Source organism: Lolium rigidum, chromosome 4 (genome assembly GCF_022539505.1).
Source record: "Lolium rigidum isolate FL_2022 chromosome 4, APGP_CSIRO_Lrig_0.1, whole genome shotgun sequence".
Taxonomy (NCBI): Eukaryota; Viridiplantae; Streptophyta; class Magnoliopsida; order Poales; family Poaceae; genus Lolium; species Lolium rigidum.
Genome location: NC_061511.1, coordinates 231449195 through 231521283, shown reverse-complemented (window position 1 = coordinate 231521283; position 72089 = coordinate 231449195). Strand labels below are relative to the sequence as shown.

Below are 72089 nucleotides of genomic sequence, written 5' to 3'. Positions count from 1 at the left end.
TCTTATGCTTGAGGGCCCCCTTGCTAGTGTTCCTCTTTGGATCCCTAGTGATTGTTGTTGATGTATGTTTGTTGATTTGTTGTGTTGTAACAGATTTGGGAGCCTCCAATTTGGTTGTGGATGTGTGCCCCAAGAACCTTGTAAAGGCCCGGTTTCCGCCTCGAGGAAATCCCTTAGTGGAAGTGGGCTAGGCCTTCGTGGCGTTGCTCACCGGAGATCTGAGTGAAGCCTTCGTGGCTGTTGGTTTGGCTTTCGTAGCAACCACACTCCTCCAAACGTAGACGTACCTTCTTGCAAAGGAAGGGAACTACGGGAATCATCTCCGTGTCATCGCGTGCTTCACTCTCGGTTACCTCTATCCCACTCTATCTCTTATATATTGCGTAGCTATATCTTGCCTAGTTGATAACCTTGTCATATAGGTAAATTCACTTAGTTGCATATCTAGAGAATTTACCTTTTGTGTCAAGCCTAAATTGAAAAAGAACTAAAAATTGGTTAGCACCTATTCACCCCCCCCTCTAGGTGCGGCATACGATCCTTTCAGGTGGGACCACATCTAGAGCTCGTCCTGGTCGGCTTGGACCTCGCTCTCCTCCATCGGTGCTGGTAGCGCTGGAGTTTCAATGCGAACCAATGATCGCGACGATGTGTTGGCGGCTGAGGAAGCCACGTGAGCCAGTGCCTGCGACACGAACCACATCCGACGGTGGGGTGCGAGGGAGACATGCACGTGGTGGCTCAACGACGCTTCCTGGTCGTTCTTCCCGCGAGCTTCTTTGGAGCCATGACGGTGGGGATGGCTAGTGCGGAGGGAATTGACCTAGCATGGGGTTGATCCGTCCCCCGTCGGTCCCATTTAATAAGTCCCGCATGGGCAATTGCGTCACCGACATGTTTCCCTAGGGAGAGGAATGTGCAGACGCGCGAGGATACGCCGCATGTCCGTCTCCGTCCACGACCATGCAAAATATGCCCAGATTTGAGATGACTTTAGGTCACCATGGACAACCACGCGACAATTTTGACCACAGTGACCCATTCATATGCACTTTTTTTTGTGGGAGAGTACTTTGAGTAGTGGGTAATAGGATGCGATGAGTCGACATCGAGGTGCCAAAATAGTCCATCGATAAAAGCTTGTGGACGAAATGTGTTGCCGGATTGGAGATGGTCTAAGAGAGTAGGACAAAGACACATGGGCACTTGGAAATCATTTTTTACGATCATTCCGACAACGTAGAATGCAATGGCCAAGATGCCCATGACCAGCTGCATCTCCATCACCAACCAGTACATCACCACGTGGCCGCCGCGGGAGGTGCGCTTGTAGTTCAGCTCGACTAGCGGCGGCACGAGCCCATACATAGCCGAGACTGAGGAAGAAGTCCAGTCGGTACTATCCCATGGTCACACCGGAGGGGTGGTTGGAGTAGGTGTGTATAGGGCTTGATACGTCTCCGACGTATCGATAATTTCTTATGTTCTATACCACATTATTGATGATACCTACATGTTTTATGCACACTTTATGTCATATTCGTGCATTTTCTGGAACTAACCTATTAACAAGATGCCGAAGTGCCGGTTCTCGTTTTCTGCTGTTTTTGATTTCAGAAATCCTAGTAACGAAATATTCTCGGAATCGGACGAAATCAAGACCCGGGTTCCTATTTTCAACGGAAGCATCCGGAACACCCGAGAAGGACCGGAGGGGGGCCACAGGCCACCCGCAGACCATAGGCCGGCGCGGCCCGGGCCCCGGCCGCGCCGCCCTATGGTGTGGCCACCCCTTCGACCCTCCTGCGCCGCCTCTTCGCCTATATAAAGCCTCCGTCGCGAAAACCCCGATACGAAAAACCACGATACGGAAAACCTTCCGGAGCCGCCGCCATCGCGAAGCCAAGATCCGGGGGACAGGAGTCTCCGTTCCGGCACCCTGCCGGAGCGGGGAAGTGCCCCGGAAGGCTTCTCCATCGACACCGCTGCCATCTCCACCGCCATCTTCATCACCGCCGTCTGCTCCCATGAGGAGGGAGTAGTTCTCCATCGAGGCTCGGGGCTGTACCGGTAGCTATGTGGTTCATCTCTCTCCTATGTGCTTCAATACAATAATCTCATGAGCTGCCTTACATGATTGAGATTCATATGATGATGCTTGTAATCTAGATGTCATTATGCTAGTCAAGTGAGTTTTACTTATGTGATCTCTCGGAGACTCCTTGTCCCACGTGTGTAAAGGTGACAGTGTGTGCACCGTGTGGGTCTCTTAGGCTATATTTCACAGAATACTTATTCACTCGTTGAATGGCATAGTGAGGTGCTTATTTATATCTCTTTATGATTGCAATGTGTTTGTATCACAATTTATCTATGTGCTACTCTAGCAATGTTATTAAAGTAGTTTTATTCCTCCCGCACGTGTGCAAAGGTGACGAGTGTGTGCACCGTGTTAGTACTTGGTTTATGCTATGATCATGATCTCTTGTAGATTGCGAAGTTAACTATTGCTATGATAATATTGATGTGATCTATTCCTCCTACATATGCATGAAGGTGACAGTGTGCATGCTATGCTAGTACTTGGTTTAGTCTTTTGATCTATCTTACACTAAAGGTTACTAAAATATGAGCATTATTGTGGAGCTTGTTAACTCCGGCATTGAGGGTTCGTGTAATCCTACGCAATGTGTTCATCATCCAACAAGAGTGCAGAGTATGCATTTATCTATTCTGTTATGTGATCAATGTTGAGAGTGTCCACTAGTGAAAGTCTAATCCCTAGGCCTTGTTCCTAAATATCGCTATCGCCGCTTGTTTATTGTTTCTATCGCGTTACTACCGCTGCGTTACTACCGCTTGTTTACTCGTCCCGGGCAAAGCACTTTTCCGGTGCCGTTGCTACTACTTATTCATACCACCTCGTATTTCACTATCTCTTCGCCGAACTAGTGCACCTATTAGGTGTGTTGGGGACACAAGAGACTTCTTGCTTTGTGGTTGCAGGGTTGCATGAGAGGGATATCTTTGACCTCTTCCTCCCTGAGATCGATAAACCTTGGGTGATCCACTTAAGGGAAACTTGCTGTTGTTCTACAAACCTCTGCTCTTGGAGGCCCAACACTGTCTACAAGAATAGAAGCTCCCGTAGACATCAAGTACTTTTCTGGCGCCGTTGCCGGGGAGGAAAGGTAAAAAGGCACTCATACTCCGGTTCCAGTTAACAGTACTTTTCTGGCGCCATTGTGTTTGTGCTCGAAGCTATTTCCTTTAGATCCTGCAATTGCATCTTTTTGTTTCTTGTTTACACTAGTTTGGCATAATGGACAACAATGAGCTTCTTATTCTATTTCCTGATTTAAAACATGGATTGTTTGATGCGAAAATTAAAAAACCTATGGAATCTTATTTGTATGCTGGTAGTAATATTAGTATGAACGCTTTGAACACCATTGTTGATAATAATGTAGAAAGTTCTAAGCTTGGGGAAGCTGGTTTTCATGATCTTTTTAGTCCCCCAAGCATTGAGGAGAAAATTTACTTTGATGATACTATGCCTCCTATATTTGATGATGAGAATAATAATGATAGCTACTTTGTTGAATTTGCTCCCACTACAACTAATAAAATTGATTATGCCTATGTGGAGAGTAATAATTTTATGCATGAGACTCATGATAAGAATGCTTTATGTGATAGTTATATTGTTGAGTTTGCTCATGATGCTACTGAAAGTTATTATGAGAGAGGAAAATATGGTTGTAGAAATTTTCATGTTACTAAAATGCCTCTCTATGTGCTGAAATTTTTGAAGCTACACTTGTTTTATCTTCCTATGCTTGTCACTTTGCTCTTCATGAACTTGTTTATTTACAAGATTCCTATGCATAGGAAGCATGTTAGACTTAAATGTGTTTTTAATTTGCCTCTTGATGCTCTCTTTTGCTTCAAATACTATTTCTTGCGAGTGCATCATTAAAACTGCTGAGCCCATCTTAATGGCTAAAAAGAAAGAACTTCTTGGGAGATAACCCATGTGATATTTTGCTACAGTACTTTGTTTTATATTTGTGTCTTGGAAGTTGTTTACTACTGTAGCAACCTCTCCTTATATTAGTTTTATGTTTTGTTGTGCCAAGTAAAGTCTTTGATAGTAAAGTAAATACTAGATTTGGATTACTCGCGCAGTTCCAGCATTTCTTTGTCTGTCACGAATCTGGGTCTAATTCTCCGTAGGTAACTCAGAAAATTATGCCAATTTACGTGAGTGATCCTCAGATATGTACGCAACTTTCATTCAATTTGGACATTTTCATTTGAGCAAGTCTGGTGCCCTTTTAAAATTCGTCTTTACGGATTGTTCTGTTTTAACAGATTCTGCCTTTTATTTCGCATTGCTTCTTTCGCTGTGTTGGGTGGATTTCTTTGTTCCATTACCTTCCAGTAGCTTTGAGCAATGTCCAGAAGTGTTAATAATGATTGTGTCACCTCTGAACATGTGAGTTTTTGATTATGCACTAACCCTCTAATGAGTTTGTTTCGAGTTTGGTGTGGAGGAAGTTTCCAAGGGTCAAGAGAGGAGGATGATATACTATGATCAAGGAGAGTGAAAGCTCTAAGCTTGGGGATGCCCCGGTGGTTCACCCCTGCATATTCTAAGAAGACTCAAGCGTCTAAGCTTGGGGATGCCCAAGGCATCCCCTTCTTCATCGACAACATTATCGAGTTCCTCCCCTGAAACTATATTTTTATTCCGTCACATCTTATGCACTTTGCTTGGAGCGTCGGTTTGTTTTTGTTTTTTTGTTTTGTTTGAATAAAATGGATCCTAGCATTCACTTTATGGGAGAGAGACACGCTCCGTCTGTAGCATATGGACAAGTATGTCCTTAGGCTCTACTCATAGTATTCATGGCGAAGTTTCATCTTCGTTAAATTGTTATATGGTTGGAATTGGAAAATGATACATGTAGTAACTCTAAAATGTCTTGGATAATTTGATACTTGGCAATTGTTGTGCTCATGTTTAAGCTCTTGCATCATATACTTTGCACCCATTAATGAAGAAATACTTAGAGCTTGCTAATTTGGTTTGCATATTTGGTTTCTCTAGAGTCTAGATAATTTCTAGTATCGAGTTTGAACAACAAGGAAGACGGTGTAGAGTCTTATAATGTTTACAATATGTCTTTTATGTGAGTTTTGCTGCACCAGTTCATCCATGTGTTTGTTTCAAATAACCTTGCTAGCCTAAACCTTGTATCGAGAGGGAATACTTCTCATGCATCCAAAATCCTTGAGCCAACCACTATGCCATTTGTGTCCACCATACCTACCTACTACATGGTATTTCTCCGCCATTCCAAAGTAAATTGCTTGAGTGTTACCTTTAAATAATTCAAAATTTATCACCTCTTATTTGTGTCAATGTTTTATAGCTCATGAGGAAGTATGTGGTGTTTTATCTTTCGATCTTGTCATTTACTTCGATGTACTTTCACAATGGACTAGTGGCTTCATCCGCTTATCCAATAATTTTGCAAAAAGAGCTGGCAATGGGGTTCCCGACTCGATTAATTAACTTGCATTAATGATTCTCTTCACATGTTTTGCTCGATTCATCGTTAAGCAACTTAATTTTGCAAATAGACACTCCTTCATGGTATGTGATTGTTGGAAGGCACCCGAGGATTCGGTTAGCCATGGCTTGTGTAAGCAAAAGGTTGGGAGGAGTGTCATCCATAAATAAAGAAAAACTAAACTAAAGTACATGTGTAAACAAAAGAGAAGAGGGATGATCTACCTTGCTGGTAGAGATAACGTCCTTCATGGGAGCCGCTCTTGAAAGTCTGGTTGATGAGGTAGTTAGAGTGCCCACTACCATTCGTTGACAACAACATACACCTCTCAAAACTTTATTTTTTATGCTCTCTTTATGTTTTCAAAATAAAAGCTCTAGCACAAATATAGCAATCGATGCTTTCCTCTTTGAAGGACCTTTCTTTTACTTTTTATGTTGAGTCAGTTCACCTATCTCTCTCCACCTCAAGAAGCAAACACTTGTGTGAACTGTTGCATTGATTCCTACATACTTGCATATTGCACTTGTTATATTACTCTATGTTGACAAATTATCATTGAGATATACATGTTACAAGTTGAAAGCAATTGCTGAAACTTTATCTTCCATTGTGTTGCTTCAATATCTTTACTTTAAATTATTGCTTTATGAGTTAACTCTTATGCAAGACTTATTGATGCCTGTCTTGAAAGTGATATTCATGAAAAGTCATTGCTTTATGATTCAGTTGTTTACTCATGTCATTACCATTGTTTTGATCGCTGCATTCATTACATATGTTTACAATATGATCAAGTTTATGATGGCATATCACTTCGGAAATTATCTTTGTTATCGTTTTACCCGCTCGGGACGAGCGTAACTAAGCTTGGGGATGCTTGATACGTCTCCGACGTATCGATAATTTCTTATGTTCTATGCCACATTATTGATGATACCTACATGTTTTATGCACACTTCATGTCATATTCGTGCATTTTCCGGAACTAACCTATTAACAAGATGCCGAAGTGCCGGCTCCGTTTTCTCGCTGTTTTTGGTTTCGGAAATCCTAGTAACGAAATATTCTCGGAATCGGACGAAATCAAGACCCAGTGTTCCTATTTTCACCGGAAGCATTCGGAACACCCGAGAAGGACCGGAGGGGGCCACATGCCACCTGCACCATAGGCCGGCGCGGCCCAGGCCCTGGCCGCGCCGCCCTATGGTGTGGCCACCCCTTCGACCCTCCTGCGCCGCCTCTTTGCCTATATAAAGCCTCTGTCGCGAAAACCCTGATACGAAAAACGACGATACGGAAAACCTTCCAGAGCCGCCGCCATCGCGAAGCCAAGATCCGGGGACAGAGTCTCCGTTCCGGCACCCCGCCGGAGCGGGGAAGTGCCCCGGAAGGCTTCTCCATCGACACCGCTGCCATCTCCACCGCCATCTTCATCACCGCCGCTCGCTCCCATGAGGAGGAGTAGTTCTCCATCGAGGCTCGGGGCTGTACCGGTAGCTATGTGGTTCATCTCTCTCCTATGTGCTTCAATACAATAATCTCATGAGCTGCCTTACATGATTGAGATTCATATGATGATGCTTGTAATCTAGATGTCATTATGCTAGTCAAGTGAGTTTTACTTATGTGATCTCTCGGAGACTCCTTGTCCCACGTGTGTAAAGGTGACAAGTGTGTGCACCGTGTGGGTCTCTTAGGCTATATTTCACGAATACTTATTCACCGTTGAATGGCATAGTGAGGTGCTTATTTATATCTCTTTATGATTGCAATGTGTTTGTATCACAATTTATCTATGTGCTACTCTAGCAATGTTATTAAAGTAGTTTTATTCCTCCCGCACGTGTGCAAAGGTGACAAGTGTGTGCACCGTGTTAGTACTTGGTTTATGCTATGATCATGATCTCTTGTAGATTGCGAAGTTAACTATTGCTATGATAATATTGATGTGATCTATTCCTCCTACATATGCATGAAGGTGACAGAGTGTGCATGCTATGCTAGTACTTGGTTTAGTCTTTTGATCTATCTTACACTAAAGGTTACTAAAATATGAGCATTATTGTGGAGCTTGTTAACTCCGACATTGAGGGTTCGTGTAATCCTACGCAATGTGTTCATCATCCAACAAGAGTGTAGAGTATGCATTTATCTATTCTGTTATGTGATCAATGTTGAGAGTGTCCACTAGTGAAAGTCTAATCCCTAGGCATTGTTCCTAAATACTGCTATCGCTGCTTGTTTACTGTTTTACTGCGTTACTACTGCTGCGTTACTACCGCTTGTTTACTCGTCCCGGGCAAAGCACTTTTCCGGTGCCGTTGCTACTACTTATTCATACCACCCGTATTTCACTATCTCTTCGCCGAACTAGTGCACCTATTAGGTGTGTTGGGGACACAAGAGACTTCTTGCTTTGTGGTTGCAGGGTTGCATGAGAGGGATATCTTTGACCTCTTCCTCCCTGAGATCGATAAACCTTGGGTGATCCACTTAAGGGAAACTTGCTGTTGTTCTACAAACCTCTGCTCTTGGAGGCCCAACACTGTCTACAAGAATAGAAGCTCCCGTAGACATCAGGGCTGTAAACGGATTTCATAGTATAATGCTCTCTCCATGTCCTTTACCATATTTTTTGCCGGATTCGGAGTGGAGCGGATAATAACCGGGTGTGGATTCGGATGCGGATTATATCGGACTACGGATTCGGATCAGAAACATAGCGGATTCGGAGTGGAAACGGACTAAAAATATCGGATAGATACATGCAAGAAGATACATTTTCACCATTGCAAATATACGAACAAAAAGTTATTCAAAAGAATAACATAGAGTGGCAAATAGGTCAAAATATCACCAATGTAAAGATCGTAGTACTTGTTACACAGACAAAAGTCATACCTAAATAATACTTAGGTAAAGGTTCTCTCACGGTTTCTTATTAAGTCTGTATTAAAAAATAAAAGCAAGCAACCGGCTAAGTTGGAAGCGATATCACACACTCAACTTCTCAACATTAGATTATTGATGTCCACTTGTTCCTTCCTCTTCTTGTGAGTATGATGAGATGTAATCAGATTGTACATCTCACAAATAGAGTAATAATTAATTATTAGTTCTGAAGAATGAAATAAACAGAATAGGTATGCACACCTAAATTGGTTGCTCCTAATCAAGTTGATAAGCTTCATTCCTCAATATTTGTGTCCTCCTTGTCCTATGTATTGTCAAGTTTAAGAATCAGCAACAGCAACATGTATGCACTTGGCAAAACGAAACATCAATGTTCAAGAGGTAATCAAAAGTGTATGATGCGTGGCAAAAGAAACAAAGATGTGTGTTCAACAGGTAATAAGACATACTTTCTCTTCTACAGATGAATTGCACAAGAAACCAATTATTTCATTATCACTACCAGCTCCGTCTCGTAGCTACAAATGAAATCCACCATATATATTACATCAATACATCATGTACATAGTAGTAATGATCGAGAATGCAATTTCATTCTAAATTGAGCAAGAGCTAGACAGAGAGTCGTACCTTTTTGTCAAGTTGTTCCCCAAGACTCATATTAGCAACAAGTGTTTCCACTACTTCCAGATCGTTCACAATAGAACCAAGCCCAGCCCCGCTTTTGGTGTCACCTTTTCTAGTTGCAGACACCCAATTTTTGGTATAAATCAAAGCTTCTACCACCTGGGGGTCAAGACGACTACAAAACGGGTCGATAACACGACCACCAGCACTGAAAGCTGATTCTGAGGCAACCGTGGACACTTGAATGGCCAAAACATCACGAGCAAGCATTGATAGAACAGGATATACGGGTACGTTTGGTTCTTTTCCAACGCGAGCCTTGCCAAAATATTGGCTCGTCCGTGGACTTCCGGATCCGCTTTGGTTGGAAACCAAATAATTGGCAAGCCCTGTCAGCCCGTGCTTGCAAGCGTGTTTTCTCGCCAATGCGTGGGCGAGCCAGCGGCGACCGATTCGTTCGCCAAAATATTGGCTACCAAATTTTGGCAGAATCCAAACATACACTACATCTTGATGAATTTTCCACCATGATAAGATATCAAACTTATCAAAAGCATCCTTCGAAAGATTTAGTTTTTCTGCCATGTACTTTTCCAAGTCAGTATCACCTTCGTTAGACACATGAGTTCTCTGCTGTGACTGGAAGTAATTATCTTCATCTTCTTCCATAAAATCTGTAGCTTGCTCTTGGGAAGTAGCAGTAGAGTTAGGTCGAGTAGTACTCTCTGAGTACTTAGAAGCATATGCAAGATACATCCTTTCACAATAACGAGCAGCTCTTCTACTTGACCACGATACAACAGATCTCCATGAACCTTCCTCATATAATGCTCTATTCCATTTCTCTTGTATCTAGGGTCTAGAAAGAAGGCCACTGCAAGAGCAAGATTTGACTTATGCCAGTACTTATCAAAAAAAAAAAATGAAACCGTGTCTAGGAGGAACTAGACACTTTTTTGATATAGTAGAAGCGGAACTTGGCGTGACAATTCCGAAATTCGTCCCTGACAGGAATCGAACTCCGGTCGTTGGGGTGCACCACTGCTACCCCAACCACTAGGCTAAGCCCACGTCGTCATGCCAGTACTTATCAAACTTAGTTTGCATAGAGACTACCATCTTTTTAATAGTAGCATCGCTACTTTTTTCTTTTTTTGCGCAGGAGCATCTCTACTTCTACACCAGCCAGATATTAAAGCCTTGATCTCACAGAAGCCTTTATAGAATAACTTTGCTGTTGGATATTGATTACCTGATAGTAGTTTAGTGAAATCATTAAACTTTTTCAAGCATCTAAAGTGCCATCTCCCACTCAGCAGCTGTTGGAGCAAACTTATCGAACTTTTTTTTATCAATCTCATGCAGCCTATCAAAAGCCTTTCTGTGAAACAGTGTATCTCTCAACATGTAGTACGTAGAATTCCACCTTGTTTGCACATCTAGGTGCAGACCCTTATTTTTGGTTATCAAAAGCCTTTCTGATCGGTGATTACTGATTAGGCAATAGGCACCGTCATTTCCTAGGTTATAATATATGTAAAGACTAATTGGTTATCTGGGCTGATGGGTTAGGCTAATTTAATCAGATTATCCTAATTGATTAGGTTGGATAATCTGCAAAAAACTGCGGATAATAGCAATACCATATCCGGTACCATATCCGGTGGATATCCGCGTGATGAATATCCGTATCCGCGTCCGTATCCGTCGGATTCCAAAAATTGCATACCATATCCTTAAAAACGGCTGCGGATGCGGATTCGGAGCAAAAATTATCCGTACCATTTACAACCCTAGGTGTGTAGGCCATAGCATTGGTAAAGTGGTAAATCTCTCAAATGTCAACGAGATTATTATTTTTCATTTGTTAATTTAAGGAAAAAAGAGAAGTGGTAAAAGTTACATGTTGGGCATTATGGTATTTGTGTAGTCCATGAATATATCTCTGCTAAAAAAATATATGTGATGATAGGTTTGACAAGATTAATGCTCCCTCCATTTCTTGATATAAGGTGTATAGTTTTTCCGAAAAAGGTTCAAAACATAAGGCCTATTGCGTAGAACCACTTACTTGGACATTTTTTTACGGAATCAATTTTATTTTCTTAGCTAATGCAAACTCCTCTATTTTCTCTAAGCTAGGGGTAATCTTGCCCAAAATTCGTGTAACTTGTCCTTAATGTGCATTTCTTAATTTCCGTGCCAAAAACTATACGCCATATATCTAGGAACGGAGGGAATAAGGTATTAGTCGCTTTTGCTAAGACTCCTAAAAACACTGGACTTATTTCGTCCACCTCATAATTTAATGGAAACAGAACTATCTTTGTACATAAACATCTTGAGTTGTTGTTAAGTGTTATTGTGCACACCATAATAGTTTAACCATTTTTCTGAAACACTCATCTGCTTAATACTTTTTTAGTTGTTTTCATTTGGCACGACCGTTAGAAGGCTCTCTATGCTGACTCGACTTATATATTGTAACAAGACAAATTAAATTGGAACACAACATGTTACAACAATAAAATTTGATTAAATTAGCTCCTCTTTTACTTAATTTCTTGATTTCTCCTCAACTGTTAATTTTCATTTAAGAGACCAATCTCCTTTTCGATGTTAGTTCCCAACAACATTCATCTCATATCCAACTTGGTAGTAAAAAAAGCAGATGTTTAAATCTGACCATGGTGTATTTATTTTACGGGAATTAGCTAGTCCTACATTACAAGATTGTATTTGTCGATTATGTACTAAGATCACCCTTTGGATAAACACTTTAGCTCCATGAGTCATGTTCTTAATCTAGACTTCGTATATAGTGTAACTTTCACTGTCTACCTCCAGCAGTCAAATGACTCTCTCACCTCCAAATCCATGGCAGACGCTCACGACGGGTTAAAAATCCTTGAGGATGGAAACGAACTAAGCCTATATCCCTAGGAAGCCTACATCACTGTCTGCAACGTTGGTCTTTTGCTAGGCTTATCTTTTATTTAGCCTACCTAAGTTGCAGATGGTGATTAGCCGGGACAACAGCGGTAAAACCTCTGCACCGACTAGATCGGTGGTTACATCACACCGCACACCCTGCTGCTGACATGGGGCTGGCCCATAACAGCGAATTCATTTCTGTAGCCGGTTTTCTCTTTCTTTTTTAAGTTTTACGATTTTAACGGTTTTCTTCCTGGTTTTTGGTTTCAAATTCTTTACTACATTTTAAAATTTTAATTAGGAAAATATATAAATTGAAAATATTCGAATTTGGAAAATTTTCAGATTTAAAAAAAATCAGATTTCAAAATTTGTTCAAGTTTTGAATTTGCTCAGATTTCAAATTTGTTCAAGTTTCGAAATTTGTACAAGTTTCGAAATTTGTTCAGATTTCGAAAATGTTCATTTTTTTAAAAAAATTACATTTTCTAAAAAAAATATGTATATTTTAAAAATTGCTCAAATTTTTAATGTTTTCAGATCTAAAAAAGTTCTAAAGTTTTAAAATAATTTCTAAAAAAATATTTAGTTTTGAAAGAACGTTCAGATTTTGAAAAAACGAAAAAACAAGCATAAAAAAGTAGAGAAAAGGAAAGCAGCGTTACCTGATAATGGGTCGTGGTCGATCAAACTGCTGCTGGTGTGGGGTGTACGGTGTGCTGCTCACGCCGACCAGGTCGGCAAATAGCAGCCCCCTGCTACGACTGCCAGACCGTGTCGATTGTCCACCGTTATCTTTGGAGACAAGTGCACCGCCCCTCCTCACTCCCCGCTTGACCTAGGCCAGCGACATCGCTGCTCTCACGACGCCCACCAACACTGCTCTCCTCTATTTCGCTGCTCTGGAGAGATAAGAGATGATTGTGCTTTCGGAACAAAAGCATAAACATGGCAGATGATGAAGAACTTGGAAACAAAATTGACAATGGTATTAATGTGAATCTGGTCATGGTCTCATGTGTACCACTAATCAATTCCATTACCCACCTGCCAACGAGCAAAAGCAACAGAATGCTAGAAAAAGGCGAACGACTTGGGTAGGATCACCTTTTAGATATGATCTATGAGAACAATTTTTTGAAGAGACAAAACATGTTCAAATATTATTAAAAAAATGGCAACGCACATCTATCTTACATATGCAAGACCAAAAATTTACAGCTTCAAATTCAACATATACTTAGAGAACCAAACAAAGACAAATTTAGGTGTGAATAGTGTGAACTACTATTCAATCAGATCTGACACTATTCATAGTTGGATTTGTCTTTTTTGTTTCTTCAAGTGTAGATCAAATTTTGACCTGATTTTTTTTGGAGTTGTAGATACAATTCATAGGTATGTGGTATATTATTTTCATTTTTTTCTCTTAATAAAAATATGTTTTATATGAGTTCAGCCTATAATTTCACCTAATAGATAGATCCTATACAACTGTCTCCTCTAGAAAAAGAGTCTTAAGAAGCCATACCTCAGGAGGAAACAAGCACCGAACACAAAGAAGAAAAAGGAGCTAGGGATTCCCACTGCAGACTATAGATTATACCGACATTGCCCATGCTTAGTACAAGCAGCTAATTGAGGACCCTTGTGGTGAGGAAGAATCCTCGGACGAATATGACGATGTTGAGCAGGTCAGCAAAGGGTGCATGAGAGCTTAGCCTTGTACCGCATCAAATTTAATGAGATGGGAGAACAATATCATAAATATGAGTACTTTGTTGGATGGTTCTTGCCGGTGCTGCTTAATTCGGTTTCATGGCGTATCTGTTTAATTTAGCTTGCGGTTAACAATTAGCTAACATTTTGTCTACACTTTTTGGTCGATAATAGCTAGTCTGGGACAGATAGGAACTGTATATCACACAATTTAAATAAGATTACTCCTCGGAAACTCTTTGATATGAGGGCTAATTTAAACATTACGAAATCAATTACGAATGGTATTTCATTCCTGAATGTTGCAAACGATCAACCTTGGATGACTACAAGCAGCTAGTGCTTCATTCTGACATCGATGTGGGTATTGGAATGTCTCGGCCCCTTACAGTTTGGATATCTAACATTTTCTATGTTTGAATTACATCTGTAAGGATTTAGAACATGTCTATAAGGGTTTTCATTCTACATTGTTAAGAAGGGTTTGCACAAATGATTTGCATGATTAACTCGTATTCATTACATCATCGATTCATAAAGGCAGGGACTGAAAGCCATCCACTATGGAGCATTAAAACACGCAGTAAGTTTCTCATTTTCATATATGATTTAGTTGTACTTCTTATTCATGGGAGATATGTTTTCTATCTTATTAATTATTGCCACGTTTCTTTTTCTAGTATTGTACCCACATGGCTTACACAGATGATAAGTTAAGCATGGTCGCAATGACATTTCTAATTATTGCCACGTTTCCTTTCATTGTTAATAGCAACATTTATCTCATATTTAACTAATTCGGTAGTAAAAAACATGTGTTTAAATCTAACCATGTGTATCCAGTTTAGGGAAATTAGTCAATCCTACACTATGAGAATGGATTTATATTATCTATTATGTATTAAAATCTCTATTTGGAAAAAAAAGTTACATTAGTCATATTCTTAATCTAGACTTCATTGTGTAGCATATTTGTCTAATTAAACATTAAACATTGTTATTTAAATATAGCGATTGCTAACTATATTTTTAGAAAATCATGGTTGATATCTATACTCTGTAGTTAAAAACATTTCCTGTAAGGATTTTGATCTGTTGAGATGAACGTAGTGAATTACATGAACTTTGTGTACCAGGTCTCACCTATCGAGCCACAAGGCTTGTGCTAATGAACATTTTCTTCTAACCCCAGTCGATTATGTATGTTGTTTGTTTATGTACATTAGGTTGTTGGAGCCAAAAAAGAAATACTTTTCGAATGCTCTAGGTTATTTGTCTAAGATATCCCAAATCCACAAGCTCTCAAATTCTAATAAAGTGGGACCTACTGCGTGACATGGAGGTCCCACGATCTTGCTTGCTATGGCAACTTTGTGGATGTGGCTCCGTCGGATTGGCCATGGCGGTTTCACGGTGGCGACCTGGACTGTCCGAGAATCTTCTCCGTAATATGCCACTGGAACAGCATCTCAATCCCCAGAAGGCCCCTGTGCTACCGTAGCGTTTGTACACAAACCGCAGGGGCATTTCTGTCCAACGGGGTGTCAGTGTTATGCCCCCACGTAATCGGCACGGCCACACCACTCCTTCCGTTCGCGCTCACTCGCAGCCTCCTGCCTCCGGTGGCCATGCGGAGCAGCAGCAATGGAGGCTCTCAGCTCCAGCCGCTTCTCTAGCCGCTTCCCAACCCTCCTCGACCGCGTCTCCAAGCCGCCAAAGCCCACGCGCCGCCGCCACCGCCTGCTGCAAACGCCAGCCTCCATCCCCGCCGATGCCGCCGGGCCGTCGCGGCCGCCCCCGTATCTCTCCCGGCTCCTCGCCGCCGCGCTGCGGGGAGGACGCGTCGGTTCCGAGCTCCCCGACCTACTCTCGTCCGGCGGGGCAGGAGGAGGGGCGGGGATAGGGACGCTGCTGATGAGCACGACGGCGGCGGCGGTGACCAAGGCGCGGGAGAGCCCCTACATCCTCGCGCTGGCGGCCAACCCGACGTTCGTGTCCGGGATGCTGGCCTTCGCGGCGGCGCAGGCCGCCAAGGTCGTGCTCACCTCCGTGGTGGAGCGGCGGTGGAGCCCGCGGATGCTGTGCAGCTCCGGCGGGATGCCCTCCTCGCACTCCGCGCTCTGCACCGCGCTCACCGCCTCCGTCGCGCTCTGCCACGGCGTCCGCGACGCGCTATTCCCCGTCTGCCTCGGCTTCAGCCTCATTGTCATGTACGACGCCACCTCTGCATAACGTCCCCGGGATGCAGGCCCAGGTCACCTCTTGCTTCGCTCTATTGCTTTTATCCCTTCTTTCTCTTCTGGTGTCGTTCATTAGATGCGCGTTCTTTCGGAGGATGGGGCAGGGGCGACGGATGAGGACGTTATGCAGAGAGCCATGCGACGCAAGGCGGAGATGAATCTCGACACGGCAGGTATTAAACAACCGTCTAAGTCTTTTGTTTCTTTTTCAGATACTCGTATTTCTTCTAATTTGAGTAGCCTAGGGGTTTCCTTGGGTTCTCGGTCTGATGAGATTTCTGTTTCGGCTAATGTGTTGAGACAAACGGAGCTTGACCGTTTAACGGTTGTTCCGAATGTCTCCACTGGGCCTGAAACGGCAATTATAGACGATGATGATGATGATGACATCCTAGATGGTCAAATTCTCTCGGCTATAATTGGCAACATTTCAGAAGTTGATTTAGAACACGCGGAGCTTAGTTCTGATTTACAAGCATCCGAACGTGGTTCTCGATCATCGGCTGGAAAGAAATCTCGTAGGTATGGCAAGAACTCTAAATCTAAAATAGTTTCTCGATGAATGGCATGTTCCGAATAGCGAGAGGTCTTCGTGACTTGGCTAAGCATTCCCACATTGCTGATGGTTGTAGAGATTATGATTTAGATTTTCTTGCTATATCGGAGACGGGTAGGCGAAATTTCTCTCAAAGTTTTCTCGACCGTTTGTCGGGCGGGATTAACTTTCGATGGTTTTCTCGCCCGCCCCGTGGTAGGTCGGGGGCATTTTACTTGGCGTCCGCATAGACACCATGACCGTTTTGGCTAGTTCTGATGGAGAGTACCACATTAAGCTCGACATTCAGAACAAAGCAGATGGTTTCATGTGGAGTCTGGTCGCTGTGTATGGTGCCGCCCAGGAAGTGTTTAAGGCTGACTTTTTACGTGAGTTGGTAAACCTTACAAAAGATAATCCTTACCCGATTTTAATCGGAGGTGATTTTAATTTGTTGAGGTTTCCTCATGAGAAAAGTAAAGGCCGCTTTGATGGTCATTGGCCTTTCTTGTTCAACGCTGTCATTGATAGCCTTGATTTAAGAGAGGTGTTTATGATCGGTCGACGGCTTACTTGGGCAAACAGCTTGCCGGAGCCCACCTACGAGAAACTAGATCGCGTGTTGATGGATACCGAATGGGAAAATAAATACCCTTTGGTGTCGGTCCGCGCACTAGAACGTATTGAAAAACTGTCTGACCACGCTCCCATCCTTTTAACCACCGGGAATCCCACACCCGTTTGTAAACGGCCGTTCAAATTTGAACTTGGCTGGTTATATCGAGAGGGATTTCACGATATGGTTAAAAGGGTTTGGGATAGACCAGTCGGGGGGAGTACGCCCATTTTGAGATGGAATAATAAAATGCGTTCTATGCGCAAACATCTCTCTGGTTGGGCTTCCCATACGGCTGGTATTCTTAAAAAGAAAAGTCTCGCTTATCAAATGTGATTGATGAGCTTGAGGCTGTTGCGGAGATTAGACCCCTGTCTACACATGAGATTGAGCTTAAAAATCAATCCAATGAACAGATGGCGGGTCTTCTTCGCGAAGAGGAGCTCAAATGGTATCAACGATCCAAAGCTCAATTCATCTTGGAAGGAGACTCGAATACGCGATATTTCCATGGCTTAGCAAATGGGAGACACCGGAAAAAACGTATTCACTCTCTTATTCAAGATGAAGGGTTGATTGAAGGCCATGAGCAACTCAAGTCTTACATTACTAATTATTATAAGGGTCCGTTTGGTTCTCCGGAGGAAAGTACTTTCTCTCTTAACGAGGACTTAACGGATGATATACCCCAAGTTTCTTTGGAAGAAAACGGCTTGCTGACCGCACCTTATACTGAGGAAGAGGTTAAGAAGGCAGTTTTCCAAATGGAATGCAACAAAGCACCGGGTCCAGATGGGTTTCCAGCAGAGTTTTATCAAACCTTCTGGGATACTATTAAATCGGACCTTCTAGATTTGTTCGAGTGATTTACACATTGGACAACTAGAATTATTTCGTCTAAATTTTGGTGAAGTTATCTTGTTACCGAAAATTAATGAGGCGGAAAGGATCCAACAATATAGACCCATTTGCCTATTAAATGTAAGTTTCAAGATTTTCACGAAAGTGGCCACCATTAGACTTAATACGGTTGCGGATCATGTTGTTTTACCATCGCAGACAGCCTTTATGCAAGGACGTAATATCCTTGATGGAGTAGCGGTTTTGCATGAGACGGTACATGAGATGCATTCTAAGAAATTAAATGGGGTTATTTTAAAGCTTGATTTTGAGAAGGCGTATGATAAAGTTAAATGGTCTTTCCTTCAACTGTACACTCGGGATGAAAGGCTTTTCGTCTGAGTGGCGAGCTCTAATTCATGATTTCGTGTATGGAGGTAGTGTTGCAATCCGGGTTAATGATGACACCGGACACTACTTCCAAACACGAAAAGGGTTACGCCAAGGAGATCCGCTATCTCCGATGTTATTTAACATCGTAGCGGATATGTTGGCGGTACTCATAGAGAGAGCCAAGTTCGATGGTCGGATTGAAGGTGTGATTCCACATCCGGTTGATGGTGGCTTATCTATCCTTCAATACGCCGATGACACAATTCTTTTTATGGATCATGATCTTGAAAAAGCTCGAAATCTGAAATTAATTTTAGCAGCTTTTGAGCAATTATCGGGATTGAAAATTAACTTCCATAAAAGTGAATTGTTCCGTCTCGGTGATGCCCAAGACGATGTAGCTCGTATACAGAGTTATTTGGTTGTGGGCAAGGCCAATTTCCGATTCGCTATTTGGGTATTCCGATTCACTATCGGAGACTCGACAATTGCGGAATGGAAATTAGTGGAAGAAAGATTACAAAAACGCCTCAGTAGTTGGAAAGGTAAATTGTTATCCCTGGGTGGAAGATTGGTACTCATTAATTCGAGTACTAACTAATATGGTACTCGTATATGCTATCATTCTTCATCCCGCCAAAAGGAATTCTGCATAAACTCGATTATTATCGATCCAGATTCTTTTGGCAAGGGGACAACGAGAAAAAGAAATATCGATCGGTTAAATGGAGTATAGTTTGTAGTCCCAAAGATCAAGGAGGGCTTGGAGTTCATGACCTGGAGGTCAAGAATTCAGCTCTCCCGGGTAAATGGCTTTTTAAGCTACTTACGGAGGATGGGATTTGGCAAACTATACTTCGGAGAAAGTACATCGGCTCGAAGACATTATCTCGGGTGGTTTGGAAACCCGGGGATTCACACTTCGGGCTGGTCTTATGGCGACAAAAAATGTCTTTTTTCGACATGGGACTTTCTCCATTAAGAATGGAGCACGAGATACGGTTCCGGGAAGATGCTTGGCTCGACAATGCTCCCTAAGTGAACAGTATCCCGCTTTGTATAGAATTGCGCGTCGCCAAGGTGATACCATTGCAACTCGTAATGGCTACTTCACCCCGAATGTGACGTTCGGACGGGTTTTACTAGGACAAAGGCTTGTGGCATGGAACAATCTAATTCAGCGGCTTGGAGATATTCAGTTATCGCTGGAGCCGGATGAATTTCGATGGAATCTCCATGTAGATGGTACTTTTTCTGTAAAATCTTTATACAATGCGATCCTGCTTTACGATTTACCAGCTTGATAATAATAAAAAATTTGGAAGATGAAGATACCATTAAAAATTAAAATTTTTGGATGGTATCTTCGTCGCGGAGTTATCCTCACCAAAGATAATCTTGTTAAGCGGAATTGGCACGGAAGTACACGATGTGTCTTTTGTCATCATGATGAAACCATCAAACATTTATTCTTCCAGAGTGCCAGTTTGCGAGATCTATATGGTCAGATCATCCAAGTAGCGTCTACCTTGTATCCGCCGACTAGTGTCGCTAATGTCTTTGGCAATTGGCTTCATGGTATTAACTCAAGGTTTAAAATGCTTCTTAGGATGGGGGCGCTAGCGATTATACTGGGCGCTCCGGCTATGTAGAAATGACAAGATCTTTAATGACAAAAATTGCTCTTTGTTGCAGGTCATCTACGGATGCACGGGTATTCTCCGTTCGTGGTTACCTCTTCGGCGTGTGGAGAACCGAGACCTATTTACGGAGGTCTGTACACGGTTGGAGGATACGGCGAGGGATACTTTTTCCCTACATGGGTGGCAGCATAGTCTACGGATAGTAGCTCCTCCCACATCTTAGGCGTCGTATGATTCATCGTTCCGAAATGTATTTCGCCCTTTTATTTTTGTAACTCTGGACTCTTGAGACAACAAACGGCTGTGTGCATCCTGGTTATGCAGAGGCTGGATGTAATTACTTCTTGAAGTAATAAAGCATCCTTTATCGAAAAATTAGATGCGCGCACGGTATATGTTGGAGCCAGGACATCTTTCGGTTGGAGCAAGGTTGTTGTAGTGATGACATGTTGCTGGATTCCGTCGTACACTAGATTCAGTAGGATTTGTGGGACTGATGCATGTTCAGTTCAATGGGAAATTTCCTATAGAAGTACACAATCTGAATATGTTAATGGTGGGGATGTATGAACATTGTCATACTATGCAATTGGCCATGTCGCTATCCCCCGTCGTCAAATTAGTACTGGTGCCATCTTTCGCTGGGCATAAGCTCAGCAAGGTTGTACTGATGACATGATTGCTGAATTTCACCGCACGCTAGATACACTAGGATCTGTGGGGCTGATACAGATTCAGTACAAAATCTGATTGGGCTAAAGGTGGGGATATATGAATGTTTTCATATGTGATTTTTCATGTCACTGCTAGCATGCTTAGTTACTTTACTGTAATAAGTTTAACCCAATGCTAGATACTAAGCCAAAGGCAGTACTAAGAGTATTCAGTAATTGGATCGTTTCTGCTTACGCTTCTTATGTCACTCTGATTACTTGTATGCTTTCATTTCATCCCCTTTGAGAAATGCTTTTAAAACGTGGTGTGGCTAAAAAGTTCGAAACTAAATTCAGAACAGGTGCTAGGATCTTAGATTCAGAACGTGTTGGGAAAGGATCGACTTAACACCTTCATTTTTTATAGATAGAATAACACCTTTGTTACGCTAGTCAGATCAGGTTGATTGCCACCTTCATTACCCACCGGGGTGTTCATCCTACGGTTTTGCAGTCACTTACTATCCTCCCATGAAGTTTCACAGTTCAGTCACCTGATATATGTTTTCCGGTTGACAGGTACTCAATAAGATCGTTGAGGACCTGTTCCAAGGCCACCCTATCAGTGAAAGGAAACTCAAGGAGTTGTTAGGGCACACCCCATCTCAGGTCTTCGCCGGCGCCTTTCTGGGCATCCTCGTGGCCTGGTTCTGTTGCCAAGGTTGTATTGCTGCCATTTGATGCTGCTCATAACGTGTGAGTGCATTCTGCGCGGAGTTTTGCATCTGCTGTAACCATTGCTGAACAAAATAGGCACTTGATTTGTTGCACATTGGCTGGCTGTGTACATAATAGCATGGATAAGATCTCACCACTTTGATACTTAAGTTTGATTCAAAATTTCGCAGTATTCTCTTTCATAGTCGCTTGAAGTTATTAGAGTATTTTAGTTAAGCAGGAGAAAATTGTCGGATTAATTAACGAAAATTCAATCTAAGCCCAAAGTCATCGTTATGGGAGGTGCCAACTCACAGCCTCACAGGGCGCCACCGGTCAGCTTGGCTACCAATACGCAATCTATAGGCCTAGTTTGGCAACAAAGTTTTTCTAAAACTAAAGTTTTACAAAATCATAGTATTTAACTGTCTAGCATAGCAATACTTCAGTTTTGAAAAAAAAGAGGCTTGAAGTTATTTTTCAACACTTCAACATGTTTTTAGGATAATCTAGTATTAATACCCCAGTCTTTAGTTACAGGTAAACGCATCAAAATATTTGAAACTATGGTATTAAGAAACTGCATTATTGGCAAAATACTTCAAAATTACTTTGCTATCACATCAAAATATTTGAAACTATGGTATTTTAAGAAATTGTTAGTATTGGCAAAATACTTCAAAATTATTTTGCTATCAAATACTACCACCATTTCAAGGAATAAAGCATCCTCTTTTTACGTGCTTTTTGTTTGACCAAAAAATACTTTGAATATATAAAGATTATTTGTATGAAATTAACATCATTAGAAAGTGCGTTTCAATACGAATCCAACGGTACTAATTACATATAATAAAATTAAAATTTTATTGCTCAATTTTTATGATTAAAGTTCGTCTTGAAATATGCGTGCGTCTTATTACTTAAAACGGAGGTAGTATAGCTTAAGCTGCCAGGACGTACTCAATAAGCTGCCAGGAAGAAAAAGACTGTCGAGCTTTGTAGACTCCAAGAAAGACCTGGACACCCATGCACTATTTGCAGCCATACTGGCTGCATATATTGTTTCTATTTTCTTCTTTTTGGTGTTTACGCTTACTTTGCACTGCCGCCATTTATGAAAAAAAAACGATAAGATTTTTTTTAAATCAAATAATGTAAAATTTAAATAAGTTTAATAAGTATGCTATTAAAAGCTACAAGCAATGTCATTAGGTACATTATGAAATTAATCTCATATGATATCTCTCATAATGTAGTTTACTACCGGAAAACGGATCTTTTTCTAGTTTTGGTCTTTGTTGAGTGTCTTCGCTTTTGGTACTCGGAAAAATGACCTTTACCTTATATCAACATGAAAACACTCGGCAAAAACATAATACACAATAAAATCGTAAAATGCAGGCAGCAAAGAGAAAATATATGGTAAAGCTAGGCTTTAACAATTGTCAAGATTGAACACTAGTCTTTGCCTAGTGTCAGGATTTGACACTCGACAAAGACGTGCACGGTGTACCATGTGGCTACTACCTCCGCACTTGGTGTGTTCCACCTTGACACTTGGCGAAGAGAGGGGCTATGTTGCAGCACATGGTGAAACAAGTCTTTGCCGTGCGTCTAGCCAAACAGACAAGTATTATCCTTTAGTTCATGCTACACATGGCAAAGACCTTTGCCGAGTATCTGTGAAATTATAATCGGCGTAGTAGGGTTTGATGAGTTTTTTTGGTTGACTTTTGCCAAATATTTTTTGTAACTATGTGAAGATATGTTTTTGTTGATACTTTCCTCTACAAACTTTATCAGATTTTACTCTTTCGGGTAACGGAGAGAGTACAAAACGGTTGCTGTTCTTGCTCGCTGTTGAATGGAAAGGAGACTGAGCAGAAACAGCTAGCCGTTGGCTAAGAAAGCCGCAGGTCCAGGTCGCACGTAGGCATCGATCGCCGACCGGCGATGGCTCGGCTCGGATGTCCCTGTTTCGTCGGTGACGAAAGCAGACGCTCGCCGCCTGATTTTCAGTGGAAAATATAATCAAGCACCGTGAGTGCTCGCCTACCTCCCAGCAGAAGATCATCGAGACCACGCGGAAACGTGCACATACAGGCAAGCCGAAGCTGTGGCGCACACAGCAGTGTACAGCAACAGCCGCCGCCGACGACGGCGACGGCGCCTCGGCATTCTGTCGATACGGCCCACTTATCTCGCTCCGATGGACCCACCACGGTCGCCGGATGAGCTAGCATCCCATGCATCACGATGCGCAATTGCCTGCATATGTCGTCGTTTAATTTAATCACTTCTTCTCAAGCAAGCGACTCTTAATTCAGAGTAAAATCTACAAAAGGTTACTGAACTTGAGTCTATTACTCTACATGGTCAAGGTACATCAAGATGCGTGATTTGCGGTTATCGAATACCAGATACCGTAGAGCTCCGTATTTTTTGACGTGGCACCGAGGTGGCACCGATTTGACTAATCTCTAGCAGCAAGATTTCTTGCAAAACGTGTTGCTTCCTAAGAGCATCTCCACCGGCGGCCCCGATAGCAACCCTGATAGCGTTTTGGGGGCCGGTGTAGTTTTTAGGCTCGCACCGGTGCGTCCCAAATGGCGCCGGCTAGTTTTCAAGCCCAGTAAAATCGTTGGCATCCCCGTGCCGACCCCTTGGCCAAGGGCACGAATCAGGGGCGCTGACGCCTCGCGGAACGTTAGAAAACGAGCGTGGGCTCCGCCTGGCAGCCAGACACACCGATTTCCCGCCTCCTACCCACGCCCGAGCCGACTCCAACCCCTCCATATCGCCACCGTCGTCGTCGCCGCCGCGCCCCTGCTTGCAATAGACACCGCCGCCTGTCTAGGAACCGCCGTCCATCGACACGGCCGCCACCCCCTCGACCGGCGGTCGCTGTTTCGCCCGGAACAGAGCTCGCCGCCACCGCGGCACAACCGCCCCGCCCGCAAGGTGTTTGTCTAATTGCCGCGATGGACATCGACAACGGGATGATGGTGCAGCTGTTCACGGAGGAGCAGAACGCTGAGGCTGTCCGGCGGCAACAGCAGCAGCTGATTCTAACGAGCATGATGCGCGTTCGCTAGCCTTTCTCCGTCGTGCCTCGTCGCGGCGGCTCAAAGCCAGGCAAGAGGAGGAACATCAACTAGCATCGTCAAGCCGGCGCAATGCTGCTTGACGCTGACTACTTCAACGACGACGCGACTCATTCGCCGAAGGAATTTTGGTGCCGGTTTAGGATGAAGAAGGAGCTGTTCTTGAAGATTGTCTACGGCATCACGGAGTACGACAAGTACTTCATGGCCAAACAAGATTGCACAAGTTTGTGGGGGCTTCACCTTAATTCGGAAGTGCACTGCTGCAATGCGCTGTCTTGCATACGGAGCTCCTCTAGATACAGTCAATGACTACCTACGGATGGCAGAGTCGACATGTACAGAGACTCTCTACAGGTTTTGCCGAGCCGTCATAGCGGTCTTTGCTAAAGACTATTTGGCAGGGAATCTACAAGTGGCATACTAGTGACTGCAGTGTCATTCTTGAGGCCGTGGCAGACCAGGACCTTTGGATTTGGCATGCATTTTTTGGCATGGCAGGAACAAACAATGATATCAACGTGCTGCAGCGCTCTCCGGTGTTTGCCAGGTTAGCTGAGGGACAAGCTCCTGCTGTGAACTTTGAGGTAAACGGCCACACATACAACTGGGGTACTATCTAGCTGATGGTATCTACCCGACGTATGCTACATTTGTGAAGAAAATTTCTTGTCCATCAAACGAGATGGAAGCATATTTTGCAACATGCCAGGAAGCAGCACGCAAGGATGTTGAGCGTGGTTTTGGGATGCTTCAGCAGCGTTTCGCTATTGTTAGGTATCCTGCTCTCACTTGGTCTGGGTCTCAGATGTGGGAGGTGATGAACGCATGTGTGATCATGCACAACATATCATTGAGAGCGAGCGCGACGAACCTGTGCAGGATGATCAACCATTTGATTATCAAGGGCCACTTGCTAAGGTAGAGCATGTACCCCAAGAATTTGCCGTTTTTCTTCATATGCACAATGAAATTCGAGATGTAGGTGTCCGTGTACAACTGAAGGCGGATCTAGCTGCGCATTTGTGGGCGATGAGATGAGCCGTCAATAATGCATGATTTTATTTCTATTTGTTTAGTTGTATGAATAATTTAAGTACTATTTGTTTTTTTGGTTGTATGAATAATTTAAGTACTATTTATTTGATTACATGAACAATTTCATTCTATTTGTGTGATTGTATGAATAAAATGTGATTGATATATTGTTTCAAAATATTATAAAACGGACGCTCGCCTGGCAGCGGCACAACTGCTTCGTCTTACGTGAGCGTGCGCAGCGTAGATGCGTCTTCTCCGCCAGTACTGGCACCGAGGCGTCGCTTCGGCAGTCTGCAGCCGCGTTAATGGCGATGCCTCGCGTGGCTCGCGGCCGTCGCCTACCTCTGCGCACGTAGTAATGGCGATGACACGCGTGGCGCGGCCGTCGCCCTGCCTCCGCGCTATATATACAGGGGTCACCATGAGCACCTCCTCCCCGTGTACTAGCCGCCGCTGCCGTAGCGCCGCTTCCTCTCAAGCAGATCCACCATGAGCAGCGCCAGACGCGGCCAGGCTGCCGCGCCTCCACCTCCACCTCCTCCGGCGTCGAGCTCCTCCGAGGAGTTCGACTCTGACGACAGCACGGGCGACCTCCTCGACCCGGTCAGGGACGCCGCGGCCCTGGCACTCGCGGCGCAAGAAGCAGAGGAGGAGCTGGCGGGCCACGCGGCGTTGGACGCCGAGGCCGGAACAGCGCAGGCTCGCGGCTGCCGCTGCAGCCGAGGACTCCGACTCGGAGATATCTTGGTCATCCGATGACCCTGATGCGCCGACACCGGAGGAGAGGGCGGCGGAGCAGCGGGCCCTCGTCGAGTCTTTCGAGACGCTCAAGGACGAGGCCGCCAACGCGAGGCTGGAGCAGTGCATGCAAGAGGACGCGGCGGCGGACCGAGCCATAGCGGCCGCGCGGGAGGCGGCGGAGAAGCAGGCGACGGAGCGACGCAACGACGGTGCCGGCCCGTCAGGAAGCAAGTAGTCTAGGCCTATAGATCCACTTTGTATAGTTTTTATGCATTTTTATGTATAATGTTTGTGTTGCAATTCAAAAAATGGGCCGCCCCGGTTGGAGCACACCCAGACGCAAACGGACGAGCGGACAAAATATGTTCGCGGGGCGACGCAAACGGACGCTCGCGACCATTTTTGGGCGTCCGAAATGCGTCGCGCCGCTGGAGATGCCCTTATGCAAAATATTTATTGAATTCAAACAAAGAGGCAGGTTTCTGCTACATTGCATAAGCATCATTGGCAGTATATGCTAGAAATTTCTTTATTTGGTGCCAGAATTTTTTTGAATAAACTCGTACGAAAAATTCCTGAGATTTTGAACTTTTATGTGTACTCCGGTAAAAAATATCACCGAGAAAAACCCTTAGCGATGATCGGTTGTGTGATCATGTACACCATGATCATTGAAGACGAGTGTGATGACGGCGTCTTTGACCAAGGATGGCAATCCATGACCTCCAAAGTTACAACCTAAAATATAAAAGTTTATGTTTGATATACAAATAGTTACGTTTATATTGACCCACCATGAAAAAATCAACAAAAAATACAATATATGAGTCACAACAGCTTAAAACTCACGAAAATACTTATTTTATATCATATTTTCATACGTCACGTAAAATACTTTTTACGCCATGTCTATATTTTCTTACATTCGTCTAAAAAGAAAATTTTGGGTGGCGTAATACTGATGTACGATTCAAAAGATACATGATGATTGCGGAATAACTATTTTACTTCATGGTAGCCAAATAGTGCGACTCTTGAACTACGTGCTTATTTGGATGTATACTTTTTAAATTAATTTGGCTACAACATTATTATTTTTCGCTCATATGAGTGAATTGAGTGAAAATAAATCAAATTGGTCAACGACAAACCAAAATGCGTCGGCCACTAGGCTGTCCCCGGCCTAAAACGAGAAACTAATTTCACCTTTAGGACCTAATTCAAACAGATTAAAATGAACAATTTTGGATCGGACAGCTGAAAATGCCCTTAAAGCGGCGAGGTTTCATCTCACCTCCAACCTTTCGGCTAGGGTAAAATGTCCCAAGCGATGGGGAAATCGACTGGTGGAAAGTGACGAGAGGAGGGCACACAGCTGACCCAGGCTCGAAAAGCGAGAGCCAGGTGTGGCCGGAAGCGCGGTGACGCCTCAACTTTCCAGTCGCAGATCACGCTAAAGCCAAGCTGCAGCACAAATATTTTACCACTTCAGCTTCGTTGGGTTGTTGCAGATAAAGAAATGGCGAAATCTCGCTAGACAGGGACGGCGCCGCGCGCCTACTTGCCGCTCTTCGTTTCCTTTTAACGCCGGTGGCTCCCGGCCTGCGGTTGTCCCGTGAGCCAACGGAACGCTGGAAACTTCCAGGTAAACTCCTCCAGACAAAGCAGCAGCCGCCAGCGCCCTGCAGCTCAACCCAGAGTCCGTCCACGCGCACGGCCGCCGGCGCAGTGAAAGCACGGCGAGAAAACCATTTGACTTGCCGTCCCACTCCCACCGAGTAGCCGCCATTAAATTACGCATCGTCCACACGAGGAGATAGCCAGACGGAGGTCGCCGACGCGGACGGACGGGCAAAAGGCGCCGGCTCAAAGATTTCCGGGCAGAGCGAGCGGCGATCTGATCTCATCTCAGGTCAGTTGTTCTTCGTGAATCGTGAGCATCTCTTGGGCTGCTGCCGCCCGCATCACGGGAGGGTCAACGCCTGCACTGCAGGAAGCTTCCCCTTTGACGTGCTAGCCGCCGCCGCCGGCGATGGGCTGCGCGTCGTCGTCGAAGCGGCGCAGGCGCGCGCCGGGGTACGAGGACCCCGCCGTGCTCGCGGCCCAGACCTCCTGTGAGCACCTTCGCCTCTCTACCTCATCGATCGTTGCTTCTTCATACGTAAAGTACAATACAAGTTTGCCTTGCCTTTCCTCTGTACTCTTACCTGACGTGCATTGCCGCATTGCAGTCACGGTGAACGAGGAAATGTGCACGGTGCACATACGCGAGCCCAAGCTGTGGCGCATACAGCACAGCAGGGTACAGCTGAGTACATATGCGCCAAGCGCCAGGAAAAATGCAAAAGATTCATGCGTGAGAAGAAGTCACCTGTAAGATGATAGGAAGGAGACCTCGTCTGCTTGATCATCTCGATCCAGCCAGCCTCGTCTCGCCTCTTCCAAACTGCTATGGCCAAGTCCTCTCCTCTCCTCTCCTGGATTTCCTCCTCCATGGAGCATCATGGCAGTCTCCTCTCCGAGCAAGAGTCAAAGTCTAAGTCACTTGTCACGCGCTAGCCGACGCGCGGCTGGGTGACCACGGCCTTGTACTTATAGTAGAGGAGAGACATAGCCGGACGGAATAGAAGGGATGGTTCCAATCTCCAATATTGCAGCTATTGTTGGGAGATAGATGGAGAATATGGGGTTGAGATGAAAAGCAACACAAACTTGGCAAGGGAAACCAAACCGGCCGGGAAACACAATCGATGAGGCACACGCATGGATGTGATTTCTTTATGCTATTACTAACTGCACGGCCCAAAGTTTGAGGAGGAGTGCTGGTTTTCCTCCATCTCATAACTCTACAAACCATATCTCAAGGAAACTACTGGTACCAAAGCAATCCAGGAATATCTCTCACGTTTGTTTCTATGGAGTACCACTGCTAACAGCTTCCAACAAGGGTGGACGCACTCTCATAACTCCACAAAACTCTTCATATCTCGAGAAAATTATTAGCATCCAAAAGATCCAAAAATCTATCCCATATTTGTCTCCAATGCTAACAAAATTGTATAGTGGATCGCTCACATATAACTGAGACAACTTTTATTCAATTACCATATCTGAGCTCTACAGAAAGCAATATTTCCATCAGCTCTCCGAAATATTGTAGGAGCCTTTTTTTTGTTGGAAAAGGTCTCACGGGCACAATTAAAATCAACTCGCCGAAATCAACCATAGCTTCATCGCCCCTCCGACCAAGCCAGTGCTTTTAGCGAATGGCAAGATCAACCCACGTCCAAGCTAGTATTACGAGTGAAGGCAGTCAATAATTAGCTAGTTACAAACCATTGCTAGCCATTTGGCAGCATGACCCTAGTGTTACAAAATTTTGACTACAAACTTTCTGCACATTTTGATAACACGGCAAAAATGATGGATGATAAAAGAGGAATGAAGTGCAAACAGCACAACTCTCCATCAGCGCATGACGATTTCATCAGCCAGTACATGTTATAGAACGACAGCGACACAACCTTTACATCAATCTTTTAGAATATTTTTAACCACAACCTTGTGTGCTTTGACGCACCCATTTTTTCTGCTAGCATTTCTTTCTTTATCTCCAAGATGTTTTGGTTTTAGGCTATATATATACCTGACCAAATAGATTTTTGAAAGCTTGATAACACCAGACACGCTGAATAGCTTTTCTAATCTAGCTTGTTCTGAGTATTATACTAATTTCTAAAAAAATATTTGCAAGGAATCTATCAATTTTCATTTACCCCCCTTTACAATCAATATTACAATATACAAATGCATCAATGTAAAGAATATCAATGTTCATTGCTCAAAATTAATCGGTTTCCCTTCGTGACAACACAGGGATGCTTGCAGCAAGTTTTAGAGCAACCCCTTCAGCCATATCCCGCACCTCATCTTCATTTATACATGTTATTATCTACATAGGGTCAAAAAAAGGAATCAGTGAATCTTGGAACATTTCATGTAACTGTTCAGACATTAACATGTGCATATTCCTACTCCGCAGTCGACAGAAACTAACTTGTAAAACATGACAAAATTTACTTTGTAAACAGAAAACCAAGTCCTAACTTGATCACATGCAGTGCAAGGCAAAATACCCTCGCGGGAACATCCATCTCGCGGGATATTCACTATGCATTCAGATAACTTATTAGCATCTTTAGATTGCTGGGTTAGCAAGACAACGTCGGAGCGCAAGCATACATATCAAGGCAATGATCAATGACACTTTGCTTCAGAATATACTTCCATTAAAACAAGTCAAAAGCATGTCTGAATAATAGCACTATTAATTATGCTCAATAATTAGTGCTACATAAGAAAACCCAACACTTGCTGTATTGCAGCGATTGCTCGAGTAAAAGACAGAAGCATAAATTTGAATCAAAAGATAGGGCAATAGCACTGACAAAAGTGGTAGACTGGCCTAAGGAGACTCAAACAGAAGATTTAGAGGGGCCCTGGAAATTGTGATGAATCTCCCTTTTAATTACGCAAATTCTAGCAAGTTAGTACGCATGCACCATCTACGATGAACAATGTGTACACTAAACTGATAATGTCCTTTAAAAGCCATTGCTCCTAGTACTTCGATTGCCCTTGCATGAAGGGATAGTCATAAGTCCATTAGTGCATTTTAAGTGGCACAACCAAAATTTTACAGGGAACATTTTCAGTAGTCCAAGTTGGCTTTTTAATAGCAGATTTTTCACAAGCCATATTGAGAATAACCAATGCGTCATTATCTGCAACTATAAGAACTAACTTCTACCTAAGCGAAAGCCAACACACATCAGTTGACTTAAAAATTCTTACCAGACTGTAAGAAAATGTCAAGCATCTTAGGCAACACATGGTGCTAGCCGTCTTATTTCCAAAATTTTCACTGTAACTGCGTTATACGCTACCTTCTTCCAAGGCTTAACAAATACACCGATCACGCCGAAAATTGATTGTTACCATTTCTCGGTGCACAATTAGAGTCGAGAAATACGCCACAGTAACAGATTCCCTTTCCATGGACTTAAAACATCGATTTCTTTCAGTAATCCACTCAATGGAATGATCAACTCCAAACTGAATAATTATCCTTTTGGTTCTTGGTATATATGCTTTCCCTAGAACATCCCACAGAATAAGCAACAGAAACTAACCTAATATATCAGACTGTACTTAGGATTTCATGGTAATATTTGATCATGCATGAACAAACTGAAAACACTCCGTAAACAGGGAGCAAACCTCTTCTTCTACACCGGTAAAACTGAAGAACCGTGAGCACACACACATACACATCCATAGGACTGAAGTCAAGATTAGTTAACTACCCCAAGTGCTTCTCTAATTGCAATACTAAGGGATTTTCCTAGAGCAATGGATGCTAAGATAGCTGAGAACTCTTTGAGGCCCTATCTACCTTCCGTAAGAGCACCTGTGTAGTGATCTGTTCCACAATAACGAGACATCAGTTTGAATCCTGATTCTAGTTCCACATACAAAAAAAACACCACAAAACTGTCAGATGACCAGTTTACCACCTAGATCATTTTTAAGCATGGCACTACGCAGTCTTAATTTGTACAAAATCTTCTCTAACACTACCAAGAAACTTCAAAACAAATTACTATCTTTAGGTCTAGGAACTGAACAAATGACCAGTGCATAGACATCATCAGTTAGATCCTTTTTCGACCAACTGATCATCTCAATTAGGTCCATCATGATTTAGTTGCCTCAATCAAACTATGAACTGGGAACATAACAAAAAAATGATAGAAGGGAGAAAGAGTGCTCACCAAACTGATCTTCTCTTTGTCCACATCGCCAGCAACGAGGCGCCAACTCCTATGTCCTGGAGCTTCGTAAGGTCCCTTGCCGCTGCCTTCACCGCAAGGGAACTTCAGCCGCCGCCTGTGTGGTCTGAGAAAATCTCCCAGCTGGGCAACACCGTAACCTCCCTTGCTCGACCTCCTTCCCCCGACGGCTATTTCCCCATCCCTGCCTCTTCTTCACCGGTTCTCCTACCATCCTCATCTTAAGTGAGAGTATCCATACGGAAGAGGAAGAACCGAAGTTGGAGGACGCTCTACAAGAAGCTCAGCTTCTACATCAACTAATCATCGGCCATCGGCCATCAAACACTGAGTACGTATGCGCCGCGCGCCGGGAAAAATGCAAAGGATTCATGCGTGGGAAGAAGTCACCTGCAAGATGATAGGAAGGAGACCTCGTTTGCTTGATCATCTCGATCCAGCCAGCCTCGTCTCTCCTCTTCCAAACTGCCATGGCCAAGTCCTCTCCTCTCCTGGATTTCCTCCTCCGTGGAGCATCATGGCAGTCTCCTCTCCTCTCCTCGACGAGCAAGAGTCAAAGTCTAAGTCACTTGTCACGCGCTAGCCGACGCGCGGCTGGGTGACCACGGCCTTGTACTTATAGTAGAGGAGAGACATAGCTGGAGGGAATAGAAGGGACGGTTCCAATCTCCAATCTTGCAGCTATTGTTGGGAGATAGATGGAGAATGTGGGGTTGAGATGAAAAGCAACACACACTTGGCAAGGGAAACCAAACCAGCCCGAAAACATAATCGAGGAGGCACACGCATGGAGGTGATTGCTTTATGCTATCACTAACTGCACGGACCAAAGTTTGAGGAGCAGTGCTGGTTTCCTCCATCTCATAACTCTACAAACCATATCTCGAGGAAACTACTGGTACCAAAGCAATCCAGGAATATCTCTCACGTTTGTTTCTACGGAGTACCACTGCTTTCCAACAAGGATGGACGCACTCTCATAACTCCACAAAACTCTTCATATCTCGAGAAAATTAGTAGCATCCAAAAGATTAAAAAATCTATCCCATGTTTGTCTCCAATGCTAACACAATTGTATAGTGGATCGCTCACATATAAATGAGACAACTTTTATTCAATTACCATATCTGAGCACTACAGAAAGCAATATTTCCATCAGCTCTCACTCCGCCCACCAGCGCCATCATCTTCCCCTAACCTTTAACCTGTCTAGCAGCTCGAGCGACGACCTCACCGAGAAAAAGATTGTAGGAGCCTTTTTTTTGTTGGAAAAGGTCCCAGGGCACAATTAAAATCAACTCGCCGAAATCAACCATAGCTTCATCGCCCCTCCGACCAAGCCAGTGCTTTTAGCGAATGGCAAGATCAACCCACGTCCAAGCTAGACTATTACGAGTGAAGGCAGTCAATAATTAGCTAGTTGCAAACCCTTGCTAGCCATTTGGCAGCATGACCCTGGTGTTACTAAATTTTGACTACAAACTTTCTGCACATTTTGATAACACGGCAAAAATGATGGATGATAAAAGAGGAATGAAGTGCAAACTGCACAACTCTCCATCAGCGCATGACGATTTCATCAGCCAGTACATGTTATAGAACGACAGCGACACAACCTTTACATCAATCTTTTAGAATGTTTTTAACCACAACCTTGTGTGCTTTGACGCACCCATTTTTTTCTGCTAGCATTTCTTTCTTTATCTCCGAGATGTTTTGGTTTTAGGCTAAAATATATATACCTGACCAAATAGATTTTTGAACGCTTGATAACACCAGACAAGCTGAATAGCTTTTCTAATCTAGCTTATTCTGAGCATTATACTAATTTCTAAAAAAATAGTTGCAAGGAATCTATCAAATTTCATTTACCTCCCTTCACGATCAATATTACAATATACAAATGCATCAATGTAAAGAATATCAATGTTCAGTGCTCAAAATAATCGGTTTCCCTTCGTGACAACACAGGGATGCTTGCAGCAAGTTTTAGAGCAACACCTTCAGCCATATCCCGCACCTCATCTTCATTTATACATGTTATATAAATCTTGAAACACCTACATAGGTTCAAAAAAAGGAATCAGTGAATCTTGAAACATTTCATGTAACTGTTCAGACATTAACATGTGCATATTCCTACTCCACAGTCGACAGAAACTAAGTTGTAAAACATGACAAAAATGGTGATGAATCTCCCTTTTAATTACACAAATTCTAGCAAGTTAGTACGCATGCACCATCTACGATGAACAATGTGTACACTAAACTGATGATATCATTTAAAAGCCATTGCTCCTAGTACTTCGATTGCCCTTACATGAAGGGATAGTCATAAGTCCATTAGTGCATTTTAAGTGGCACAACCAAAATTTTACAGGGAACATTTTCAGTAGTCCAAGTTGGCTTTTTAAGACCAGATTTTTCACAAGCCATAATCGATGCGTCATTATCAACAACTATAAGAACTAACTTCTACCTAAGCGAAAGCCAACACACATCAGGTGACTTAAAAATTCTTACCAGACTGTAAGAAAATGTCAAGCATCTTAGGCAACACATAAGTCACATGGTGCTAGCCGTCTTATTTCCAAAATTTTCATTGTAACTGCGTTATACACTACCTTCTTCCAAGGCTTAACAACTACACTGATCACATGAAAGGGAACCACCAATTCTTATTTGGTGCTATATCTTGGACTCATATCTTGCAACGAAAAAGTTCATTCTACATAAGGTAGCATGTTTTAGAACATACCAATGAGATCCAACATACGCCGAAAACTGATTATTACCATTGCTCGGTGCACAATTAGAGTCGAGAAATACGCAACAGTAACAGATTGCCTTTCCATGGACTTAAAACATCGATTTCTTTCACTAATCCACTCAATGGAATGATCAACTCCAAACTGAATAATTATCCTTTTGGCTCTTGGTATATATGCTTTTCCTAGAACATCCCACAGAATAAGAAACAGAAACTAACCTAATATATCAGACCATACTTAGGATTTCATGATAAGTAACAATTTGATCATGCATGAACAAACTGAAAACACTCCGTAAACAGGGAGCAAACCTCTTCTTCTATACCGGTAAAACTGAAGAAACGTGAGCACACACACATACACATCCATAGGACTGAAGTCAAGATTAGTTAACTACCCCAAGTGCTTTTCTAATTGCAATACTAAGGGATTTTCCTAGAGCAATGGATGCTAAGATAACTGAGAACTCTTTGAGGCCCTATCTACCTTCAGTAAGAGCACCTGTGTAGTGATCTGTTCCACAATAATGAGACATCAGTTTGAATCCTAATTCTAGTTCCACATACAAAAAAACACCACAAAACTGTCAGATGACCAGTTTACCACCTAGATCATTTTTAAGCATGGCACTATGCAGTCTTAATTTGTACAAAATCTTCTGTAACACTACCAAGAAGCATCAAAACAAATTACTATCTTTAGGTCTAGGAACTGAAAAAATGACCAGTGCATAGACATCATCAGTTAGATCCCTTTTCGACAACTGATCATCTCAATTAGGTCAGCACCTCTTGGCACATCATGATTTAGTGGTCTCAATCAAACTACGAACTGGGAACATAACAAAAAAATGGTAGAAGGGAGAAAGAGTGCTCACCAAACTGATCTTCTCTCTGTCCACATCACCAGCAACGAGGCGTCAACTCCTATGTCCTGGAGCTTCGTAAGATCCCTTGCCGCTGCCTTCACCGCAAGGGAACTTCAGCCGCCGCCGGTGTGGTTTGAGAAAATCTCCCAGCTGGGCAACACCGTAACCTCCCTTGCTCGACCTCCTTCCCCCGATGGCTATTTCCCCATCCCTGCCTCTTCTTCACCAGTGCTCCTACCATCCTCATCTTAGCAGATGTTGGGTGGCGCAAGAGGAAGAACCGAAGTTGGAGGAGAGAGTATCCGTACGGAAGCGGCGGCAGCGCCCTGGGCAGAATAGGAGCACGAGGTGAGAACATAAGTTAGCACTTCTGCCACAGCTTAGCCCAGTAGCCCATGAACTCGACACATAATCCACAAAAAAAGGCAAACAATGCCCCAACCGACCTGGGCCTAAGAATGAACCGACTATACCATGTCAACACTCGATTGGAGCTACCGCAGAAGCAACAACAGCACCCCAAAACCCTGGGAGCTTAGAGCTCTTAGGGATTTTACACACTTGTACTAGTACATTACAAGCAACTTCAACAATAAATCACACATGGGCCAGATGTGGCTAGCAGCGGCGCCGACGAGACGCCTGTCCGTATGCTTACAGCCATCTATTCCTCCACAATATCCTGGAAAAAAAAACATACTGGTCAGCTGACCAGTTTTAGCAACAATAAATTGGGAGGATGGTTTCAACATAATCCACACACAACACTGCAACACCAGGACGTGTACAAGGCCACCACACAATCAAACAAAAGAATGTATTTAGTCAAGGCATGTGCCAGATCCGATAATTCTTATCAAGTGTAAGAAGAAGCAACCTTGAAGCAACTAACATAGACATCATAGATAGCTACTGATGAGTTTATAAAAGGTTCAAAGCTAGGATGCAATTTCATCTTAGGCAACATTAATTGTTTTGTATAAGTCATATAAGATATATAATATGACACTTTGGAAATCTACTCCAGATCAGCTACAATAAGTTAACGGAACACACCAGAATGTTTCCAGGACATCAATCATACATTCACTATATAGAAAATACCATAACATAACACATTTTTTGCTATTTCTTCCCCACAAAGAAATGGAAAAAAATTCAGGACATCCATTTTTCACATTCTGCATCATGACATGTTAGTGCAACTACAAGAATCTACATATATTGGTCCTCTAAACTATTCAGTTGGACAGTTCCCAAAAGAAAATGCACATACTAGCAGGAAACAACAAAAGGCTGGTATAGGTATACTCTATCCAGAATTGCTAACACGGAATAGTTTAGCCAACATGTATCAACAAATGCAAGGGGAAACCACAATGCTTGAAACTAAGAAATATAAGCAAAAGAAAGAGGTAAAAGGACAAGTAAAGCATTATGCTTGAAACCACAATGCTTGAAATGCATTAACCTGTCATTATTAGATTACTAAGAATGGTGCGCTTTGATGTCATCGTGAGTACGATAGCCTAGAATTTGATTCCTTCAGCTAGTTGTCATCTTAATAACCATCCTAGTGAAGCATGGAGAGAACAAAGGACTGATTAGGACATAAAAAAGGACAAGTAAAGCATAGCAGTACATATCTCAGAAATTAGCAACATGAATCTTCAGCGCAAATAACATGCTCAAGGCTTAGTCTGATTGTCTCTTATCTCTGTTTTATTCTTTTTACAAGTGGGAAGAAACCAAATTCCATTTAAGCAAACAAAAACTAAGAGAGTCCTACATAATTTTGATGGCCACCTTCTCATGAGCAAATGCATATCAATAATAAAATCCATCAAAAACTACCTTGCGGAGTTTCACGAGATATGGGTAGAGGCAGTAAAGTTCTTGCAGTTTGTATTCATTTACCATGACTATGAATTAACCCAGTACTTCCACCTTACATAGCTTAACAAAAATAATGCACAGTAAACAACCTCAAGGGTCACACATGCAAACATACCTAGTTTAGCCAACTCTCTAATGGGTGCAAGAACCGAATCTAGAGGGAAACGACCTCACCTACCAAAAGGAAAAATAACATAGTTAGGATCAACTAATTATGTTGTTGCGTTACACGTAGTTGCAAAACCAAGATAAATGTGTACCCAAGACTCCGCCCTTCGTTCTTCTCAATTATTTGCTTGATCATGTGTATACCAAATGCTAAAGCCTTCTCCAGTTCCCGTCTTTGCACTTGCTATCAGGTCACTGCGATCAAGACCTGGAACCAATACATCCCTCTGAAGGAGAAAAGACAAATAAGCAAGCGACCAAGCAAGTAAACACCTTTTAAAACTGAGAATATGATGGTACGACTCAGACAATGTGTCAAACCTACAAACTGAGAATATGAATGGAATAGGCTACCTTCTGGTCAAGGAAACAAATGGTACAACTGTACCCAACTCTTGTTCCATAATAGCATATCTACTAATTTGAGGGCACTCGGTGGTAATTGTGGGAACAAGGCAATTATGAGTTACAATGTAATACATGTCTACGCTTTGTCAAATCTGGATACAAGCTGCAGTTAACATTCTATGGCCGCTTGGATACTGATAGTTCAATCACAATTTGGGTGAAATATTATTAGGCTATCAGCAACTTCATTTTAACACTATTGTAGCCTTTTTGAACAAAAAAGAGTAAGATCTACTTATTATGTACAAGCCTAGGCACAGCAAAATACGATAACACCAACTTAATTCACCAAAACCAAAACCAATAGACAAAAACCACTCTACTCCCCTGCTCCTCTGAACAGTCAAACCTGCTATGAATTGCGTCACCATGCTAACAGCTTAGTAGCCTAAGCTACTTCTGACCAGCACGGTCAGCTATCCACAATGCCACCACAAGACACCAATTCGGCCTTGGAAATCTTGGAACTAAAAGAAGAGGGAATTTGGCTGATGCACATACCTTGAGCATCGCCGGGGAAAAGCTATAGGCTCTTTATGGTATCAGACTGCAAGGCGGCGAGTGAGCAGCACATTGGTGTTCTGGCCAGCAGCAGCTCAACGACGTCGTCAGGGAAGAACGCCGACGGCATCAGCTCTGGGTGGAAGCCACCAGCAGCTTGGGGAGGCCAGCGCTGCAGAAAGGAGGATAATTACGCGCAACACATACACTGATCGCGAGCAACGTACTACTAAACATAGCTAATGACATAGCACATACGAAATCTAGGTTTCGAGCATCCCAGGAAATAATTAGAAATCAAAGTTCATGATGGATTATGCATATACAGAGTCCTGTTGTAGTGTATTTAACCGTTCATAGACAGGCATGGCTAGTCCTGAACATGAAAAGGATTACAATATTGGAAAAATAGGACATATGGTTATCAACTTTTCTTATACGAGCATAAGTGGCTTATTGCAGTGATTTCATTACAAGCTAAATCTAGACAACAACAGACTGCTCTTACCTGAAAAGTAACATGTTAATTTCTCACAAGTATCACTTTTAACAAAAAAAAACAAGGTTGAGATGAAGGATCAATAAACAGAGAACTTCCACATCATTTTCAAATCCTAAATTGAACTGTTCAAGCATGGCATGTGCTCCACTTACAAGAGTGCCCTCTATTTCAATAATAGCAACACCAAATTGTTATCCATAGAGGGAGAAATCGTCACATGTAAAAATAAGAATCACCTCTCATACTGTGACAGTTTATCCATCATCACGTGAAATAAATTAAATATACAAACACAAAGATGTATTGGGACACTAAAAAAGGAGTGAATCCTTATAACTAATCAAACGAATCAGAATTAAGCCATGAAGTCCAGAATCTACAAACAGCAGTTCTCAGGATCAACTCGAGAAGTAGTAAAAGCAGCGCCAAGAATTTACTTTTTTTACAGCCGAGCAGCGTCCTAAAACACACACAGCAGACGAGGGATAAGATGTCTCACAAGCTGCACAGCAGGGGCCTTGCTCCCACCAAGGACGTGGGAGGAGAACCACGAGGACACGGGAAGGGTGTGGTCGGCGACAACCTTGCCACCGCCTTGCAGCAGCCACCTCCGGCAACCCGTGTGACATGGCCCACGGGCGGGCAAGATCAACGGACCAGCATGCCCAGAAGTAGTGTAGAAGTCGATAATTGATTCCCTGAAAGTATCAAGTGCAATGATATCATTACAAGGACATACCACATGTGAACTTAAGATCGCATCAAACAAGGGGTAAATGGTTTACTTGTAACAGATGGAGAGCATTTGAACTCAGAATGCAATCCAACCGGCCAACAATGAGGGTAGTAAGAAATCATGTTAAATTTAAAAATGGCACATGCATAGCTAGCTGGTAGCACATCCTAACACATTCAGAGCAAACTAATTGTGAGACAATAGTAATGCTTGTTTTATTGTTTCGGCGAACGCAACAAACAAACCAGCTTATCGAGGGTGACCAACTGCACTGAAATCGGATGAAATCGCAGTATATGAACTATATCAGGATCAAACAAAAACAGTTTGTATAAAGAATCTCATAATGCACAATTTCTGAAACCGAAAGCTAGCAAAATATAAATCAGTCATCCAAGTAAGCTGAGCCTTTTTATGTTCAGAAAAGAAGAAGCAGGTGTAATGTTCCACTTGTATCAGATGCACAACATCTAGGCTCTAAATGGAAACCAATTGGCCAGCAGCGAGAAGGCGGAGGCATCATGTTAAATGTTACTGAAAATTGATCCAATGCTACCGCATCATGTAGAAATGCTCTTCAGTCTTTACTACTACGCAAATTTCTATTCATGGTTGAAGCAAATGAAATGCAGCATGTATTATAGAGGCACGGAGAGGAAGTGTGGTGTTCACTTGGTCACAACAAAGAGCATTTTCCTTATTTCTATTTATCCTAAAAAACAGTGTTCCAAATTTATGCATGGGAAGGAGACTAAAGAAGACAAGACAGGCTCTGGTAGTAAGAATCTTCGCAATGAACCAGATAAATCTTCACACAAAAAGACAGAAAATATTGGTAAGAATCCCCCCACAACACGAAAATAAGAGGGAAACGATGTTTGCAAAACATAACTCGCCCTTGGACAGACCAGAACAAAACATGTACCCAGGTGAAGAATTTTCCTTATCTTTTTTAGTCAAGAAAAACAGAGGCTCAAAGATTATGCCTGGGAAGTTGAGTAAAGAAGACAAGACATATTTTGGTAGTAAAAACCTTCACACAGAACCAGAAAAAAATGGTTACCAAAAATTCACCACGACACACAAAGAATAGTAAGCAAAGCAGAGGCTCGCCATTGTAAAAAAAATAGAGAAAAATATGTACCCGAATAAAGGGGCTTAGCCCTCTACCCAAAAAAATGAACAAAGGTACAATTATAAGACGGTCACATCACAATGAAATATGGAGGGGCACAGGTGACAACACAAAGGTCTCTAGTTGTCTAGACGGATTCTGCAAATTAGAGAAAACAGGTGTATAAATTTGAACATTGTGCAAACATGTACATACATCCAGACTGGCCTCAAGACACTGAATTTTCCTTGAAAGATTTCTTCCGGAAATCCTGCCCTATCCTAGCACATATTCCTTGCATTTGGCAAAAACACACAGCAGATCACCATCTACAACAACCATGCATAGGGAACCGGTAGGGTTGAAGAGAGTGGGATTACCTCATCGCTATAGTTGAAGCCAAGCAGCAGGACGCAAGGACGACAGTGTTCTCTGGCGACACCAGCAGCGCCCCTCATCTGCTGCATCTGCTTCCAAGAGAGATCACCACCGGTCTACTTCGGTGCGAGAGAAAGGTGGAAGGCTGGCTCCAGGGGTGCATCCACCGCCGATGTTGATGCCGAGCCAAAAGCCGCAGCCACGGGTATCTGCAATAAGTTAGTAAGGAAACCTTAGTGAAAACCAAAACGACTAATAAGTAGTTGCTTCAAATAAGAATGATAGTTTCATCACCGCCTATGAATGATAAGCAAAGAACTATGAAAGAAAAAAAGAACTAAGTTGTATCAAAAACAGAGTTTCGAATCAAGTGAAAATATATTTCCCTGCTTACACACATGGCATGCTTCTCTATACTGCCTAGCCATTCATCGATGAACAGGAAGTAAAAGTAACAAAAATAAATCAAGGACGCATGTGACAACCAGGACAAGCTTTAAAAAATCTCGAGGCCAGCCTTCCTTGGGAACCAAATCACCTTCACACCACTAGACGCTATTTGCTATTAGTAACAATCTGGATACATATAAATTAAAAGGCAGCAGCCAAAGCATTCTTTTTTCTTCGGGAGGGAGTAAAGCGGCATGGGCTACCGAGTGTTTTTATTTCCTGCAGAAAGATTGGTGGGCTAACAAACCAAGTAATGTCCCGCATACATCGGGACCAAACCCTAATGCTAGAACACCGAATTTGAACATTGTGAAAACATGTGCATACATCCAGAGTGGCCTCAAGACACCGAATTTTCCTTCAAAGATTTCTTCCGGAAATGTTGCCCTCTCCCAGCCTATTCCTTGCATTTGGCAAGAACACACATCAGATCAGCATCTGCAGCAACCATGCATAGGGAACCAGTAGAGTTAAAGAGAGTGCGACTACCTCATCACCATAGTTGATGCCAAGCAGCAGGACGCAAGGACAACAGTGTTCTCTCTGGCAGCACCAGCAGTGCCCCTATCCGCTGCCAAAAGAGATCACCACCGATCTACTTCGGCACGAGAGACAGGTGGAAGGCTAGCTCCAGGGGTGCATCCAACGCCGATGTCGATGCCGAGCCAGAAGCCGCATCCAAAGGTATCTGCAATAAGTTAGCAAGGAAACCTTAGTGAGCACCGAAACAACTAGTAAGTACTTGCTTCAAATAAGAATGATAGTTTCATCACCTCCTATGAATGATAAGCAAAGAACTATGAAAGAAAAAAAAGAATCGAGTTGTATACATGATAGGCCGACAAGTTTCTAATCAAGTGAAAACAGCTTTCCCCGCTTCCACATGGCATGATTCTCTCTACCACCTTGCCATTCATCCATGAACAGAAAGTAAAAGTAAAAAAATCAATCAAGGACGTATGTGACGACTAGGGAGTAACCATCCTCAGGAACCAAAGCACCTCACACCACTAGACGCTATGTGCTAATAGTAACAATCTGGATACATATAAATTAAAATGCAGCAGCCAAAGCTTTCTTTTTCTTGGGGGGGGGGGGGGAGTAAACTGACATGGCTACCAAGTGTTTTTATTTCCTGCAGAAGATTGATGGGCTAACAATCTGAGTAATGTCCCGCATACATCTGGACCGAACCCTAACGCTAGAACACCGTGGCGGAGAGGATTCATGTGTGGTTTTTCCCCACTAATGGTACACATTCAGTCAACATGATAGATAGGAACGGGATTTGGAATGATAATCTTGTGCCAGCTCTGACACTTGCTCCATCAACAACCGATGATCAGGATCGCTGACAAACCAGTTCCAAACCTGAAGAAAGCAATGGTAGAAGATTGGCACCTTATGAGACAGGGGCACTCTGCTGTAAGGTTAGTCCCACTCCATGTACTGAAAATTCAGGCTTCGATGACAAGACATCACTGTTGTATGCTGGCCCTACAAACCTCTCGCTGCACATGAGTTTGGAGACAAGGATCAATAAACCAGTGGTCGATTGCGAATCGAATTCTGAAGTTTGCAGTAAGAAAATGTTCAGTACTAGAACTATTTGATTACCTGGAGATGGTGAGGCTGGTCGCTGTGTATAGCTGGACGGCGGAGAGGTAGGGTGTGGCCGAGGAGGCGGACAAGCACGGCAAGACCGTAGGCACTGCTCCCAGCAAAGTGCTCCCACAGGTCAGCCAACGCCAAGTAGTACACCGCGGCTTTGCTCTTCGCCGTGTCCGGCCCGTCAAGTGTTCCTAGTAACCAGAAACAAAAATTGTAATTTTCAGTGTAGAGCAGAGCCATTAAATTTTCTGGAAAAATCAGAGGAATCATTGCCCATGGTTAAAACATTGGGTTACACAAGTAACACATTCGACCAGGAAAAGAAAAACAGGACACAGGTCTACTACTATAAGCAAAACAGAGTGGTTTTTCAAGGAGATGGCGAGGCTAAACTCCGATGATAAGTTCAAAATGTAAACTGTAGTGCTACTTTTCTTCTTAATTTTGGAGATGACTGATTAAATTATCTGAATTCATCTGAACCTGTTATTCTACATAAGGTCTTGCCCTTGCATAAACAGCATGCAGAAACTACTGGGTGACATACACGTCCGTGCAGTATGATAACTTCATGAAGAAACAAGATTACCAATTTGAAACTATAGTTGTGAGGTACATATATAAATTCAGTACAATATTTGGCACGCCTAAATGTCCCTATCATTTGTGGTGAGCAGCATTTGCACACTTAGCTCATTAATATGAGCAGTCTACTAGGTAAAGGATTAGATTGACTAATGAGTAGTAGTCGTGCCCTGCATAAAAATGCATGAGCAACCCACTGTCCTCTAATCATACCCCACTCTCCACTAATCATATATTCATATCCCACTGTCCAAGCATACTACACAATTATGCCGAGATCTGTCCCCAAATCAATTGTTGAACGAGCAAAAAAGTGTCCCCAGATCAATACGCATGTGAGGCAAATCTGAGAAATGCATCCATGGAAAGTAACGTGAATAAAGATTATTGGTAATAACCCACAAAGAGTATTTCACTCAACGTGATAGACCGCAACGGGATTTGGAAGGATGCTCACTGGGTGGCGTCCGGAGCAACGGGCCCAGGGGTGTTGCCGGCGTGGGGAGAAGGTCGGGGAGGTGGCCGCCGGCTGCAGCATCCTGGTTAGGCCGCCACCAGGCCTTCCTCCGCTGATCCCCCTGCCTTTCCTGCCGGCGGCGCCAAGAGCCACGGTCTGGCCTCCATTGCTGTCCCCGTTGCTCTGGCGGCCACCACCAGGAGCCCCGCGGGTTGGCGCTGCGGTGAGGATTTAGGGGAGCGGTGAAGGGTGACCGGCGAGGGGGAGGCGACGGCGGGACTGTGCCGGCGGCGACATGGATGAGGGAGAGGAGGCGTCGGCCGGGGAGACGAGGGTGGGCGGCTGAGTATCGAACAGAGTGGGGACTGGGGAATCGTTGGTTAGGTTGGATTCAGCAACGCAATTAGTGTGAGTCTTGAGGCGCCTCGGGAGGTGAGATGAGGTTCTAGCCGTTGGATTCAGGCCATAAGGACGACTCCAATCGAGTTTAATGGGGCGATCCACGAAAACGTAATTAGTGTGATCTAATTGGCTCGAGTGATTCGGGGTGAGTGGCATCCACATTTACTCAAAAAGGAGCCGGAACCGAAAAATTCCGGCGAGTTTACGGGTTCAGGCCGAAATCGGCCCAGAACGGAGCTCGAACTCGCGGCCTGGCCCGTAAACAGAGTTCAGGGGCCCGAGAAACTCGGCGGCCGCCCCGTATTAAAACGGGCCGCGGAGGGGAGTTCGGTTTCCAAACCCTACTCCCCTCCGTTGCTGCCACCGCCTCGCTTCACCTCCTCCGACGAGAAATCGTCGCCAGCGCCGCACCTCGACCTCCCCATGGCTAGCCGCGGAAGCTCCGCTAGGGGAGGCGGTGGTTTGGGCGGCGGGGACTCGCCACTGCGGCCCCCCGTTTTTCGCACGGAGGCGGAGCGGCGCAAATGGGTACCATCGGAGGGCGCGTGCAAGCGCAGCGCCCGCTTGTGGACGAACTGGGGCTCACGCCCCCGGGGAAGCTCGCGCGGTACGCGAACGGAGGCGAGGGACGCCATCATCGCGCAGTTAGCGGACGTGTCCGAGGCGGAGGCGCGAGCACGCTGGCGCTGGAAGGAGGCCGACGCCGTCCGCTAGGTCCGCGAGTACGAGAAGGCGAGCCGGGAGAAACGCGTACGCTGCGTCATGCTTGAGATCGCCGAGTTCGACTCGGAGTAGGAGCTTGATGCGTCTGCCGCCTCGCCTTCCTCCGCCACCACCTCCGCCGCCGCTTGTAGAGTCCCCCGGGGCCGAATCTTGGTCAAAATTAGGTCGCGCGACGGTGGTTACTAGTTAATTTAGGTTCGTAGTTCAAATTATGTAAAGTTTGGTGCTCAATCGGAGCAACAACTATCATCTATATGTGTTCATCGATGAATTCTCCCGCGAGAATTTTAATTTCGTTTTTTCATTTCCTATTTTACGGTTTCTGTTCTGTGCGAGTGCCAAAATCAACAGAACAAACGTTTTCGGGAGACTGAATTAGAGTTTTTCGGTTTTCACTTTTTCGATTGCTACTAGAGATGCTCTTATTTCCCTTCACACCAAATATTCCCGCCGCTCGGTTAACCTAAAAGAATCCTACGCGCTCCTAACCATAGTTTTAAAAACCGGACCGGACCGGCGGTCCGACCGGAAAAAACCGGAACCGACACCCTGTCCGGTTTTTTAAGTGCCACTGGTCTAATTAGCAAAAAACCAGAAAAAATGTATACGAATAATTCGTTTTTGGCAGGATTAGAACCTATGACCTGTGACAATGCTCAAAACTGCTCACCTGGGACCCAATAACACCTCTGCTAGGTTTGATTTGTGATATACTACAGAAGTAAATACAATATATAGGATTACATGCTAATATTTCTCAAGATTAGCATAATAATTTATTAAATTTAGCGGTTTTTTGTCGCAACTGAACCAGTTGAGCCAGCGGTTGAACCGATGAACCAGTGAGCCAGTCACTTCGCCGGTTCACTCACCGGTCCGGTTTTTAAAACTATGCTCCTAACTCGGGAAATCATATACAGATCATTTATTCATGTTGCCCGCGTCCTAATATTGTCGTTAGGTCTAAATTTGAGCTTCTCAGCTCAAACTAATCTAGGCTGTCGAAATGAGAAGCTCGCCAAAAGCAGCCACGGCCACATCGACTAGTGGTCTTGCTATCTTCGATAAATCAACTCTGCAACATGCAATCACGTTGGTGTTCAAGCTCGCCGAGGAATTCAAACGGTGATGTCAAAACACAAACAATGATCGTCACGATGGGGAGCGAGAGAGATGGTGTCGAGTAGGCCCAAGACAGAGGCTAAAACAAGATGAGGAATGCTAGCTCGCCATGTTTTTGTGCTCCATGCTAGAACGCAAAGTACGTAGGAGTCCTAGCTAGTCCTACCCAAGTATGCACGCATGCTGCCTAGGAAACTAGTAGCAAAGACCAACGAGCTAAATGATAGGTAATCTAAACACTACCATTGTACCTCTAAGATGGAATTCTAGCTTCTTCTTCTAGCTTGAATCCTAAGATGGAATTCTAGCATCTATAATGCAGATGCAATTGACCAAGGAGTGAGTTGCATCTCTACCTACTGATGCATGTGCATCATCCGGTGAAAGTTAGCTAGATTAAAAGCAAATTCAATAGTAGAGCCAACTGTTGGCTATAAGCCATGTGCCATGTCATTTGTAGCTAACATATAGCCAATATGTATAAGAGCAAGTACAATAAGTCCTAGTCAGCTGGCTATAAGGATTAAAATAGTATATTATTTCTTAGTTGGAGGAGAGAGAAGGAGAGTGAGCTCTTATGCAATAGCCAGCTCTAGCACATGCTCCTAGGCACTTTGTGAGAGTGAAGGGTGGGTCATACATTGATAAAATACTACATTTTTATAGCTCACTATTGTATATATTGGTTCTAAGTTGGCTATAAATGACATGACACTTGGCTTATAGCCAACAACTGGCTACACTATTGGAATTGCTCTGATAGTGAGCTATAGAATTGTACTACTTTATCAGTGCTATAGAATTGTACTACTAAGTGCCTAGGAGCACGTGCTAAAGTTGGCTCTCTCATCCTCTCTCTCCTCCAACTAGGCAACAATATATTATTTTAATCCTTATAGCCAGCTGACTAGAACTTATTGTACCTGCTCTAATTAATAGTGCATGCATGTTTACCTAGAGCGAGGGAACTAGCTAGCGGCAGCATATAGAAAATAACAATAAGCTAGTTTCCTTTTAAGAATACTCACCAAGATTACAAATTTTTGGCATGACCTTTACTATTTATTCAATATTTAGATCACGGATAAAATAATTTTACAATAATAGTGTGAAGAGCACTAACTATATGACATGCAATCAAGTCATTTTCTTTCTTTCTTTCTTTCTTTCTTTCTTTCTTTCTTTCTTTCTTTACATGCACCCCTACACCTTTCTTTCTTTACATGCACCCCTACACCAGACCGGGTGAGTTACATACGTACAGAGAAATTTAGAAGGATCTGCCTCATCAGTCTTCTTACGCTTTCTTTCTTTACATGCTGAAATGCAAAAACACATCTCACGGCGCCGCTGTCGCCGTATCTGATGGCCGAAGGGCGGCCCCTCCACCCTTGGAGGTTTTCTACGGCGCCACTGTCGCCGTCTACCTTGGCCGTAGGGTGGCCCCTCCATCCTGAGACGGCGCTTGTTCATCGTCTGCAGGACTTCTTCAACCTCCAATCATCTAGACGGAGGCTCAACAGCATTGTTGGAGTTAGCTCCCGCCTTCATGCCCCAAGTGGTTTCGTCCCTGGCGGCGTGGAGGTTGGCTCCGGCGAGTTCGACGGTGGTGGATCTGGAGCTGGCCTTGATCGCGTTTTCTTTTACCGGTCAAAGGTCCTTAGTGTAAAAAGTTTGGGTCGGTTTGTAATTTTTTTTTCTTCATGACCCTTTGTGTATATGTAACTTCACCGCTGATAATGAAGCTCTAGGTCCTTCGGGACCTCTCCTGTTCAAAAAAAACAAAGGGTTAGAACCTCTGCATCACCTACTAAGTACAACTTGGAGCTAAGGAAACAAGTAACCGAATGTGTTCGAGTACAACTACTTGCGTACAGATTTAGGAAGAGTGCATTCACCTAGATATACATGGTCTTTGTTGAGGCCAACAACATATTTCAACACCGGCATGAGCAAGATGAATAACGGCTAGAATGATTGGTACCTGCTAACCAGTAGGACTGCAGATTCCGTCTTTAAAAAGGAAGCATCGTGTTTTTCAATTACACAGCCACTTTGATCATGGCCATATAGGTACAAGCAAGTGGCGCCAAAAATTACTAAGCCAACAAGGGTCGTGAATACGGATGGAGACTAGGGTTTGCTTTTCTCGGGTAGTACGATGATGACACAATGCGGCTCGGGCCGGGAAATGCTTGTTCAAAATAAAAAACCGGGAAGTAATGTAAGGTAAAATAATTGTCACTTTGTCTTCTCCTCCTCTCTAATCTCCACGTGATTGGCGTGCCTATCATTGGCCAAATTCCGACAATGGCCGTATTACTTGCCGCCGCCAGTCCTTGCAGCCTGTCGTCGCCCAATTCCCGCCACCTCCCGACCACCTACTTGTCCTCATAGAGCTCCACCAGGGTCGAGTGCATCCGCGCCGTTTCCGCGAGTTGCCGCTCGAGCCATCCCTGCGCGCCTCGCCTCACCTTCTCGGACGTCGCCCCGTCCCATGTCCGCGCGATCCTCGCGCCTGTCCCATGCTCTGGCCACACCAAATCAACCTATTCGCGTGTTGGTGTCGCTGCTACGCCAAGGAACCGACCACGGGCTGTTGCCGCATGGGCGCGAAGGAAGGCCAGCCGGTGGGAGTGGGGGTTGCCGAGAGTGGGTAGTGAAGTAGAACCTAGGAGACTTCGGCGCCAGCGCATGGAGATGGACCAAGCCAAAGGAGAGGAGCCACGAGAGGGAGGGTGAAGCGGCGCTCCGATGCTCCATCTCTAGGCCTCTGTACTCAATCGATTTAGACTAAGTTGGACTATTGAGACTTGAGATGTAGACATCTAGTTTCCTATTTTGTAGTAGTAATTTGGGACTAATTTAGAAATATATTTGAATTATTATTTGCAGTTTTGTAGCATTGGTGATGTAAAATACATCATCTTCTAGAGTACCTTCTAGGGGAGAGGTAATGTATTTTACATCATCTGAAATTTGATAGTAAAAACAGGTGATGTCAAAATAGGGGGGAAAGTAAAAAAAAAAAGGTGATGTAAATACATCATCTCTTGGAGATGATGTAATGATTCTGCGGGAGTAAGAGAAGAACAATTGATACACTAAAGCTCACGATTGTGTTATAGAAAAAAAGTATAGCTTGGCTAGCACCATTTGCAACATTCCGTCTATCGCATTTGATATTGTCGTCTACCTACTGCGACATGGAAGTGAAAACACGTACGTGTCCATCTTGTCCCATCAAAGGCAGAGGGTAATGAATGTGCGCCGCCGCATCTCTGGGATGTGATGGGTGGAGGATCACGGTGGAACGACGGGGATCTAGCATGGCTAGATGGTGGCGCCGGTGCAGCAGTGGCATGTCGCTAGGATTTGTTGTGGAGTGAGGCGACGCAGCGGCCCGTTCTAGGCGGGCCCCGTGCTTGATTTGTGGGCTAGATTGGCCACGCCCGTCCCTTTCTCGACGTGACGGTGAAGAGGGTGATGACGGCGCCCACGCGCATGAGTTCATGTTTGGCGATGATGGCGGCGCACCGGCCTGCTAGAGGCCCAATTTGTTCAGGACGTCGTTGCATATGCGCCCGGCTGCTGCTTGGTGAGCTCGTGGAGTTTGGTTGTCTTTGGGAGGAGGAAGTTGGAATGATGTGAGGAGTGTCTTCGGTGTTGCATCATCCGGTCATGCGTTGCAGATGAATGGCACCGTCGGGGGTGGAATTTGGTTGGTACCATGTTGGGTGGCCCGGGAGTGGTGGATGGCCATGGATGCAGGTGTTGCATGGGTGGGGGATGTGTTTCCACGCGTGGGGGGGGGGGTGGCATGGTCCTAGTTTGGTTTTGCGTGAGTGAGATTGCTGACGAAAGCCGTACTCTAGCTGTCGGCGTTGATGTAAGAGATGTCACTCGCCTTTCACGACATAATTGGGGGGAAACCCTAGATCCGGTACTGTATGTCTTGTCATCTTGTGGTGGGTTGATGTTGTCTAGGTGTTTGCGCGGTATTGCTCTAATAAACTGAGCAGTGTGAGGCTCTCGAGCATTTTCTAGCTGTTAAATGGATTTAGCCGCTCTTTTGGTAACATAAAAAAAATCACGTTCCCATGATATATGTATATAGAAACACAAACAAAACAAAAACGAAAATCAAAAAAAGGTGACATGGGATCACCGAGTTGGAAGAATTGGTTGCTACAACACTGTCGATCTGTTTTTATTTTTTCTTGTGGGTAGGAGAAGGTAAATATGGGATGCACGCATCATTTTGCATGTTATAAAAGTCAGTCACACTCACGTACGTGTACGGTTTGGTAGGGTGAGCAAGCAGAATCCGTATCGATGGATTCAGTTGGTACGGAATCGAGGCGGTGAGGCCACCGAATTAATGGATGGATCCAGGCACCGAAGCGGTGTTGGACTTGGATGCGACCGCCCGGCCTTATTAATTCCTTGGCGTCAATCGATGGAGGCGCTTCGATCTTTTTGGGTTCCGAATCAATTCCCGACTGCTGCGATCGAAGCGGCGACTTGGAACCCGCCCGCGTGGTTGGTGTTCATTGGCGGCGTCTCGATCAGCCGGTCGGTAATTAATAGCCTTTTTTTTTTTTTCCAACGACCGGTGCACGCGCGCGTGACATCGAGGGAAGAATAGAAGCCACACACGTTCCGCACCAGGAATTAGTATGCCGCTGCAACACCCCGTTGGTACAAGAAGCCCCACCACGGCCCCCACGTAATCGGCACGCCCACACCACTCCTTCCCTTCCCGCTTACTCGCGCCCTCCTGCCTCCGGTGGCGATGCAGAGCAGCAGCAATGCAGGCTTTCACCTCCAGCCGCTTCCCAACCCTCCTCGACCCCATCTCCAAGGCCGCCAAAGCCCACGCGCCGCCGCCGCCGCCTGCTGCAAACGCTAGCCTCCATCCCCGCCGATGCCGCCGCGCCGTCGCCGCCGCCCCCGTCACTCTCCCGGCTCCTCGCCGCCGCGCTGCGGGGAGGACGCGTCTGCGGGGAGCTCCCCGACCTACTCTCGGCCGGCGGGGCAGGAAGAGGGGCGGGGATAGGGACGCTGCTGATGAGCACGACGGCGGCGGCGGTGACCAAGGCGCGGGAGAGCCCCTACATCCTCGCGCTGGCGGCCAACCCAACGTTCGTGTCCGGGATGCTGGCCTTCGCGGCGGCGCAGGTCGCCAAGGTCGTGCTCACCTCCGTGGTGGAGCGGCGGTGGAGCCCGCGGATGCTGTGCAGCTCCGGCGGGATGCCCTCCTCGCACTCCGCGCTCTGCACCGCGCTCACCGCCTCCGTCGCGCTCTGCCACGGCGTCCGCGACGCGCTCTTCCCCGTGTGTCTTGGGTTCAGTCTCATTGTCATGTACGACGCCACGGGCGTCAGGCGCCACGCCGGGATGCAGGCCCAGGTCACCTCTTGCTTTTATCCCTTCTTTCTCTTCTGGTGTCATTAGATGCGCGCACGGTATATGTTGGAGCCAGAACATCTTTCGGTTGTAGTGATGACATGTTGCTGGTTTCCGTCGCACACTAGATTTAGTCGGATTTGTGGGACTGATGCAGATTCAGTCCGCTACTGTGGAAATTTCCTATAGAAGCACACAATCTGAATATGATAAAGCTGGGGATGCATGAAATTGGCCATGCCACTATTAGCCTACACATTGCTACACATTGAGCTGAAGCTAATATTGACAGTATTCCGTCGTTTGGTCACTTCGGCTGACCAAGAATTGTTTCTGTTTCACGCTGGTTACTTGTATGGTTTGGTTTATAAGCAGTGGGTATGATCGTTCTCCTTTGACAAATGATTGCAACATGTGTAGTGTGGCTAAGAAGTTCGAAACTAAAATCAGAACGGATTGTTATTTTGGTGGGAGCATGCTATATTCGAGTCTTTTCAGTGACAGAATGAATTTTATCCCCCATGTCAAATTTGTAATGGTGCCATCTTCCGCTGGGGATAAACTAAGCAAGGTTGTACTGATGACATGATTGCTCAATTCCACCGAGGGCTAGATATACTAGGATCTGTGGGGCTAAACCAAATTCAGTCCAGTGTGATATTGCCTATAAAAGTACAGAATCTGATCATGCTAAAGCCTAAAGGTGGGAATATATGAACATTGTCATATGTGATTGGTCATGTCACTGCTAGTCTGCTCAGTTAGTTTACTGTAATAAGTTTAACCCAATGATAGACGCTAAGCCAAAGGCAGTGCTAAGAGTATTCAGTCATTGGATCGTTTCTGCTTACCCAGAAGTGGTTCTTATGTCACTCTGATTACTTGTATGCTTTCATTTTTAAGCAGTCGACCTAATCATGCCCTTTGAGAAATGCTTGTAACATGGGTAGTGTGGCTAAAATGTTTGAACCTAAATTCTGAACGGATACCAGGATCTGTGACATGACAAAACTTCGTTAATCTTAGATGAGGAACAAGAACAGGACCTGCCACAAGGTGTAAACTCGATCCTTTCTTCGTCCTGCTGGCTCAAGTTCTGAACATTTTTTCGAGGATTCCACCTTTCATTTTCCTGTACTTCGGTGCCATCATATAAGAAGTTCTTAGTTAATTAGAACCTGAGCTAACACGAAAAACGAAGGATCGACTTAACACCTTCATTACGCTGGTTGGGTCGGCGTGATTGCCACCTTCATTACCCCGCTGGGGTATTCATCCTACGGTTTTGTAGTCACTTTTTTTCCTCCCATTAAATTTCACAGTTCCGTTGCCTGATATATTTCTTCTGGTTGACATAGGTACTCAATAAGATCGTTGAGGACCTGTTCCAAGGCCACCCCATCAGCGAAAGGAAACTCAAGGAGTTGTTAGGGCACACCCCATCTCAGGTCTTCGCCGGCGCCTTTCTGGGCATCCTCGTGGCCTGGTTCTGTTGCCAAGGTTGTATTGCTGCCATTTGATACTGCTCATAACGTATTAGTGCATTCTAAGCGGAGTTTTGCATCTGCTGTAACCATTGCTGAACAAAATAGGCACTTGATTTGTTGCACATTGGCTGGCTGTGTACATAAATAGCATGGATAAGATCTCACGACTTTGATACTTATGTTTGATTCAAAATTTTGCAGTATTCTCTTTTCTGTTCCTACTGCTGCAGAAGCTTTAGCTCTTTCATAGTCACATGAAAATTTGCATACTATTAGAGTATTAGTTAAGCAGGAGAAAATTGTTCAATTAATGAACGAAAATTCAAGCTAAGCCCAAAGTCATCATTATGGGAGGTGCCAACTCACAGGTTGCCACTGGTCAGCTTGGCAAGAAAGTTTTTTAAAACTGAAGTTTTACGAAACCAGAGTATTTGACTGCCTGGCATAGCAATATGTTAGTTTTGAAAAAAAAATCTGGAGTTGTTTTCCAATACTCCAAAAATAGCATGATTTCAGAGATAATCAAGTATTAACACCACAGTCTTTTTTTACAGCTAAACACATCAAAATATTTGAAACTATTATATTTTAAGAAACTATAGTGTACTACTAAAATACTTTAAAATTATTTTGCTACCAAACACAGCCTAAGCCGCCAGGAAGAAAAAGACTGTCGAGATTTGTAGACTCCAACAAAGACCTTGACGCCCATGCACTATTTGCAGCCATACTGGTTGCATATATTGATTTTATTTTCTCCTTTTCGTGTTTACGCTTCCTTTGCACTGCCTCCGTTTATGAAAAAACGGTAAGCTTTTGTTTTCAAAATCAAATACTGTAATATAAAATTTAAATAAGTTTATCTAATACCATTAAAAGCTACAAGCAATGTGAATAGGTACATTATGAAATTTATCTCTTATGATATCTATCGTAATGTAGTTTACTACCGGAAAACGGATCTTTGCCTAGTTTTGAAGGGATGGCACACGCAGGATATGGCTATGGGTAGAGTCATCTCACACCCGTACCCGTCGCTCTCGATTTTACCCAAGATCCGTAACCATACCTGTCAACGGGTACATGTTTTTCCTATACCCGCCACCGGCATAGTAAATGGGTACCCACGGGTAAATATCCGTGCTTATAACACATCAAATTAATCAAAATAGTCCTAGAACCATAATTTATAAAAACAACACATTATAAACATCAACACATAATTATGAACAAGCTCATATTATAAGCGAGAACACATTCTCATAAGTAGAACCAGTTGACCATAAATAGCAGCACATCGAGACGTGATCACGTAAAGATGATATGTACCATGATAGTCACACAAAAGGAGGTGAAATGATCCTAAATAGGATTTAATCCTCAGTAGCCTATCAACGATTGTGAGACCGGAAAACGTGAGATTTGGCCGATCTACATAATTGTGTGATTAGGGGGAAATTAAGTACTCTAGAATATTACAATGGCCCACGTGTCAAAGTTTGGATGGGTAAATGGGTATGCGGATATGGGTTCTACGATCCTATACATGTACCCGCTTTACTCGATGAGTATGATATTTTCTCAATTATACACTCATGTGTGAGTTTTTATCCTATACCCGTACTCTTAATGGGTGTTTACCCAACGGGTCACGGGTCATGGCCTCATGGGTACTCATTACCATCCCTAACTTATAATCTTTGTCGAGAGTATTCGTTTTCGGAACTCGGGAAAGACAATCGTTACCGTGTATCAACATGAAAATACTTGGCAAAGACCTTTGCGGAGTAGCTGTGAAATTACAATCGGTAAAGGCTTGCTGGGTTTTTAAATTTTACTTTTGCTGAATTTTTTTGATGGTGTGCAAAGATATTTTTTTGTTGATACTTCTCTCGACAAACTTTATCAGATGTTACTCTTTCGGGTAGCGGAGAGAGTACAAAACGGTTGCTGTTCATGCTGGCTGATGATGGAAAGGAGGCGAGCAACATCCAGCTAGCCGTGCCACGGGTCCAGGTCGCTCGTAGGCATCGATCGCCGACCGGCCGGCGATTGCTCGGCTCGGATGTCCCTGTTTCGTCGTTGACGAAAGCAGACGCTCGCCGCCTGATTTTCAGTGGATAAACCAAATCAAGCACCGCGAGTGCTCGCCTACCTCCCAGCAGAAGATCATCGAGACCACGCGGAAACGTGCACATACAGGCAAGCCGAAGCTGTGGCGCACGCAGCAGTGTACAGCTACAGCCGCCGCCGTCGACGGCGACGGCGCCTCGGCATTCTGTCGATACGGCTCACTTATCTCGCTCCGATGGACCCACCACGGTCGCCGGATGAGCTAGCATCCCATCGCCGGCAAGGTGCATCACGATGCGCGATTGCCTGCATATGTACGTCGTCGTTTAAATTAATCACTTCTTCTCAAGCAAGCGACTCTTAATTCAGAGCAAAATCTATGAAAGGTTACTGAACATGAGTCTATTACTCTACATGGCCAAGGTACATCACGATGCGCGATTTGCGGTTATCGAATACAAGATACCGTAGAGCTCCGTATTTTTTGACGTGGCACCGATTTGACTAATCTCTAGCAGCAAGATTTCTTGCAAAACGTTGCTTCCTTAAAGCTAGCTAATACCTTCGTGCTGTAAGTTCTCGCTTTTACATTCTAAACGAAAGAAGTCCACATCACCCCCCTATGTATTAGATTTGGGACGCTAGACCCCCCTAAGTATCAATTGGTACATATAACCCCCCTAAGTATTAGATACCGGATAAATTACCCCCTCAAAATGGTGATGGCTGTTTTAGTAGTGGTTTTGGTCCATGTGGACACCGGTGTATCGATTCAACAGCATCAATCTGGATGGGAATAAATGTATGTGCATCAGGAATTTGGAGATGGCCTTGGCTTGGATTAATCACAACCGAGACAGCAAGGGTGAAACGGAGGAGAGGTCCTGCGTGAGCGCGACCATGGCGTGTATCTGCATCTGGAGCATGGCGTCCGGAAGGCACCCGGCCACCAGCCGCCCCAGGTCTTTTGCCTTCCTCGCCAGCGCCAGCGCGCGCGCGGAGGTTGAGCTGAAGGGGTAAGCGCTCACCGATGGCGCCGTGGTGCGGGAGGCGGGGAGGATCGCGCTGCTCCACCGCGAGCGGCCGCACGCGCCGACACCGAATGCCCTGTTGGCCGCGTCACAGAACCTCGGGATATTTTATGATTTGCCACACTTTTCTTGAAAGTGTCTATTATTTGCTACATGACCACCACCTGTCAGTGACACATAAAATGGCAAATGATAGAAGTGCAAAGAAAAGTGTGGAAAATTATAAAATCCCCCCAGAACCTCACGCACGGCGGCGCCGGGAACCTCTTGTCACAAAACTCGTGACTTTTTTCCGCTATTAAACCAAAACAAACCCAAACTAATATGCCTCCTCTCCCCTGCTCTCGCCATGGCACACGCACAACAATCTCCCTCACTCGCACTCTCTCTGGCCAAGATCCATGGCGGCCGTGAGCACACCGGGTCGTGGCGGAGGAGTTCAGCAAGCGTGAGCTTGAGGTAGCCGGTATTCTCGCTGACCTGCCATCCATCATGCAGGCGCAGTGCCGCCGCCACCGCCGCCTCGAGCCGCAGAAGCAACGACAACAACGGCCAGAGGTCCCCATTGGCGGCGCCGGCCGAGGAAGGTTCTTTCGGCGCTACAGGCGGTTCAGGTGGCGGAGAAGCCCGCGGCGGCCGCAATAGTTGCTGCTGAAGACGACCATAGGATGGTAGGCTTCGCCAGCCCGGACGGCCGGAAACCCCACTCGCTTTCCCCCACGACGACCACGACGTCAAGGAGAAGGCTGCGCGTCATCCTTCTCGGGCTCGTCTCCTTGCTTGCGCTTGCAGCCCCTCTCGTCTTCTATGTCTCGGCCTCTCCCTATATGGGGCAGACACGCATCTATTTGATGAGAGACAGCGGCGGGAGAGATAGAAGCGGCGGCGCTGTGCCAAGCAGGCGACGCTGTGCCAGAGGAAGGAGCGCGGACCAAAAATACCATTGTCCACGTGGACCAAAACCACCGCTAAAACAGCCATCAGTAACCTGAGGGGGCGATTTGGCTGGTATCTCATACTTAAGGGGGTTATATGACCCAGTTAATACTTAGGGGGGTCTAGCATCCCAAATCCAATACATAGGGGGTCATTTGGACTTCTTTCCATTCTAAACCGAGTAGATCTACCTACGTCTTCATACAATTTATTTATTAGTAGAAAAATATAGAACTACTCATTTGTTAACACAAAAACGGAAAATTACAACACTGTGCTTTCACGATTTGATTGATTCGTTTTCTTGATTAGTGTGCCTGCCTCCTTTCCGGCCAGTAGTTTTTGTGGCTTTGTCCGCGCTGCCCGCGCGGCTGCACTTCATTGGCCGGGGAAAAGCAGCTGGGGTGACGATGCCGGTGCCGGCAGTATGCACGTGCATGTGTCGTGCCTTGCCACCTGTGCTCCTGCGCAGTGCGCACGCACGGCGGGTGGACGCAGGTGCACACGTGATCTCTCTCACCGCCACCGCTGCGAGATTTCATTTGCGCCCGCCACGTGAACGGAACGATGCAAGCTGACCACGTTTCGCAGAAACGGTTTCGGCGTGCATATCGGTGCAACACTTCACTTTTTCGCACGCCAGACGAGAGGTAAAATATTACTACCACTAACCACAAAAGTACATCGAAAGTTCGTCTAAATTTAAATATATATAGACTATTTTTTTATATAAATACATCGCAATTTAAATATATATAGACTATTTCGTAGTTGACCGATACCCATGGTGTAGGAAAAGATATTCCACGCCGAACATATTTTTGATGTGTTACATTATAAAAGTTTATGTTTGATGTATAAACAGCTACGTTTATATTGACTCACCATGAAAAAATCAACATGAAAATACAATATATAAGTCATGACAACATAAAACTCATGAAAAATAGTTATTTTATGTCGTATTTTCATACGTAACGTAAAAAAAACTTTTTACATCATGTCTATATTTTCTTACATTCGTCTAAAGACAAAATCTATGTGTCACAAAAATAATGTAGCTTCAAAAGATACAAGATGAGTGTAGAATAACTATTCTACTCCTCGGTAGCCAAATATCGCGAGTGTTGAACTACGTGCTTATGTAGATGTATATTGTTTAAATTAATTTAGTTACAATATTATTATTTTCCGCTCATATGAGCCTTTTTTTTGCGAGAAATCTACTGATTTATTAATAATCATCAACAATAGTACAAATAGCTTAAAAAGAAAAAAAAATCATATGATCCATTAAGTGAAAATAAATCGAATTGGTCAACGATGAACAAAAATGGGTCGGGCCGTTGAGCTGTCCCGACCTAAAACGACGAACCGATTTCACGTTTACACCTAATCCAAACATATCAAAGAACAATTTTAATGTTTGAAATGTACAGTATCCGACAGGTGAGAATGCCCTTAAAGTGGCGCGGATTCATCTCACCTCCAACCTTCGGCTGGGGTAAATGTCCCAAACGATGGTGAAATCGACGCGTGGAAAGTGACGAGAGGAGGGCACACACCTGACCCAGACTCGAAAAGCGAGAGCCAGGTGTGGCCGGAAGCGCGGTGACGCCTCAACTTTCCTGTCGCACATCACGCTAAAGCCAAGCTGCAGCACACATATTTTACTACTTCAGCTTCGTTGGGTTGTTGCAGATAAAGAAATGGCGAAATCTCGCTAGACAGGGACGGCGCCGCGCGCCTACTTGCCGCTCTTCGTTCTTCTTTTAACGCCGGTGGCTCCCTGCGGTCGTCCCGTGAGCCAACGGAACGCTGGAAACTTCCAGGTAAACTCCACCAGACAAAGCAGCAGCCGCCAGCGCCCTACAGCCGAACCCAGAGTCCGTCCACGCACACGGCCGCCGGCCTCGCCCAAGATCGATCCTCCTGCTCCTGGGCGGCGCAGTGAAAGCACGGCGAGAAAACCATTTGACTTGCCGCCCCACTCCCACCGAGTAGCCGCCATTAAACTACGCATCGTCCACACGAGGAGATAGCCAGACGGAGGTGACCGACGCGGACGGGCAAAAGGCGCCGGCTCAAAGATTGCCGGGCAGAGCGGCGATCTGATCTCATCTCAGGTCAGTTGTTCTTCGTGAACCGTGAGCATCTCTTGGGCTGCTGCCGCCCGCATCACGGGAGGGTCAACGCCTGCACTGCAGGAAGCTTCCCCTTTGACGTGCTAGCCGCCGGCGCCGGTGAGTCGGCTCGATCCATGGGCTGCGCTTCGTCGTCGAAGCGGCGCAGGCGCGCGCCGGGGTACGAGGACCCCGCCGTGCTCGCCGCCCAGACCTCCTGTGAGCACCTTCGCCCCTCTATCTCTCTTACGCATTCCCCACCTCATCGATCGTTGCTTCTTCATCGTAAAGTACAATACAAGTTTGCCTTGCCTTTCCTCTGTACTCTTACCTGACGTGCATTGCCGCATTGCAGTCACGGTGAACGAGGTGGAGGCGCTGTACGAGCTCTACAAGAAGCTCAGCTTCTCCATCATCAAAGACGGCCTCATCCACAAGGTAGTAGTAACATAATTCTTTCAGTCCGATTTCTGTCTTCTCCTGTGTTCGTCAACGATTAGTTTCTCTGATCTTGTCTGCCCTCCTCGTTGTTCACCAGGAGGAGTTCCAGCTCGCCTTGTTCAGGACCAGCAAGGGAGCCAACCTCTTCGCCGACAGGGTCTTCGACCTCTTCGATCTCAAGCGCAACGGGGTGATCGAGTTCGGGGAGTTCGTGCGCTCGCTCAGCATATTCCACCCAAAAGCATCTGAATCGGACAAGACCAAGTGTATGTATCCATCTTCTTGTCCATTCCTCTTTCGCTGTCCGGCCTGTCCATTCATATGCAGAACAAGTTTGCATCATGTACGATGCTGCCCATCCGACCATCCATGTGCAAGACAAGTTTACATCACGCCGGTGGATCACCTGTCATTCCTTCTCTGTTTCCTCTTTTGCAGTTGCATTCAAATTGTATGATTTAAGGGGCACAGGATACATCGAGAAAGAAGAGGTAAAACATTCTCTCGCTCAATCGCCAACCTATATACTCCATGTGCTATTCTGAATTTTAGTTGACGGCTCTGCTTAAACTGTTGACACAGCTTAGAGAGATGGTCCTGGCACTTCTTGACGAGTCCGATCTGTGCCTTTCTGACAGCGCTGTGGAGGAGATTGTGGACAGCGTAATTAACAAAATACTCCTCGCTAAGCATTCAGTCTACTGTATCAAATTTTCCTTCCTTCTAACATGCTCTGTGATGCTCCCTTTGTACTGTCAGACATTCAATCAGGCAGACACTAACGGCGATGGTAGGATAGACCCCAGGGAGTGGGAGGAGTTCGTCAAGAAGAACCCAGCTTCACTCAGGAACATGTCACTACCCTATCTTCAGTGAGTACTCATCTCTTGCTCTACTGCAGCTCTGCAGCTCTCAGCCTCTCACTCACAGCTCCATTACTTTATCAAGATTTCTAGGTTCTGCTTCCTCTAGGCTTCCTTAGTTTAGTATAGACATGCTTCTCTTTTGTTTGCGCTTTTTTTTTTGTCTAATACTTTGGAGTCCTTTGCGCTTTTTTTTTGTCTAATACACAATGGCGCACAATTCAGATAGCTAGCCAATTCAGATGAGTAACGTTGTAATTAGGTTATAGAAAGAAGAGATCTCCTGTTGCTCTTGCCCTTTAAATTTCGAGTGATCTGATGTTCTTGCGCTTGTTGATTCTCAGGGACATTACAACGGCGTTTCCAAGCTTTGTAATGCATTCAGAAGTTGAAGATTGCGGCGGAATCGACAAATAAGAAAAACGCATCAGTACTTTCCACATGCTTCGTTTTTTGAGCTAAGCCAACCTTGATGATGCTGGGAGTCAGTGCGCTCAGAGTGAAGTGATCTCCAACTGGAAAGCCTGAAGCTCAACTAGGAGTGCGGACGGAACTCTGGTAGCTGGTGAGTGTCAGATGATATATAACCAGACAGTAGAAGGAAATCTGATAGCTGACAAGGACAACTGGAAAAATATTTTCTTCGTTTTGTTTTAGTGTAGATGGTAGTGGCCCGATAAACCTTCTGTTTTTCTTGAAGGGTATATCGAGGTTCTGCTTTGACAATCAATCTGATCAACAAACCAGGACTTTTGCGCCAAAATTTGTATCGCTAAATGCATAATCAGACGAAATCAAAATGAACTTTTTTTTGTGACACACAACTCAATAGTACCCCCTCGGCTTTTTTTTACCACTCTGCGTTTGGTTTATTAGAAATGAAAATTATAAACTATGACTAGCTTATTGGAAAACACATCAACATCTATCCATGATATAAAATGCACCAGATACGAAAATATATATTATGGTGATTCGAATAATATTGATTTTATGAGATGTTGATATTCTTGTCTACCGGTTTTGCTAATTCTCATCAAGTTAGAGCTGAGTCCGGTGCTTAGCCTTTAAAATTGCACCCCAATTTCGTGTTAACTGAATTTTTTATGTCGTTTCGGTTCTTTTCCATAGTTGCACGTGAATTGCAACTGGGAAAATAAATAGTTCATACTGCGTGGACCGAAAAATAGATGCACCTTTTTTTTATAATTTTGATGAAGCTTTACAAACTTTAAATTTGACTAAACCTAAAACACATGATGACATGATAAATACAAACGGTGAGAGTACTATTATTCTCAAACTAATGGTCAAATTTTGGTCATGGAATGAGCATGCCATGTAATTTAGCTTGGACAAAGTGTGTATTTTACACATGCGGTTATGTCAAACTCATTTGTTGTTGCCGTCCAGTTCAAAGAGACAATTTGATTGTGATACACGAAGGGTATTTCGAGGTTCAGCTTTGACAGTCCATCTGATCAACAAACCAGGACTTTTGCGCCAAAATTTGTATCGTTAAATGCACAATTAGATGAAATCTAAATGAACGTTTTTTTTTTGTGACACACAACTCAATAGTACCCCCTCTGCTTTTTTTTACCACCCTGCGTTCGGTTTATTAGAAGTGAAAATTATAAACTATGACTAGCATATAGGAAAACTCATCAACATCTATGATCTATCCATGATATAAAATGCATCAGATACAAAAATATATATTATGGTGATCCGACTAATATTGGTTTTATGAGATGTTGATATTCTTTTCTACCGGTTTTGCTAATTATCATTTGACTAAGAGTCAAGTTAGAGCTGAGTACGGTGCTTAGCCTTTAAAATTGCACCACGATAACTGAATTTTTATGTGTTTTTTTTTGCTAGTTGCATGTGGATTGCAACGGAGAAAATAAATAGTTCATACTCCGTGGACCGAAAAATAGACACACTTTTCTTTTATAATTTGTATGAAGCTTTAGAAACTTTAACTTTGACTAAACCTAAAACATATGATAATTATCTCTCATGCGTACCGGTTCCAGAGGGGCATTCGTACCGGTTTTGCAACCGGTACAAATTATTCGGCACTAAAGCCCCCCCTTTCGTACCGGTTGCTTACGAACCGGTATAAAAGGGGCCTCCACGTGGGCCACCAGGAGAGCTCAGGGCTAAGGATCTTTAGTACCGGTTGGTAATACGAACCGGTACCAAAGGTTCCCCCGCGGCAGGGAATTTGCTCGAATCTCCGCCGCGCAGAGAATTGAAGTTTTAGGGTTTTTGGAGGGGTTTAGGGATATCGGTTTGTTTCATATCGCGTCGATGCACCAGAAACGCGTTTGGGTTTATTGAAGTACATGAAGATCAATATGATGCATAGCAAGTTGGTGCATATAATATAACACACATGTAATTGCATAAGATCGCAAATTAAGAAGCACTATGCATGAAGATCGATCTTCATGCATAGTAGTGGTACTCTCCGAGCCGTACTCTATATATTACATGTAGCATAGTGGTACTCTTCGAGTCAACTATATATGTAACATGTACATCTTCATTCATAGTGGAACTCGCGAATGGTGGTATGACGTCCCGAAGGAAGAATCCCGCCAATTCCTCGGCTATTGCTATGAAGCGGTCATCGATTGAGAGCTTGTTCCGCTTTGTTGCCAACTATAAAAGAATAAGATACAAATGAGTACATGAGATATGTGTGTGTGTATATATATATTCAAACCACAATGAAACAACTATTACTGAAACTCAGCACAACTTATGATAAGAAAACAAATTTGTGAATATTGTTTTCGTACCTCTTTATTTCTTGCATTATTAATTCTCTCGCCGACAATTCTGTGGATGTACTCGCAAACGTAGAATCCACAGAGATCAGTCCCTTGTGGTTGTTGCGGGCATTTCTTTACAAGAATATAAGTCAATCAAACAATAGTCAAGTATGATAATTAAAGTTGTGTGGACCTAGGTAGTACTACTTACTTTCGCCTTCCATCGCAGCCTCCGTGGCCATTCATGGGACGTATCTTCCTTGATGAAAGTTGCCCATACGCTGCCCGACAAAAGAAAATGCATAAAAGAGTTATCAATTAGTTCATAGCAGGAAATTAACGAAACAAACCGATAACAATTAAAATTACCTTTTGAGCATTAAATAACAAGACAAGTATAGTTCCGGTTCTTTGCTTAGTGAGTCAAAGACTTCAACTTCTCCAGTTTGCATATTGATGACGAGAAGAATAAAGTGAAACCTACGCACGTTTAAATATGTAGTGTCATATATATAAGGCATTAGTTAAAATTTTGACATACGGTGAGCAAAATATAATGTGTTATAAGACAAGTAAGACTCACCGGAAGTTGTAAGGCCAAATTATTAGGTTTTTGTCACGTTGTCGCTTCAAAAACCTTAGCAAAGTCTCCGGTGTATCCTTGTTATAGACGGGATCTTCTATGGTTTTAACATGCATTGTGTGCGGATCAATGAACCCAATGTTCGTGATTTCATCCCTTTTGCATTCGAGTATCTTCGATCCGCATAATATAGCGCACAAAGGATTATAATCTGCAGACAATGAACGAGCTGAGCTAAAGACTTCTCAAATTAAATAAATCACTTACGGACAATAGGAACCGATGATAGATTTGTCGAGGGCCCGGAGATTGTATAACCGGAAAAGCTCGTTGAAGTCAACGTTCACACAAGTATTCCCGGAAGTAGTGCTCTTCCCTAACTCGCACCATGATAGTCTCGATCCCTTCCTTTGAGGCATTAAGGTACCACGAATGCAAGCTACGCATACGTGTTGGTAGCTTCCCGAGATTCTCGACCAAATCTTTCCCTTGAACAAATTGATATGCTTGTTCAGCCAAGGCGTAATCGGTTGTGTCTTGTCGAGAACTTTGAACGGCCTTCCCGTCAAACACCTTGAGAGGCTCGACCGATTGAACGGGTTGTTGTCCGAGCTGGTAGACTTGGTGTATCCCTTTTATCTCCCCGATACCCGATTTAACGGGTTTTGTCGCCTCGATCATCTTGTCATACGACCTTTCAATAGAACGCCTATAGTCGATGGCGGCGATGGTACAGGGTCATATAGATTCTCAACGGTACGCACAACTTTCTCCCGATCTAGTGTCTTCTCGAAAGGTATCTCTCGGCACTTTCGGTGCAAAAATTTCTTCACCTCGGCCTGAACGGCCTCCACGTTTTCCTCCGGAGTTTTTTCCCAAGGTAACTTCTCGGTAGGCGGCAGTTTTTTCTCCTTTCTAGCTTTCTTCCTAGGCGGCGTACCGTTCCGCTTAACGGACGCTGTCTTACGCGGAGGATCTCGAGATGGTGGACTCACGCCGGGGTCCCTCTCGTGTAGGTGTGGACTTGGCTGCTCACCAGGATCGCCACCAGGAGGAGTCGATGGCATTTGCTGCTCATGTGTAGGAGTCGGTGGCCTTTGCAAAAGGACGACGTACTTCTTCGGCCATAGGGCGAAACCGTGCTTGACATCGGCCGGTGTCCTCTCATCTTCACCTCTAGGAATATCAAGCTCCACTTTTTCAAAACCCGAAACAACTTCATCCACCCCGACACGAACACAACCAGGTGGAATGGGCATATGATGGTGCATTGCTCCATCTTCACTTGGGTACACATAGCCGACCGCCACCTTAACGTACGCGGTCCCGATTAACATATGTAGCTCGCAATCTGTCTTCTCCGTGACATAATCCACGGGGTAGCTTCCTCCACATCCGTCAAGATGCGAGGAACCGACACCGCTTCTTCGCTGAGATGGGGCAGCATCGGCTTGTGGATCCCGTAGAAACAGCCGGCTGATCGGGTGCCCTCTCGATTTCTCTCAAGAGCCTCCACCCTAGATAACAACTCTGTTACAATGTCGGCGTCCTTCTTCTTCTTTCTCGAACGGCTTCTATAAGTGTCAGCGCTGTCCGGCCACGCTTCCTTCATGGTGAGACCCGGGCGAGCTCGTACCCGTCCAACATGTTCAGGGTTCCCCGTAGCGAGTGTCAGCTCGTCATTCTCTCGATCGGGAATGTACTCTCCCTTTCGACCTTGTCAATTGCATCTACAAGCTTCGGTACAATTGCCTCAATTTTTTCCTTCCATTTTCCCTTCGCAATGATCAACCCTCGTCTTTGGGTCCAACCCCGCCCCATGAGCGAACAGCCATAACTTGGACCGTTCGGGCCAGTCCCATGTCCGTGGAGTGATTCCATGATCCATCGCTTTATTCTCAAACGCTGTCCACTTCGGAATGGCACTCTTGTAGCCACCTGACCCCAAATGATGCGGAAGTTTCTTCTTTGCAGCATTTTCGGTATTTTTCTTCGATCGGGACACAAAAGTAGACGATTGCTTATACTCCTTAAATGCGGCCCGATGATCTTTTATCTTCACTAGATTATCATCGAATACTGGATCTTCATTCTTATATTTGTCCCATAAATTTTTCTTGTAGGTCTGGAATTGTATGGCCATCTTCTTCCATGTCCATTCCTTGACTTTATTCTTCTGGCCTTCCGTCATGTCTTCCGGTAGGCTGAACTTTGTCATGAGCGTGTCCCAAAGAAATTTTTTCATCGCGTCGTTGACATAACTAGCACCACTCTCCGGGTTCTTCGGCTTATGCCACTCTTGAATGCTGATCGGTACATGGTCCCTAACAATAACTCCGGATTGACTTGTAAATTTGCGGCAAAACTCCTTGGGCTCCACTCGGTTCACCATTAGCCTTGAATGCCGTGAGGGCTAACCTGCCCTCGCACTTTAGCACCCGCGTCGGGCCTCGTTTTGTTCTAACGGACTTGCTCGATGATCCGGAAGGCTAAAAGAAAAAATTATTCGTTAATAAGTGCAATACAAATAAATGAATGCATCTAGGGATGAACACGGACTAATTGATACATAGATATACACCTCGCCGGAGTTTGTGATGGACACTTCATTGTCTTTTCTAACTTGTTCAGACTCAAGTCCCTCGCCAAAATCATTCGTAAAGTCGGGGTACTCGTTGTCATCTCCATCGTCGGGTTCCGGACCACGGGCACTCTCATAGATCAATCGCTGCACCGCTTCTTCCCCTCCTCATCTCGGACGAAGGTGCCGTCCTCCATACCTCAATGTCACCGCAAAATTAAGAAAGCAATTAATAGCATAATCATGTGAAATACAAACACATATGCCCTCCTTTTGAAATGAATATGCCAAACAAAAACACAAGCATGCCCTTAAGAAAACTTAGTTGTGGTACTTTCTATCTATCCAGATTTCACCTTGTGATGTTCATATGTTTATGTAGTTCAAGAACTATCAATTCCAATCCAATCCGATCTCTTATGCACTAAGGCAAGAAGTGACAATATTGCAATCAACATTTAGAAAGGCACTGAAATCAAACACAACAAATCAAGTTGTCCCAGCGCCCGGCACGTGGACGCAGCACTGCTCCACGGCGAGGTACGCCGCGACCGCGTACAGCCCGGCCTCCCGGAGCCTCCGCGAGGCGCGCCGCTGCTGGTCGGCCGTGTGGTGGGGGAGGCGGCCGACGCCGGGCATCTCTACATTACTCTAAAAATTCAACTAAAAAGAATATGGACAAGCCGTCGCCGCCCTCCGGCGCGGGTGCACGTACGACACGGCGCCATGGACAAGCCGTGCACGCTGCCGGTCCACTTCGACAAGGGCTCCGCCGCCATGGCCAACGAGATCAAGGCGGATCTCGAGGGGCAGCGACGTCGCCGCCAAGGTGGAGGCCATGAAGCGCGCCGTCATGCTCCTCCTCAACGGCGAGACCCTGCCCACCCCTGCCGGAGGTGGCCGGAAGGGCTCCATCCGAGGCGCCGATGGCTTGGCGATGGATTTGGGGACGGTGGGGTTTCACTTCTCCGCGGGAATGCAAGCCAGAGCAGGGCGGCAGAAGAAGCAGCGGCGGCGGCGCTGAAACCTGGCCGCGCAGGGCCTCGCCACGAGTCGTCCTCTCTCTATCTCTCCTCCCCCAAATTTGCCTCCGCTGCTTTCTCGCCGCCGATTGTTCCGCCGGGCGAGCCGGGGAGACGCGCCGTACGCGGCGATGGCGAGCGGCGGCGGGGCGGCGAGGGAGGCGGGGTCGAGGGCGGAGCCGGACGCGGCGGTGGGCGGCGCGCGGCCCGCCGCGGTGCACTTGTGGGCGTCCTGGTGCGAGGCCCACCTCGCCGTCGACTTCCCTCCCTAGCCCCCCGCCTCACCCTGGCGCACGGCCTTCACCACCGCGCGGTCACCACGCCGTGTACGCGCGCCTCGGCATTAGGTCGAACACCTTCCGGGTGTGACCTGGCCGGCGCCGAGGCGGAGGGAGCGCAGCAGCTTCTGGACGGCGACGACAACCTTCTCAGCGACGACGACCTTCTCGGCGATGCAGTGGAGCGCGCAGGCGAGGGGAACGACAAGGGGAGAGGGACGTCGATGACGTACGGTGCCATGGTGGTGGAGGACATACCTGCGCCGGCGCGGAGAGAGGAGAGGCCGGCCTGGGGCTGCGTGCGGACAACAGCGACGGCGTGGTGCGGCGTGGCGCTGACGAGGGACGACGGCGACGGCGTGGACGCGGTACTCGGCGACGGCGACGGCGTGGTCTGCGCGCGCGTGTGAAGAATTTGGGGATTTTGGGGGGAGTTGCTCGCGCGGCTAAGTGAAATGGAGGGGAACACCCTTTCGTACCGGTTGGTGCCACCAACCGGTACGAAAGACCTTTCGTACCGGTTGGTGCTACCAACCGGTACCAAATGTATTTTTTTTGTTTTCCTTTTTCTTTTACTGTTTTCTTTTCTTTTGCTGTTTCTTTTTTCTTTTACTGTTTTCTTCTTTCTTTTCTGTTTCTTTTTCCTTTTATTTTGTGTTTCTTTTCTTTTCTTCTCATTTTCTATTTCTTTTCATTTTCTATTTCTTTTCTTTTCATTTTCTATTTCTTTTCATTTTCTATTTCTTTTCTTTTCATTTTCGTTCCCCTTTCTTTTGTGTTTCTTTTCTTTTATATTTCTTTTCTATTTATTTTGTTTTATGTTTCTTCTTTCTTTTCTTTTATGTTTTTTTTTCTTTTCTTTTGTGTTTCTTTTCTTTTCTTTTTATTTTTTGTTTCTTTTCTTCTCTATTTCTTTTCTATTTCTTTTTCTATTTCCGTTTGTTTTCTTTTCTATTTGTTTTCTATATCCTTTTTTATACTTCTTTTCTATATATTTTCTAATTCTTTTCTATATATTATCTATTTCTATTCTTTACTCTTGCCACGACGCCGTCCGCGCGGGAAACTTTCCCGCCACGTACGACGGAAAAAGGCGGGAAAGAAAGGGCGGGAATAAAATTTTATTACGATTGAACTCGAATTAAAATACATAGCTTAACTGAAAATTAAAGATACATGGCCAATTTCTACTGTTGGAGTCATTCAGCCATACTCGTGCCTAGCCCTCGTAGTAGTCGCCACCGTAGTCGTCGTAGTCGCCGTCATCATCGTCGCCGGCATCGGGGTCGCGGTACTCTCCGGTCGGCGGGTGAGCACGCGTGGGCCGGGACCGAGGGTAGCGCAGTGCGGGGGCCACGGTAGGCCATGACGCCCGGGAGAGTCCGGCCGCGCCACCACAGCCGACGGCCGGCCTCGTTGAAGTTCGAAGGAGGCGGACCGCCCTCCTCATGCCTCGGAAAGCGCCCTCTCACGCCGATTGATGAAGAAGCTTTCCCAAGTTGGGCTGTAGTCGGGATGCCACCGGGGATTCCTCCGCCTGCTCCGGCGTGAGCTCGAAGTAGTAGTGGTTCGTGATGGCCATCTCGCGCGCCACACCTAGAGGGACCGGAGGGACCGGTACGCCTCCGACGCTTAGCAACCAGCCGGTCGGGACGCGGTAGCCCGGCGGGCAGGGGTAGTTCGAGGCGCAAGCGCCTCCGCCTCCCGGGGGTTAGAGATGCGATGGAAGCCATGGGAGAGAATGAAGAGGTTTGCGGATATGAGTCTAGATGTGATATGTAAATGGTGGCCAAGCCTACATATATATAGTGAAAAAATGGCGGGAAGACAAAGGCGGGAACCGGTGAAAAGCGTGGGAAGAAAATAGGCGGGAAGACAGAGGCAAACCTTTAGTACCGGTTGGTGGGTGCAACCGGTACTAAAGCTGTCGGCAGGATAAGGACGCCCTGCTCGATGAGATAAAGTATGTAGCGCACGACGCCCGTCGGTGGGATAAGGACGCGTGGGTAACCTTTAGTACCGGCTGGTGGGTGCAACCGGTACTAAAGCCGTCGGCAGATAAGGACGCCCCGCTCGATGAGATAAAGTATGTAGCGCACGACGCCCTGTCGGTGGGATAAGGACGCGTGGGTAACCTTTAGTACCGGCTGGTGGGTGCAACCGGTACTAAAGCTGTCGGCAGGATAAGGACGCCCTGCTCGATGAGATAAAGTATGTAGCGCACGACGCCCGTCGGTGGGATAAGGACGCATGGGTAACCTTTAGTACCGGTTGGTGGGTGCAACCGGTACTAAAGCTGTCGGCAGGATAAGGACGCCCTGCTCGATGAGATAAAGTATGTAGCGCACGACGCTCTGTCGGTGGGATAAGGACGCGTGGGTAACCTTGTCGAAGATGCCCTTGGTGCACACGCCATATGGCATCTTCGGAAGTTCCGCCTCGGAATTTTTTTCCTGCAAGCCCGTGGAAGACTCCATCTCCTCTAACAATGTTGCGGAAAGGGTTGGGAAATCTCCGTGGCGGAACTTCTCGAATATGCCCTTGGTGCACATGCCCTATATATGGCATATTCGGAAGTTCCGCCTCGGAAAAATTTCCCTGCAAGCCCGTGACTTAACTAGTAAAACAAGCCAACCATCTCCATTGTTAATATCTTACATACAAGTAACATCATTACACAAAAGTGATTTCCATATTGAGATACACAAGTTATGATCCCTATATGTAGCTAGCTAGTCTTCCGAGTTTTCTTCGCTCGTTTCCCTTTCTTCTTATCGCGACGCAACCATGGACAATCTTCATTGTTTAAGATGATGCTTGGGTCAATTTTTACCTTGAAGGGTGGAATATCGTCAAACTTATTATAATCTTCTCGACATGTCCGTCTTGTCCTCTACTCCCACGATGTTTCTTTTTCCCGAAAGAACTATGTGCCGCTTTGGCTCATCGTATGATGTGTCCTCTTGCCTTTCTTTTCTTTTTTTCGGTTTGCTAGACATATCCTTCACATAAAAAACCTGAGCCACTTCACCGGCTAGGACGAATGGTTCGGTGTCGTACCCAAGATTCTTGAAATCCACCGTAGTCATTCCGTACCGCGGGTCTACCTGTACCTCGTCTTTCAAAGTTGAACCATTTACACCGGAACAAAGGGACCTTGAAATTAGGTCCATAGTCAAGTTCCCATATCTCCTCTATGTACCCATAATATGTGACCTTGTTCCCATTGCCATCTTCTCGCATCAAAGCGGACACCACCGTTTTGGTTGGTGCTCTTTTTGTCTTGGGCGAAAGTGTAAAATGTGTTCCCATTAATCTCGTACCCTTGAAAAGTCGATATAGTAGAAGATGGTTGCTTGGCCAACAAGTACAGCTGCTCGTCATCGGTGACATTCATGAGACGTGTTTGCAACCAACCGCCGAAAGTCTTCATGTGTTCTCCATCAATCCAATCTTCACGTTGCTCCGGGTATTTAGAGCGTAAGATCTCCTTGTGTTCCTCTTTGTACGGAGCCACCAAGATGGAATTAAGTAGAACCGTGTAGTGTGCTTGAGTGAAAGAATGTCCGTCCATACACGTTGCTGATTTCTTTCCTAGCGTGCCTTTTCCACGCAGTCTCCCCTCATAGCG

The 72089-nt window shown here is 44.9% G+C and overlaps 2 protein-coding genes, 2 long non-coding RNA genes and 1 pseudogene across 6 annotated transcripts; 3 read left to right on the top strand and 2 right to left on the bottom strand.

Moving 5' to 3' along the window:
* The first annotated feature begins 15419 nt into the window (after positions 1-15419).
* Positions 15420-21582, top strand: LOC124648399 (annotated as a pseudogene).
* An 8465-nt stretch (positions 21583-30047) lies between these two features.
* On the bottom strand, positions 30048-38079 carry LOC124649780. 3 transcript variants are annotated; one of them, XR_006986794.1, is made up of 5 exons: positions 37949-38079; positions 37264-37862; positions 36239-36474; positions 35802-36118; positions 30048-30253 (listed from the first exon to the last, which is right to left on the bottom strand). It is a non-coding gene; the product is annotated as an uncharacterized LOC124649780 (long non-coding RNA). The 3 variants fall into 3 exon arrangements; XR_006986792.1 differs by having other exon boundaries at positions 35802-36474; XR_006986793.1 differs by having other exon boundaries at positions 35802-36474; positions 37804-37862.
* Positions 38080-39788: 1709 nt separating this feature from the next.
* LOC124705423 lies at positions 39789-43991 on the bottom strand. Its single transcript, XR_007003995.1, has 5 exons — positions 43563-43991; positions 43347-43456; positions 42435-42633; positions 42273-42348; positions 39789-39965 (listed from the first exon to the last, which is right to left on the bottom strand). It is a non-coding gene; the product is annotated as an uncharacterized LOC124705423 (long non-coding RNA).
* Positions 43992-51524: 7533 nt separating this feature from the next.
* Positions 51525-53954, top strand: LOC124648398 (uncharacterized membrane protein YuiD-like). Its single transcript, XM_047188177.1, has 3 exons — positions 51525-51546; positions 51647-52257; positions 53613-53954. Exons 1-3 carry the CDS (start codon positions 51525-51527, stop codon positions 53772-53774), a joined length of 795 nt encoding a protein of 264 aa, XP_047044133.1. The 3' UTR covers positions 53775-53954.
* Positions 53955-60041: 6087 nt separating this feature from the next.
* Positions 60042-62007, top strand: LOC124707246 (calcineurin B-like protein 4). Its single transcript, XM_047238912.1, has 7 exons — positions 60042-60123; positions 60260-60342; positions 60443-60611; positions 60784-60836; positions 60928-61008; positions 61105-61217; positions 61553-62007. The coding sequence occupies exons 1-7, from the start codon at positions 60042-60044 to the stop codon at positions 61623-61625; spliced, it is 654 nt and encodes a 217-aa protein (XP_047094868.1). The 3' UTR covers positions 61626-62007.
* Positions 62008-72089: the final 10082 nt, after the last annotated feature.

What these genes read in the sequence shown, in the direction of transcription:
- LOC124648398 (XM_047188177.1), top strand. Translation starts at nt 51,525, where the DNA reads ATGCCGCTGCAACACCCCGTTG. An exon ending in GCCGCTGCAACACCCCGTTG is followed by an intron (nt 51,547 to 51,646) that starts GTACAAGAAGCC and finishes GTGGCGATGCAG; the next exon opens with AGCAGCAGCAATGCAGGCTT. An exon ending in ACGCCGGGATGCAGGCCCAG is followed by an intron (nt 52,258 to 53,612) that starts GTCACCTCTTGC and finishes TGGTTGACATAG; the next exon opens with GTACTCAATAAGATCGTTGA.
- LOC124707246 (XM_047238912.1), top strand. Translation starts at nt 60,042, where the DNA reads ATGGGCTGCGCTTCGTCGTCGAAGCGGCGCAGGCGCGCGCCGGGGTAC. An exon ending in GCTCGCCGCCCAGACCTCCT is followed by an intron (nt 60,124 to 60,259) that starts GTGAGCACCTTC and finishes GCCGCATTGCAG; the next exon opens with TCACGGTGAACGAGGTGGAG. An exon ending in TGGAGGAGATTGTGGACAGC is followed by an intron (nt 61,009 to 61,104) that starts GTAATTAACAAA and finishes TTGTACTGTCAG; the next exon opens with ACATTCAATCAGGCAGACAC.